Here is a 72089-nt window from a genome sequence, read left to right as displayed (position 1 = left end):
TTGGGCAGCCAAGGGCCAGAAGAGATTAATAATGACCATTCATAGCTCCAAGGTCTACAATGCTTTACATTTATACAGTGGCTCTCCTTCCATTAGCTTTCACTGGATCTTCCCAACAGCCCTGAAAGGGAGACACAGCAACAATGATTCTGCCCATTCTCAAAGGAGGGAAACCGAGGCCCAAACAGGAGAAGTGACTTGTCCCCATTCACATTGCTAGTAAATTCACTGTCCTTCCTAACATTTCCTGCCAACAGACTTGTGGCTGTTGGTGGGGGGGGGGGGAGAGGCGAAGAGGGATTCAATTTATTCTGCTTGGCTCCTGAGAAAAGGACTACGGCCAATGTGTGTGGGGGTGGGGAGGGGCAGGGGTGGACCAGAAGGAGTCATAAGGAGGCAAATGTTGGCTAAAATTAAGGAAGAATTTCCTGACACTTAGAACTGCTCCAAAATGGACCTGTTTAGAGGAGATTGGAGGTAAAGTGACTGGAAACAGGGCGATCAATTAGATGGCTACTACGTGAATCCCTGAATGAGAATGCTTGTGCCAAGCAGGGGGCACAGATGCAAGAAACGTTTTTTGTTGGGGTTTTGTTTTTTTTTGCAAGGGTAGAATAAATGAGACTTAGCAGATGATTGGGTGTGAGGGGGTGAAGATAAAGGGAAATTTTAGGATGACTGAGGTTCTGAGCCTGAGTAACAGGGAGGAAGGTGATGTCATCTGAAACTGGGAACTGGGGAGGAGGGGCAGATTTGACAGAAGTGGGGGAGGGGGTGATGGAGAATTCAATTTAGGGCATGTTGAGGAATCACAGATGCTGGATTTAGAGCCTGAGGAGCTGAGTGTGAATCGTAGCTAGTTAGTTCCACTAACTAAACTAATTGGGCAATTCACTTAATCACTCTAGGCCTCATTTTCCTTACACATAAAATGAGAAGGTTGGACTAGTTGACCTCTCAGGTTGATTTCAGCTCTAAATCTATGGCCTTAAACCAGACCAAATGTGAGGTGGTGCTTTCAAGAGACGTCCGGCAGGAAATTAGAAATCCAAAACAGAAACTTAAAAAAAAAATCAGGGAATCATCTACCCAGTGAGGAGTAACTGAAGTCATGGGCACGGTTGAGGTTGCCAAGGAAGAGAGGATCACTGACCCTTGAACTTGGAAAGCAGAATGAAGATAAGGAAAGGAGAGCATGAAGGATCAATTCAGTGGATGGGGAGGAGAAGAGCCGTTGGCCACAGGCAAGGTCCCAACCCCCTTGCTGGTGGGCTTCTTTAGAAGGAAGCCAACTTCAGCAGGTGCAGCAAGAAGCATCACCTTTCCAAGATGTTGCCCTTAATCATCCCACCTATCCCCGCCTCCCTCAGAATTTAGGCTGGAGGAATTAGAAAGGGGGGTGATGGAAATTGAGGGAGCTGAAAGCAATCGTTTGCTCCTGCCTCCCTTCCCCTCCCCTCACTTTGTTCCCAAAAGTTCCACTCTCTCTGGGGGAACAAAAGGAAGGGAGGAGCAGGCCGACAGGAGACAGTACCATCCAGCCAACTCTTCCCCCAGTCAATTTGAGAATTATTTCCCTGCTTAAGTGGTAATTAAAGCACTCACAGGGAACCGTGGAGTGGAGTGGGGGAAGAGATGTGGCTGATGGTACTCAAAAAGCACTCGCGTGGGAGTCAGTCAACAGGCATTTTATTAAGGACCTACTATGTGCCAAGCATTGTGTTTCATGCCAGAGATCCAAAGAAAGGCAAAAAAAATAGACCCTGCCTTCAAAGAGCTCACGTTCTAAGTCTCAACATGCAAACGACCATAAATGGACAAGATATATATGGGGTAAAATGGAGGTAATCTCAGAGGGAAGGCACTGGCATTGAGAGCATTCAGGGACAAGGAAATACTTCTTACAGAAGGCGGGATTTTAGCTAAGACTTGAAGGCATCGAGGGAAGCCAGGAAGCAGAAGTGAGCAATCCCGGTATAGGGGGCAGCCTGTGGAAAGGCACAGAGTTGGGAGTCAGGATACCTTGATTCCTGTTCCTCCTGGCTCACTGGGAGACCTTGGAGGAAGCACTTCCCCTGTTTCCTATTCCACCCCCTCCAGCCCAACCCTGACCATCCCCAATGGCAACCACCCCTCAACCCCAAAGTAAGCCTAATCATCCCCAGCCTGTAGCCCCAGCCCGGATTCTGACACTGGGCTCTATTTCCTCATCTGTCCCGGCTGATGTTCTGTGACTTGGGAACTCTGCTGACTCCAGCCCTGCTGCAGTTAGAGAGTAAGGATTAAGTTTTAGTGGTGGCAAAGGGCCACGTGCTCCAGAACCTTCAGAGAGGAAGGTGGGATCCCACGAGGGAACTGTGGGGGAGGCAGAGGCGGGAGCTCCTAGGGAGCAGGAGACAATGAAGCCTCAAGGCACACGTCACCAGCCCTAGAAATAACTCCAGGTGGGGGCTGCTACTCAACCTACACTGGGGAGAGGGAGGCTGGAAGTGAAGGTGGGGAGGGGGATGGGAATTCCACTCGGGACTCTGCTCCCTCAGGGAAGGAGGAGACCCCATTAAAAAGCCCTTACCACTGTGTCTGATCCCCCACTCCCTGCCTGAACCCTTTTACCCCACCAATTCCACAAGAGCAGAAGCCCTGATCAGAGAACCCAAGTTCAAATCTTGCCTCTGATGCTTATTACTTTGTGACCTTGGGCAAGTCATTGAACCTCTATGGACCTCAATTTCCTCATCTGTAAAATGAGAGAGCTGGAGAGGTCCTTTCCAACCCTAGAGTTATAATCCTATGATCTCTTCAGCACATGGTAGAGAGGTGGGTCAGCTTACCAGGGAGTTCAGGAAGCCAGAATCACCCACCTTCACTTTAGAAGACATCTCTCCAAGCTCCTGTCTTGGAGTGTTAATGCCAGCCCTATTAGCTCATCTCTCAAAGACTGTGCTTACATTTATCTCAGACCTAAGCCCTATGTCTCCAGCCCCTCACCCCAGACAGGTAGGTGGCACTTGGAGTCAGGGAGATCTAAGTTCAAATCCTTCCTCAGACACTTAGCAAGTGACCCTGGGCAAGTTACTTAACCTCTCTCAACCAGTTTCCCCATCTGTAAAATGGGGATAAGCACAGTACCTAACCTTACAGGGTTGTGAAAATCAAATGAGATAATATATGTAAAGAGCTTTTGCAAACCTGAAAGCTCCACATGGTTATTTATTATTGTTGCCGTTATTATTATTACTCCTGAAAGCTGAGCAGCCCAGTGTATGGAAGGACTCCTTTCCTCCAAAAGGCTTCCAAGCTTTTCTGCAGATAAAGAACACGGAAGCAGGTTTCAGGACCACATGCCAGAACCACTCACTTTCGGTGTGTGATCCTCACAACAGCTATGTGATACAGAAAGTGTAGAGAATCATATTCATTTAACAAACGAGGCAACTGAGGCTCAGCTAATGTAATGAATATCAAGAGGGCAAGACCTGATCTCAAGTTTTCTGACTCCTTTATAGAACCTTCCAAAGTGCTCCAATGAGGATAGAGCAAGGACATAGATGGGCATCAGTCTAAGGCACTGGGGTCACAGGTCACAGTCATCAGGACCTCCCCACCTGGACAGCTCCCCACCCATGATAGGTGAATGTGGTCAGCAACTTCTAGTCTAAGAAGACTCCTTTGCCACTCTCCCCCCCAACCCTGGGCTTTGTCCCTGCTTCCTTCTCAATACAACACCTATTTAGCTTATAGGATCATGGATGCTAAAACAGGAAGGGAACTTGGAGATCAGACTAATCCTTTCATTCTACGGGGTAGGAAACTGAGGCCTACAGAAAGAAAGTAACTAGCTGAAGTTGAATTGATTATCTGGGTCACCTTTACATCCTCCTATATATCAGTCAATCAACAAACATTTATTAGTGCTATGTTCCAGGCACTGTGTTCCCCAGGCAGGGCCCTCAAAGAAAAGGCAGATATCACCTGGAAAAAGGTAAAAAGAAGCAGAAAAGCCAGGACTCCCTGGTGCTATGTGCCTGGAAGGCTTCTTATCGGAGGGAAAAGGAGAAGAGGGGGAGGGACTGCGGGAAAGAAAGGTGCCTAACTGAAAGCTGACAAACAGTCAATCCCACATTCTGTCTCTGGTTCATCAAGGGAAAGGGGGAGCTCAAAGAAATAACTTCTGTGCCTTTGTCAACTTCCACCTCCCTCACCACAGTTGACTGCGGTGATGGGGCAGGTATCTGGATCAGGGTCCCTTTCTCTTTCTATTTCTTTCCTACTCTTAAAACCTGGTTTCTACACTCACCCTCCAATAGGCTAGACAACTTCCACCAGCACAAGACCTCCTTGCCTCAGTCTGTGCTGTAATAACACTTGAGAGAGTGACCGGCAACCCTAGTGAGGAGGCGAGGAGGCCCTGGGGGAGAGCTCTCAATAACCACTATTCCAAGGGCTCTAACCCTGCATCCTGTGGAAAACTGTGGCCTAGCAAGGGTCTAGTCTGGCTACCAATACCACCCATCCTGACCCCAGGGGTGAAGTGGAGGCCCCAGGGAGATCAGGAAGTTGTCAGGGATAGGATCCCTCACTCCCCTACTAAGAAGCCCCAGGGGGCTGGGACCTGAGAGACAGCAGCAATAGCAGTTTCCCAGGAAACGGGTGAGGATTCTGGGAAGGAGGGAGCTGAGGGAGAAGAGGAGGAGGGACCCCCAAGTCACAGCAGAGTAAGGAGGAGGTTGGTCTCCAGGAAAGAACAAGATCCCCTCTGGGGAAGGGTACAGGCTAGTAAGTGGGCAGAGGAGTAGCTGAAAGAGAAAACTAGGACAGTCACCGGGGGACAGTGATGAAATGGGGAGGGTTCGATGCCCTTGCAGTGGCCAGACTAGAGCAGTGGAAGGGAGCCCTAGACCACAGCCCCCATCAGAAGATGGTTCTGGGCACTCTCCTAATTCTCCTTGACGGAAGCTGTCAGAATGAGCAGCCCCTTATGTCAGCTAGGGACAGAAACTCTCTAACCACCCCCCCACCTAGCCCTGTGCAAAGGCGCTCCCTGGGGGGTTTGACTGGGCACTGGGCCCCCAGGGAGCCCACCCTTAGCTCTCCAGGAACTAGGAATTTCAATTGTCCTCACGTACCCCCAACAGATGGTCGAGGTCCGTGAGGCCCTATGCCTCCTCCCGAGAGGGCTCTTTCTGGTCGCTGCCCCTGGGCATTGGAAGACCCCTCGATCATTCCAGGGTACGAGCCGGAGAAGTTTCCGCGGCGTTCAAGGCCCTGCCGGTGCCGCGTCCAGCCGGGGCTGGGCACTGACAACCTGCGCTTGCTTCCCGCCCCCATCCCTCCCCACGGGCATCACTCACCTGAGGAACCTGGGGAGCTCGGGCTGCCGCCCCTCGGAGGCTGCGAGGCCACTCATGCTGCAGGATCGAGAGAACAGCGTGCGCTCTGCCTGGGCCGCTGGAGCAGTGTGCGCGGCCCCGCAGCAGCCGCCACCTCCTTTTATCCTCCCTCCCGCCCCTCCCTCTCTTTCTCGGGGCGCGGGCAACTGCGCCCACCGCAACGCGTTACTCCGGCCCCTACGGGGCAGGTGGCCCAGCCAGTCAGGAGGCAGCCGCAGCTTCGGAGAACCTGGCGATTGGCTGGGGGGGGGAAGGAGCGGACCCTCCGCTCCCAATAGCGAAGCCCAGAGCCCTTTAACCCTTTCTCGGCGCCAGCGGTGTCAGCCTTGTGAATGGAGATGCTCTAGCTAGCCTGGGACGCTGGGCCAGGCTCTATCCGACCCGAACCCGGGGCTCCCGACACCGGCCGCGTGGATGAGGAGGCTCAGCTCCAAAGGAAGAGAAGGGCCCCTAGAGTCCGGTATCCCAGACAGGCCCGCTCCTCCCCCAATATCGGCTGCCCCGCCCCCACCCCTCCACCCACAAAAAGATGCTGGCTCCCAATCTATCATTCCGGGCAGGGGCGGGGACGGACGATCACTGCGCCCCACATCCAGTTTGGCTTCCGCGACCCCATCTGGGACCGTGGACTCAGAGGGTAGGGTCTGATCAGAAACCTGCAGGAGAGAGACCACCTTCCCCCAGCCCAGCCCTCCCGCCTAGTCTCTTCACAAATACACTCATTACTTTTCACTAGATGTAATGAGCTTTTACCACCTTCTGTTTACAGGGCTGAGCTGAGCAGGGGTATCTGGTCAGGTCGGGGACAAGTCAGAAATCTGCCAATAACAACTTATCCCTATAGCGTTTTAGGGAATACAAAGCATTTCCCGAAAACTCCTCGAGGTGGATACTACCGTTTTATTTTACACAACGGAGGCTTGAAGAGGTTAGTAAGACTTGCCCAGGTTTTGTGGCAGAATCCAGAACTCGGCGCTGGCTTCACGAATTAAAATAAAAGTATTAAAAGCTTACTAGGTGCCAAGCACTGTGCTAAGGTGAGGTTACAAATACAAAAGCAACGATGCTATCTGCCCTCAAGAAGCTTACATTCTAATTCAGGAGAGGGCCACACACAGGGGAATGGGGCCAGTGAGGGGTACTTTGACTCAGGAAATTACAAGGGTGGCAAGTATAGGAGCAAGGAGCCGTCAAGATGGCGGCATAGGAATGAGAAGCAAAGCATGGCTGCTGAGGTCTTCCTGAAACAGTGAGCTCGTCACTATTCTGAGTGTGGCAGGACCCAACCTGAGTCTTTGTAACATACTCACCTCACCCTTCTTCCCACCCACCAGCCCTTTCCAAAGGCTGGCAGCACTGACAGTCTGCCCCACACAACAGGACCCTAGAGGTTGGTGGTTTGGGGTTTTTGTTTTTTTTTTTTTTAGCAGGTGGCTGTTCTGTACCTGAGTCTTGTCTCATAAGAGATCACCAAGAGCAAACACCACTTTTTCCCTTGTCTTCCCAGCACCAGCTGCATTCAGGGAGTGGGGAAAAGGTGAAGCAATTAAGAGACATGATCCTTGAGAAGTGTCACCTTTTTGTTGCCTATGCTGGGTTATAGAGTGAAAAGACTTCGGGGTCTGGCCTTGGAGCTGACACTAGCTGTGTGATCCTGAGCAAGTCACTCTCCCATTTTGGGCCTCAGTTTCCTTTTCTACAAAATAGGGGTAATAATCTTTACTTATTTTTATTTCACAGGGTTGTTGTGAGAAATGTGCTTTGGCAAACTTTAGAGGGCCATGGAAATGAGAGTTACTTTATCCTTACCATAGGTCCTGAGACTTGCATTTCCACGTTTTAACATCCACAACCCTATGAGGTATGGATCGATTTATGACCCACATTTTACAGATAATCATTTCTGACTTTTATGTAGCACTTTGGGGCCTACAAAATGCTTTACATTCATGATTTCATTTGATCTTCCAGAAAACCTGTGAGGTAAATACTCTCTCCATTTACATGAGTAAATTTACTGAAGCTCAAAGACATTACACAGCCAGCACTGTGATTAGAAAATGAGTAAAAGGCAGTAATAAAATTCAAATAAGTTTCCCAACTTATCCATAGCTTCTTCAGGGCTGAACAGGCCTTCTGAAATCATGTAGGTCAGAAGTGTGGCCCTTTGACCTAATCCAAACTTCATAGAACATAAATCCCATAAAAGGATTTGTTCCCAGAATTTGAACCCAGATCCTCTGATTCCCAGCCACTTTCCATCTAGTTCAATCTCTGAACATGAAGTAGGGGCCCTCTCTTCACAACATACCTACCAAGTGCTCCTCCATCCTCTGTGCAACCATCTTCAGTAACACACAGCTCTTTCCATTTTAGGACATCATCATTAGGAAGATTTTTCCATACTGAGATTCAATATACCTCCCTTCAACTTCCCCTATTGGCAAGTTTTGCCCACTGAGACCCAGCAAACAAACCTAATTACCCTTTTCCATGGCTGCCTTTCAAGTTTTTAAGAATAGTCTGCAAAGCCCAATGGGACTGCCAAAGGTCATGGCAGTGAGAAAGACGGCCATTTCCTAGGGAAGGGACATCAGAACGACTGGTGCTTCACAGCTACATAACAAAGGGAAATATGAAGGGGATAAATGTGGAAAATGTCAGTACCAGGGGTTTGGGAGCCACTGTCTGATACTTGCAGGTAAGTGCAAGAAATGCCAGGGAAGGTCCCAGTAATAATATTAAGAGGAAATCTAGAGTGTTAGGGGCATCTGGCACCAGGGTAAAGAAAGATGGCAGGCCAAGCAGGCATGGCACCAGGGCAAGGGTCCTGGAGAGGGCACTAAGGAGTAGGCTAAGCAGGGGACTGTTGTTAAGAGTATTCTGGAGGAGAGTCCTGGGGGCCCTGAGAAAATGATGGAAGCCAGGCAGGACTCCATCCTAGAGAAAGTTGGTTATGGGGCAAAGAAGAGAGCGTGGGGATGACATGGAGAGGACATGGGACATGGGACATGAAAGTGTGGTCATGATAAGTAGCTTTGCCCATCTCTGACATAGGCAGTGCTCCTAGAATAAGCTACCGGCTCAGGAAAGAAGCCCTAGAGTAGTTGATAAGTTTTGGGGCCAGATGCCCCCAGAACTTGGAAGAGACAGGGATCAAGCATATAGGTAGAAGTTGTTCCAGAGGAAACTCAGGTAGCCAGGCTGAAGAGGGTGAAGAGGCTGACCAACAGGGGCTTCAGGGAAAAGCAGCCACTGCTGGCAGTTTGAAAGAGAGCAGCACCAAGGGTGAGGCCTCAGAGTTCAAAGATCCTAGAGGCAGAAGGGCCTTTAAGAGACCATCTGGGCCTGCCTCCTACCTCCATCTATTTTACAGATGAGACAATTGAAGGCCAGAGATGTGAAGTGATGCCTGAGGTCTCACAAGTCATAGCAGCCAAGCCAGGACAGAGAACCAGCTCTTTTGAGCTGAAACAAATGAGGTCATCTAGCCCAAATCCTAATTTTACATGAGGAAACTGAGGTCACATATCCAATTAGTACCAGACCTGGAACTAGAACCAAAGTCTTGTCACTTCCAAATTCAGCGATTTTTTTACTCTACCAGTGAAATCATTGCATTTATAATCACTGTATCTCAAGAGTTGGAAAGAAACATATCTCTTCTCCCTTTCTCAGCCAAACTCCTTGAGAAAACTGTCTACACTCACTGCTCTTCTTTCACTCACTCAGCCCCTTGCAATAATGATCATTAATGCCTTAACATTAAACTGAAACTTCTCTCTTTCTGGGTTTTCCTGACATGTGGCCCAGCATTCTAGACTACTGAGATTATTTTGGATCCTAACATATTAGCTATCTTTACTGGTATCTGTAAATTTGTTAAACATTCCCCCTATGGTTTCATTCAATCATTGATTGAAGAAAAAAAAGTTGAAAGGACAAAGGCAAGGACACACTCCTGAGACATTTAATACTGAAAGTCCTCCCTCTAAGTTTACATCAACCCCTTAATGACTACACTGGGTCTGGTCATTCAACCAATCCCAAATCTACCATTACCTAATCCATATTTCTCTATCTCATCCACAAGAATATCTTTATCAAATGCTTTGCTAAAATCCAGAGATGGGGGCAGAACCAAGATAGCAGGAAGCAGTGTAGGAACTCCTTCTCCTCTCCCCCACCCCAATTCCTCCAAACAAGGATCTAGAAAATGCACCAGAAAAGGGCAGCTAGTTGACGCAGTGGATAGAGGACTGGCCCTGAAGTCAGGAGGACCTGAGTTCAAATCCAGCCTCAGATCAGACACTTGAAAATTACTAGCTGTGTGACCCTAGGCAAGTCACTTAACCCCAATTGCCCAAAGGAAAAAAAAAAGAAAACGCACCACGCAAAATCCTGATGGGGAAATTTAAAAAAAAAAATCACAGGAAAAAAGGAGAGGTGGAATTAGAGTAAGGAAGGGATTAATCCTCAGCAAAATAGACCCTAAGGATGTACAAAGATATTTATAGCTTTTGGAAGTGGCAAAGAATAAGAACCTGAGGGAGTGTCCATAAATTGGGGAATAGTTGAACAAGTTATGGTACATGAATGTGATGTGTTCAACTTTTATCTGCATAAGGATCATCCATGATTCCAGAGGACTAAAGAAATATTCTACCCACCTCCTGATAAGAGGTCAAAGATTCAGAATAAGACAAACTTTTTTTGGACGTGACCATTTGTTTTGATTGATTATACATGTTTATAATGGGCTTTCTTGTGCTCTTAATGGGGGGGGGGAGTTGAAGAGGGAAGAGGAGAAAGCAGATTCTGGCTGATTAAAAACATTTTTTCTTTTTTTTTTTTTAAGTTGTAAGAACTAGGATCAATATAATGACCATACATGATTCCAGAAGACTGGTAATGAAACATATTATCTACCTCCTGACAGCACATTTAGGGTATAAAATTTGACATGTGTATTTTTATACGCAGCCAATGAGGGTATTTGTTTTGCTTGACCATGTATATTTGTTATGAGTAATGTTTTTTTTCTTTTTTCTCTTTTTTAATGGGGTTAGTGGTGGGAGGGAGAGAAAAGAGATGTCTGTTAATTTTTTTGAAACACTTAAAATAGAGGGGATGGTGCTACAGATGTGGTATGCTGTATTCATTTTCAAATGAGGTCACTGTATTGTCAGTTTGACTGAATTGTCTTACTTGGTTACAAGAGACCTCTTACAGAGTGGGAGCAACCTGGAAATGTTTGAAATGTAAAAACAAAACACATCAATAAAACTTGAAACATGAAAACACACATGCACAAAAACAAAATCTAATCCTTGGCATCCTGCATTCGTTTCCCTCATGTGCCAAGTTGATAATCTTGTCAGAAAAGGAAATGAGCCTATTCTGGCATGACCTTTTCTTAACAAAGCGATGCTAGCATCTACCAATAACTGCTTGCAAACCATCCCTTTCATACGTTCTAGACATTGCCAAGAATTGAAACTAAACCCACTGGCCTATAATTTGTGGGCTCCACCTTCTTCCTTTTTTGGGGGGGAGGGGGGGAACTAAGACATTTGCCCATTTCCAAGCCTGCAGCACCTTCCTCCTGTTCTCCATGATTTTTCAAAGATCACTAGACGCAGCTGCTTAGCAATCACATCCACCAGTTGCTTCCATACTCTGTGGCGAGCTCATCTAAGCCTGATGACTTAAAATCAGTGATGGCAGCTAATTGTCCTCTTACCATTTCCTCACTCATTTTGATTTTCAACTCTGCTATCCATTTTTTTTTTTTGTAAGGCAATTGGGGTTTAATGACTTGCCCAGAATCATACAGCAAAGGAGTGTTATATGTCTGAGGTCAGATTTGAACTCAGGTCCTCCTGACTCCAGGGCTGGTGCTCCATCCACTTCACCACCTAGCTGCCCCACTGCTATCCATTTCTGCCCTAACCTCAATCCAGAGATCATTTTCACTGGCTGAGAAAACAACAGCAAAGCTGGGGTTCAATGGCTCTGTCTGCTCCCCACAGTATCTATCATTGCCTTATCCATCAAAGCACTGGTCCTGCTCCTTCTTTGAGCTTTTTAACTCTAAGGAAATTGTTTGGCATTCAGTGTCAGAATCAGCTAATTCTGAGACTCAGTGCTGCAGACAACATTCTTACAGAACTATGACACACTTTACAAGGTGAATCCTCATCAGGCTACTCCCCACCCAAAAAAATCCTCTTTTCACACACCCTAAGGAAGCCTCTTTTTTTATGGGCTTCCATCCCCTATGGGAAGTGGGACCACCTAATGAAATGGTCCCTGATTGTAGGAGGGACATAGTAGCTGCTGGAAACCCAAGGACCACTCAGTGCCGGACTATATTCACGGCTGTCATGCAGACATTATATCTGACTTGGACCTCAATTTCCCCATTTGGGGCAACAGAGTCTGGCGGTAAGATCAGATTACCCAAGAGTTCTAGTCAGAATGCCAGTTGAGTAGGGGCAGCTAGATAGTGCAGTGGATAGAGCACAGGCCCTGGAGTCAGGAGGACCTGAGACACATAACACTTACTAGCTGTGTGACTCTGGGCAAGTCACTTAACCCCAATTGCCCCACAAAAAAAAAAAAAAGAATGCCAGCTGAGTTTGGGAACTGAACAGACCAGGCGACACTTGGGAGAGCTGTCAGTGCTCAGTCCTGTAACAAGTCACTTTTTTCTTCTTTGACTTTGATCTTAGTTCTTACAAGCTGGTGGTCTGAGTGCACAATACCCTGGTCTGTCCACTCAATCTATTCTCCTCAGCCGCTAAAATGATTTTCCTGAAGCACTGCTCTAATCATTTCTCCTACTCAATAAGCTCCCGTGACTCCCCTACCACCTCCAGCATCAAACATAAAGCTCTCTTTGACTAAAGTCCTTGCAATCCAGCCCCTTCTAAATCTCCAGATTTTTTACTTTAACCCTAGATATTAAAGTCCAACCAAACTAGCCTCCTTCCTGTAATTCCTCACCCATCACATGCCATCTCCTGCTATCCCATGCCTGGAAGCTACTAAGCTACTCCCTTTTTATCGCCACCTCTTAGATTTCTTGGCTTCCTAGGAGGCCTTTTCTCAGGCCTCCACGTGCTAGACCTTTCCCTTCTGACATCACCTTCGATCTTCTCTGAATACATCCTGTATAACTGTGAAATGGGGATAATAATGGCACCATCCTCCTAGAATTGTTGAGGATCAAGTGAGATAATAATTGTAAAGCACTCAGCACTGTACCTGGCACCAGTGTAGGCACGATATAAATGTAACTATTATAATGATCATTATTATTATGTACTTGTTTCTTTACGTGTGTCCATTAGAATGTTAGCTCCTTGAGGACAGACTGTTTTTGTTTTTCATTTTATCACCAGCATTCAATGTTCTATCAGCCAGTCAACAAACTTTAACTGTTTTACTTTTAATTAATCAATTATTAAGTTTTAACTAATATTTTATTAATTTTATTTTACAGGTTGCTTACTATGTGCCAAAAACTGAAAGCAGCAGTTAGGGCTCAATAAATATTTAGTGACTGACTCAAAACCATCTTTCACTTTTCTGAAAGCTCACTGAGGGCAAGAACTATTTTTGATTTTTTCTTTGTATATAGCGAACACTTAAACATTTATTTAATTTGAATTTATCCTCATTTACCTGCCCCCTTACTTGTCTTCTACATATTCTTTTAAAATCCAAGTCGATGAGTTAATTTCCTGTGTATCCACATCAGTCTCTAAATAGTTTCCACCTTTAAAACATCCTCACTGAAGTTATTTCTGTCAAACTTCTTTGTTGGGAGCTTCCTACTCTCTTAAATGAAAAATCCCAGGTCACTGACTACTACTCCTCTTCTCTCTGACCTCTCTGAAATTGGATCTCCCCCTAAGTCAAAGGGTGTGTCCAACTATTTCTCCCAGCTTCCTCTCATTTCTACTTCAGACACTAGTTCCCTCTTGGTCAAAATTAGACTCGCTCTTGAGAATTCCCTGGTACAACTCCACATAGCGGGCTTTCTTCAATAGTGGGTACCCTGCACCCATGCCTCACTTCCCCGGGCACCATCTTCTCTGATGGTGAATAAAGACTCAGAGCTTAGGGGCAGCTAGGTGGCGCTGTGGACAGAGCACCGGCCCTGAAGTCAGGAGGACCTGAGTTAAAATCCGGCCTCAGACCAAACACTTGACACTTACTAGCTGGGTGACCCTGGGCAAGTCACTTAACCCCAACTGCCTGAAAAAAAAAAAAAAAAAAAGACTGAGAGCTTGCCCTAGCACAAGCCTCTCACAGTTTGGGGAGAAGTTGTGCTTCCTTGGGAAAGAAAATGACATTATCTTAGACTTCTCATGGCAGAGAATGGACTATTCAGAGCCCCAGCTCCCACCCATGATCCAGGTACACGTGTCTTTGCTGGGGCCTGGCTTCCTCTAAGCCATCTGCCCATTGGGAGGTCATGGGATGTAACTGCAGAAGGAAAGCAGGGCTCAACTGTGGAACTCTCTGAACTTGGCATCCAAAGACCTGAGACCAGGTCCCAACTCTGCCACTAACTGCCCAAGTGGCCTTTGGTAGGTAGGTCACCTTCCTTCTCTGAGCCTGTCTATCACACTGTGAAAAGAAGAGGCTACCAAGTTCATTTCTCAATGCCTTTCCAGCCTGACTCACTATGATTTTCATGACCCAGATGATCTGCAGACAAGAGGGTATCCTTCAAAGTGATGCAAGTCAAGGAGGCCACAAGCAGGCTTAAGGCCCAGGCTGCTCTAGAGCTAGTCCAGCCTCCTCTCCTCTGCCCAAGCGCCAAGAGAGAAATGTCGAGTCCACTGATTCCACCATCCGGGGTGCCAGGAGCTGCCTCAGATAGTACTAAGGCAACTAGATCTAGAGAAACCTGGGAGGGCAGAGAAGAAACTCTCAGTCCTTCCTTCCCCGACCAGCCAGAAAAGAAGGTGACCAATCACCTCACACAAAGATGGGTGAAGGAAGATCACCTTACCCAAAGAAGAGTTTTTCTCTCCTTCCCCACCTCACAAAGGTTGTCACAGGGTCAGATATAGAGAGGCCCCTGCTAACGTTATCATCCCTAGTGTAGAAGGATAAGAGAGCCCATCAGCAGGATGCCAGAAGCCCCCAACCCCTGTCCCAGCAGTGAGATGGGGAAAACTAAGCTTTCCAAACTCTATATTCTCCAAAGGCAGGTATGGAGGGGAGAAGGGAGGGCAGCACGCAATTGGGTCAGTGCATGGGGTAGGGAGGTAAGGATGGCAGTGATGGGGAAATCCATTTGTGATTATGATCAAGAATTCCATATGGGACAAGGTTGGGGCATTAGTCTATGACAGGGAACAGGGTCACTGCGTAGTCAGTAAGCCAATGGACCATGGCTAGGGACTCTAGCCCCAGCAGAGTCTGATCTATGGTAGGGTTGAGGGACTAAAGGTTATCAACCAGCTTGCCAGAGGTGCTTAGTACAGTCCTTACACACACTGAAGCCCACTACAGTCAGGAGACCAAGAGTAAGCACAGAGGGTGTAACAGAGTAGGGAGAAGACCTCTCTTTCATTGTCCTCAAAAATGAGGGAAGCATAACCCAATGTTCATCAGCACGAGCTGTGTTTCATCTGGGGGAAATATTAATGATGACTCCAGGATTGAGCAAATGTGGTCCCTGAGGCAGGGGGAGGGGGCGGGCAAGGTGTGGGTTTCCACCATAACAGGAAGGCAGGTGGCCCTTAAATGGACATAAGCCCCTCCCTCTCCCCAACACACATAAACACACAGAGATTTCCAAGTGAACCTTTAATCTCTCCGAGGGACGGACAGGCCTTGGTGCACCTTTACGTGTACCACATGAAGCCATAGTTAGCGTGGATCCGCTCCTCCTTGGTCCGGAGACTGTACAGCTCACCCACAGTTGGAGGCACCCATCGGGTAGTATAGAAGACAGACTCACCCACCTGGGGAGAAAAAGCCATTACTGTGAGTCCCAAACCTCCGTGGAAGATAACTGGCCCCCAACCAAGGACTGCTTATATACGTGACTCTACGCCCACCAAACTCAGGCGAATGTTACCAGCCTCCAGCCCAAAAGAGACACCAACTGGTAGGAGTCTACACTACAGCTGGTGGACGTCCCTACTCCCCTGGTTTACCAAGGGGTCCTAATAAGCATCTCTGAAACTCTGCTGGATTTGGAGTCAGAGGACCTGAGTTCAAATCCCAGCTGAGCTGCTCACCCTCTGGATCACCCTGCGCAGCTCATTTATTCTCTCTGGGCCAATGTTTCTTCACCTGTAAAACTGGGGGGAGGACGACAGGAGACACAATGACCCCTCAGGTCCTTGCCAGCTCTACATCTATGATTCTCTGAATCTCACTCAATCCTTAGCCCCACTGACTTCCTTGCCTCTCTTCTCTCTTATGGCTGCTGTTGAGGGGGAAAAAAAAAACCAGTTTGGGAGTCATGAAACCTAGTTCCAACACCACCACAAAACTGGCAGTGTAATCTTGGGCCAATCACTTCTCAGTTCCCTCCTCTGTAAAATAATATTAACAGAACAGACTGCCAGGCTGGGAGGGCCCTAAGAACACAGTCTACGACAGAGCAGGGAGGGCCTTCAGAACCTAGAATGTCAGAGCTGGGAGAACTCTTAGAACACAGAATTGTCAGAGCTAGGAGGGATTTGAGACATCATCTTTTTTGACATCAACAATCTATAAACAAAAACACCGGTCCAGAAAGAATAAAGGATTTGCCCAAGGCTACATAAAATTAAACTTCTAGATCCTCCCACCCCACCTAAAGGGACCAACCTTCCAGCCAGGAACATCTTTCATGATTACAGCTTCCTCTTCCAGGTTCTCTCTCAACATACGCAGCTTCCTTCAGGTAAACAGACAAAAGTTAGAAGCTACAGCCCCAGACTAACATGGTATTGCGAGTCCCTTAAAATGATCGGTGTATGGGGAATCCGGGAGAATTGGTAGAGAACGGGGTGTCTAAACCTGGTCAGTCAGCTTATCCTTCTACCTGTCCTCTGTGGGAAAGATAGATTGATATAGTTCCTAAGGGAGGCAAGTGGGCAGTATCTGAATCCCTGTTCTCTGGGAGTCCAGAGGGACAGAAAGAATTTTCTTTGTATTTTCCAGCCCTGTCCACATTCTGTGCCTACAATCCACAGAAGGGAAGAAACAAAGCCAGTAAAATCTGAAAGTCTCACACTAGGTGACATCAAGATCTCAGAACTGGTTAGATAAATTTAGCCAATCAAAGGCAAAATAACTGATAGTGGGCACAGATTCATTCTTCCAGGGTAACAAAAGAGAAATCCCTACATCGAGCCTTCTTCTCAACTGTGCTGAGGATACCTACCACATCTCTGGCTCTTCTCTTCTGCCAGAATCCTCCCACAGTCCTGAAGAGACTCCCGCCCCCTGTGGGCCTCTTCTCCTAAACCCACTTCGAGGGCTTCCTACCTCCGATCCTCCTCTGCCTGCAACAGTGGCATCAATGCAATTCGGGCTTCCAAGTCTTCAATCAGCCAACGTCTAGAGCAAACACAAGCAGAGAGTTAGGTGCCAAGGGCTGCCCTGATGTCTCCCAATAGAAGTATGGCCTCATGTAAGGCCTCAGTCCTAAGAACTAAAGATAAAGCCAGAGCAGAGAGACACCACACCACCACCCCATCCCCCCACCCCACCCCACCCCTTTGGGAGGAGGAAGTGATATCTTAGACCTCTAACCAGGAAGTTAGCTAGAAGCCCATTACAGCAAGTCTGGGGTGATGGACTACTAATTCCAAGAGACTGGAAAATGATGAGGTCAAAACAAATAATCTCTGAAATCCCTTCCAGCAGATTCCACATCCACAGACCACCACCATTCTACAAACGGTTCAAGGGAAGTATCTTCTCATATCTTTAAAACCAAACTTGTTCTATGTTACAACATTCCGTTCCTATTATTTTGTGGTGGTTGTTCTATTTCCATCGTTTGAATTGTGTATATATGGTTTTCCCAGCTCTGCTAACATCACTTTGCATAAGTTCATGTAAAATTTTCCATGCTCCTCCATATTCATCATATCCACTGTTTCCTAACAGTTCACTACATTCACATACCACAATTTTGTTTAGCCATTCCCCAATCAACGGACATCTACTTCATTTCCAATTCTTTGCCACCACTAAAAGTGCTCCTATATAAATATTTTGGTATTTATGGAGCCTTTCTTTTTCTTAATGACCTCCTTGGAGAATGTCTAGCAGTGAATTCTCTGGGTCAAAAAGTATGGACATTTTAGTTACATTCACATAATTCCAAATTGCTTTCCAGAACAGTCGTACAAAATCAGCTCCACCAACAATGCATTAGAGTACCTGTCTTTCCACAACTCCTCCAACATTGACTATTTCCATCACTCACCATATATGTCTTTACCAATTTGTATAACATATTTTTTTGTAATACCAAAGAAGTGGAAGGAAAACAAGTACCCATCAACTAGGTAATGGCTCAACAAATTGTAATAGTATATGAATGTAGAAGAATACTATAACACCATAAAAATGACAACTATAAAGAATTCAGAGAAACTTGAGATTTGTATGAATTGACACAGAGCAAAATAAACAGAATCAAGAGGATAATTTATATGACTACAATAATGTAAAGGAAAATATCAGTGAAAGACTTAAGACCTCTGATGAATGCAGTGTTCAACAGTGACTTCAGAAGACTGATAACAAGCACTCCTCTTATTTCTCAGGAGAGGTGGTAAGACTATGGAATAAAGCACACATTTTCAAACATGGCCAATGTGTTGATTTGTGTTGCTTGACTAAACTCATTTACTACATGGAGTATTCTACAAAGTGGAAAGGGGTCATTGGGAAATGACAATGATGTCAAAACAGAGCATTAATAAAATATTTCAAAAGAAAAAAACCCATAACAGACATCTTTAATGTCACATCACTGACATGTCCAGAGAATAAAATCCTACAGTGTTTATTGTTGTTAATTATAAAAAAGTATTTGATTTAGTAGAGCAAAATGTAGCCTCCCAGGCTCTTCAACAAAGACATTTCCCATGCATATGTTTAGATCATATAGATTCTTCAGAGATACAACAAAGGTGACTTTGTTCAATGACTCTCTGATTGACAGTGATACATAAAACAAGATATATGCTCAAAGGTCTTCCCCACTGTTATAGGAAATGTCTAGCATAATCTGAACAGTAGATGTCCTCCTGGCTTTTCTTTGCAAATGACATTCAGGACTTGATACAGTTAGCATAAACACTGCAGTCTTACAAATGAAATTTACAGTCACCTAAAAGAGTTCAACAGGAAAAAACAAGTAGATGAAGAATGCTTATAGCTCAGATATACAATTAACAATTAAGTGGCAAGCCCATATATAGCATCTTGGACATAAACTGCAGACAGATGTGGGTCCAGATTCAGAATTACATAGGAAAAAGAAAGCTGGCTAAATTATATTTGAGAAATTCCACGATGCTTTCAATGACCCCAAGCTTCTTACCAAAACGAAAAACCCATCTTTTTACCACTAGTATTTTTCTGATGATGACTCTAAATCAGGGAATACAGTCATCTTCCCTATACCTTCCCAGTCAAACAAACACAATAAATGCCCTCCCTTCTGACAAATAAGTGCAGTCAAGCAAAACAGATTCACACGTTGCCCTTGTAAGAAAATGTATGCCTCTTTCTGTGATTCTGACTGACTAGTTCTATCACAAAAGGTAGGAGTTAGTATAAGATTCATCATATGGTTAATCATTGTAATGATCAGATTTAAGTCTTTCAAAACCCTATTCCTTTTACAATGTTTTAGCTAAAGTAAAAATGGTTTTTCTAGTTCTACTTACTTACCCTGTATCAATTCATACAAGTTTTCTCAAGTTTCTTATCCCTTTCATGCTCTCTTACAGAACAATAATATTCCATTATGTTCATTCACCATAATTTGTTCAGCCATTCCCAACTGAGAGGCTCCGCCTTTGTTTCTATTTCTGTTATAACAAAAAATGCTGATGTAAACATTTTGTTCATCTGAATAATTTCCCTCTTTATTTGGTCTCTCTGAACTATAAGCCTAGTAGTGAACTGGGTTAAAAGATATGAATAGTATAGTTCAAACTGGAAAGCTACTATTTCAAGAGTCTCTGAAAACCTAGCAAAAGTGATGGCAACAGGACCACCTCAGACCTTTTTAACCATGAGCAGTGTCCTGATCATAGGCAAAGGTACAAGACAACCCATAAGAGAGAAGAATATGTTCTGTAAGAACTCTGATCTTGGCTCTCATGGTAGTTGACTTGAGTGGCACTGAAATACCATATCCAGAACAACTGTATGACAGCAACAGTAGTCAATGCTTATCTCCCTGCTCCGGCCACCATATGGTTGCAACACTATTTCTCTTTGTCCCTTTGTGTATATTCTTTCTTGATTTTAGGTTAATGAGTACGAGAGAAAAAACAGACCCATTTACAACTCTGTGAACTCAAAAAGTCAGAAGAGCCACAACTGGACCCACAGCCAAATCTGCTGGTAGACCCAACAACCAATCCCAGTGAGGAGCCATTCTTGAGGAAGGCTTTGGTAAACCCAGCAACAATGGACATAATAGGGGAAGGTGTTAGAGGACTGGGATTCTGGTTTGGGAGGTCACTGAACTCTGGTCCTTGCTATTTGTTGTTCAGTCATGTTCAACTCTTCATGACCCCATTGGGGTTTTCTTGGCAAACTACTAGAGTGGTTTGCCATTTCCTTTTCCACTGGATTAGGCAAACAGGGTTAAGTGACTTGTCCAAGGTCACACAGCCAGTGAGTATCTGAGGCACGATTTGAACTTAGGAAGATGAGTGAGTCTTCCTGACTCCAGGCCCAGCGCTCTAGTCACCGTGCCACCCGGCGGCCCCCTATTGGTTCCTGCTCTACCGTCTTAGTAAATATAACTTTTTGATGTAAAAAAAAAGATGAAGCGCAGTAAAGACAAATCTCTTGGGGGAAGAGAGCCAATATAATCTAATCTATCTGCCCATTAAAGGCAGGTTGAGGATCATGCAGGATCTTGCCACACTGATCTTTCAAAGGCAGACACTATGACTGGCATGAGGAGCATCATTAAACAGAAGCAACTGCCCCCTCCTTAAAAGAATCACATGCCATTGAACCAATAAGAACACCTCTGAAAGTTACTGTGCCTAACACAAAACAGCATCACAGCCCCTCTGTCCAGATCAATGATGGACCTAGTCCTCAATCTTTAACTTTCCCATAGAGCATTAACTTGTCAGAGGGTTTAGGATTATCTCTAATGGGCAATAACATGTCCCACAAACAGTTGTAGGCCATGGGAGGCATCAGCAAAATTCTTCTACTACTTCTGACCCCAAAGAGAACCTTTAACTGCCCAACTCTGTTTTCTCCAGACCCTGGGCCACTCAAGTCAGTGGTCACTCCCCATAAATCAACATAAAGAAAGATCTTATCTGCCTCAACCCTCAAGGCTCTTGCACAAGGCAGCCATTTGGTCCACTGTGAGGAAATGCCACCCTTCAGTGTATTCCCCATTATTGGAATAACGGGTGACAAGGTCCAGTTGTACATGCTTCTCTTATAGTAGGCAGAACTGTCAGTAAACCAGGCAAAATGGCATTCCTGGAAAGCCTAGTCTTTACAGGCAGGGGACCACTGGTCTAGCAAAAGAGGCAGGACAGTAGGGTGGGACAAGAAATCTAGGCCCATTATGACAAAGTTATGATCTATTCATGAACAGCCTGAGAAACAGAACACAGAACATACCATTTCCATTTAAAAACAGAACCTTCCTGCATACTACCCATCTTGTTAAAGGGAGAACCTTGCATCACCCAATAATGGGCAATGTGTAACTCTAGATAATGGGTGATGATATGGCCCCACATTATCCAGTAAGTAGCAACTAGAGGTTTCCTCAGATGACAAGGAAGCCAAACCAATGCTTCAAGCATTGGTCCTCCAGAACAACTAAATCCCAAGAGCGGCCTCTTTGGCCTCTTAAAAGGAACACAACCCAGCCCATGTAAAGCAGATACCACTCCTACCACACACATTTGTACCCAAGGGATTTGGTTCAGATCCCATGACATAGGAAAAACAATTCCTGGTGATACTTGTGTGGCATAGCAAACAAAATTAGAGATCATTGAATGTTAAATGTCAAATTCACATCAGCTAGGAGAAAGGAATTCACTTTGTATTCAATGCAAGTCACAGGCAGATTCTATCTCTCAACGTGAGCTGCTGGTGCTCACTTGGATCCAAAGTACCTAGAGACTATCTCAACAATCCTGTATCTGCAGGGGTTGCTCCAGACCATTATCAGGAGACCGTATACAAACAAGCTTGCTCCCCAGTGCTAAGGAGAGGCTGTCAGAGTCCTCCACATTTCAAGGTCTTGTTCCTTATTTCAGTAGGACATACCCAGAGAGAAGAGCTAGGGCTAGGCCCTGGGCCCAGAAGGTGCAAATAAATGGTCTGGGGACATAGGTGGGGAAACCACATCTAACCTGATAGGTGGAAGGGTCCTTTAGAGATAAACTACGTCAAATTTCCTCATTTTTACAAAGAAAAATGAGGCCAGAAAGAGAAAACAATTTATTCAATGTCACATATAGTAGGATTGGAGGAAGAAGGAGGGACAGTTGGAAACCGCAGGGAGGGAGGGGAAGAACAGGGAGAAATTGCAAGTGATATCTGAAGTCAATGAACACAGGACAGCTAATGGCCTTTACAGGTATCAAACCTGTGGTCACAACCTCAACATTTCAGCAGTCAGACTGTGACATGAGCCAGTCACAGTTGACCAGCATCTGATTCCTACCAGACAACTTCCCAGAGCATGCTGTATAACCAGTGCAGGCAACGGAAGATCAGGCCCATACCTTCGTTCTCGGTTCCATTTCATCATGCCCCAATGGCCAAACAGTAGCGTCCCAATGCCAATGGCAAACATGCTATAGCCTGGAAGGGAAGAGAGGGAGGGAAGGCATGAACAGATTCTGGTCTTCATATTAGAGCCCAAGACAGGCAGGCACATGTTTCTGTTGACATGCCTTTGGCTAGTAAAAGAAGGAAGGTGTCTTAGAATCCCAGTGTCATGGTAGAAGGGCCCTTAGAACATAGAAAATAACATCAGAGGGGGACAAGACCTATTAGTATAGAAAGGCCTTAGAACATCACAGAATATAAATGTCAAAAGGGCGCAAGATCTTAATTTAATAATAATAGTTGGCACCTGAAGGTTATGAAATGATTTCAACACATTATCACCCATTTAGGGGCAGCTAGGTGGTGCAGTGGATAAAGCACCGGCCCTGGAGTCAGGAGGACCTGAGTTCAAATCCGGCTTCAGACCAGACACTTGACACTTACTAGCTGGGTGACCCTGGGCAAGTCACTTAAACCCAACTGCCTCACCAAAAAAAAAAAGAGAGAGAGAGAGAAGTCATTGAACAGAAAATTTACCTACTTCACATTATCACCTATTTGGTTCTCATAACTCTCAATATGGATAGTGATTTTTTTTTTGGTCTAGACTTCATCAGTGTAGAAAACTCCCAGCAATAAATTCCTCCACTAAAGCCAATCATCAATTCATCTGTATTTTAAGATGCCTGATGCATTAAAAAGTTGAGTAAACTGCCTTCTTTACTCATGAAAACTGTTAGAATTTGTCAGAGGCAGGACTTGAACCCAGATCTTGCTGACACCCAGGCTAAGTCTCTATCTAACACACCATGCAAATAGTCTCTGCACCTTTGCACTGGACTAGGCAGCTAGATGGCAAAGTGGATGGGCCAAAAAAAAAAAAAAATCAGTAAGCCAAGTCAGGAACACCAGAGTTCCATCTGGCATCATATATGCTCTAGCGTATCTGGGCAAGTCACTTGACTGCTGTCTGCCTCAGTTTCCACAAGTGTAAAATGGGGATAATAACAGCACCTGCCTCAGAGGGTTGCTGTGAGGATCAAATGAGACAATATTTATAAAGCTCCTGGCACATGGTAGGCACTACATAAAGTTAGTTATTATTACTATCATCATCACTATTGTTATTATCAGCTTCCTCCATGCCTGGAATGCACTCCCACAGCACTGCTGTTTCTTAGAATCTTCTGTTTCCTTCAAAACTCTGCTCAAGGAACACCTTCCACATGAAGCTTTTCCTGATCTTACCCACTCCTATGCTAGTACCGTCCATCCAAAGAATTTACCCTGAAATTATTTCATATAAACTTATTTATGTACATCATCTCCTCCAACAAACTCTAGGAGGTCTTTGGGGGCAGGAGCAGTTTTGAGTTTTTTTGCCTTGATACGCCCAGTGCCTAGCAGCACCATACCTGGAAACTGAGACAATCACTTAATAAATGTCTGGAATTGGTTATTGTTCAGTTGAGCCTGGGTCTCACTCCTGGGTCAATGCCAAGGCTGCTCAGAACAGGAGCTTTAACTAGCTCTGTTTTTCCCAACCTGGGCTAAGTCACCCCTCCTTAAGCAGCCCTGGCGGCCCTCTCCTTCCAGGGCATTCCTCATTGCCTCTAGCCTTAGCACAAGCACCCAATGGGCTTTAGCCATACTGCTGCTCAGAACTCAGGACCTCAGAGGAGCCACCAGTCAACCTCAAGCTCAGCTTCAGGTTCCCCAACAGGAGAGCTTAGCAGCATGCATCCTAACTCCCAACAATAAATGCATGTGAACTAACTGATCCCTATTTAACAGATGAGGAAATAGGTTCTGAGAGGGGGAAGCTGGGCATTCTAGGTGAAGGACAAGATGAGAACAAATTCACAGAAATAGCTCAACATCCCTCCAAGCTGGCATCAACCCATTAATACACTAATACTTTGGCTCCATTCACTCAAACAGGTCTGAATCCCTAACAAACTTTATTAAGTGTTTTACCCGTATCTCTTCATCCTTTCCAGAAGAAGAGCAGGAGCCATTTGCCAAGAGCTTTGCTGCAAGCTAGGTTTATATACTATGTCTACAGGGCTCCCCCAACCTACCGGTCTAGTAATTCATCAAGAAAGGAAACCAAGGTGGAGTTGTTTGGTTGCTGCTGTTTTCTTTCTTTTTAAATAATGAGCTCAGCTGGTGACTTTAGTTTTTATATCACAATCATCTCCACACAAACCCCATCACCCTAAAAAGCCCTTCCTTGTAACAAAATAAGCAAAACCGATAGCAACTGCAGCAAAGTATGACTTGTTCTTGAATCAAACCGAGCGGACTTTTCAGTGATCACCACTTAGCTGTTCTAGATACTTAAGACTCCTTGGACAGAATTCTGCCAGGAATAGAGATCAACCTCACCAAGCTATTACAGTGTAAAGAGCCCACACTCTACTCTTTTCTGAAAATCTGGCTGCCCATCTCTAGAGTGCTTGCTCTCTCTCCTTTTCCCACAAATTCTTCACAGATCCTGAAAGCACCTCAGCAATCCCATACATATCTACCATGTGTGGCACTGCCCTGGGATCTCATTTTTCCAGGCCTGGTGACTTGAACCAGTAAAGACTGCCTAGGTACTCTCTTACCACACACCTCCTTATCGTGGGCTCCAATTACATTAGGCCATTTTGGGGCTATACTTCCTAATCCATAAATCACTCTCCTTCCTACAAAAGTCTGGTAGTTCAGCCTTATTTTCATAGTTCCATCCACCTAAAAAAGTTGTGGCCTTAGTTGCCACATTCTAATAGGACTGTGCACTTTTACACTCATCCCAATTCAGTGGTGTCAAACTCAAATAGATATCCCTGCAAGCCACAGACTGACTTAGAAAACCATACATTAACATCATCTATGTTGTACTGTATTATTATTTATTTTGTTAAACATTTCTCAATTCCATTTTAATCTGGTTCAGGCTACACTTGAGTTTTGCATTTGTCACCTGTCCTAAGCAACCTGTCCTTGTTTTCTTCCTTCTCTACATTTTTTAAACATCTAAATTATTTGATGAGTTCCCTGTTCTGAATCCACCTATTTATACTATCATCTACCCACACCACTTCATCTTGTCCACAATTACAGCAAAGAGAGAGATTTTGCCAAATGCTTTGCTGAAAGAGTCCATGAGTACATCTCTTTCAAAATCAACCTCCAGGGAGACCCTATGGCCTAGCAGTAACAGGTGTAGCAGGGGATTTAGAGCCAGGAAGGCCTAGGTTGGAATCTCACCTCTGACACTTCCTGGCTATCTTGGAGACCTGTGGATACGTCATTTAACTTTTCTCAGTCTCATCTTTGGTATGATGAGGATGATAACATCCAAAACATCAATATCACAGACTACTGTGGGGGTCAAGAGAGATAATGGTCACTTTTTTTAAAGGCTGAAAAAAAAAATGCTCCTCAAAAAAGGCTTTTTTAAAAAAGTCATTCTGGGGGCAGCTAGGTGGTGCAGTGGATAGAGTACCGACTCTGAAGTCAGGAGGACCTGAGCTCAAATCCAGCCCCAGACCAAACACTTGACACTTACTAGCTGTGTGACTTGGGAAAGTCACTTAATCCCAATTCCCTAAGAAAAAAGAAAATAAATAGTCATTCTGTTCTTCCTCATAGGAATCCCTTGTTTGTGTCATTACAACTTCTTTTTTCATTTTCATCCCTCTTGTCCTGCTGACTCTCCCTGTAAAGGTTAGGCCACTGAATCCTAGCTCCTCTGAACTCCTTGAAAACCTAACTCCTCCTAAATCTAGGGTGTGCATCAGACCATAACTTTTTTTTTTTCTGTTTCCAGCAGACATTCTCATTTGGAGTAGTCATTTGCAGTATTAAGGTCTCCACCACTTCTACTTCAACAACTAATCCCTCCTTATTGGTCCAAATTAAGTCCAGAAAAACAGTTCACCTGTTGTTTCATCTAACTTTTGAAGAATGAAATTATCATTAAGAGAAGTTAACAATTTATCAGCAGCTCTGCTTCTGGCAGAAAGGACTTCAGCAGATATATAGGAAGCTATCCTATATCTCACGGACAAAAATCCTTCTCTATTTCCTCCTACACAAGAAGTGTTCAGTGTATTACCCTAACAATATTACTGTTTTTCCTTCCACTAATCCTCACTGGAAAGGCTCTCTACCAAGCTTCTCCTCTCCTCTGGCTCCTGGATTTCCCCAAGAATGTAACTTTTTAAATATGTAATGCTACTCTGAACCCTTTAAAATCTTATTCTGATCTCTCAGAACAAGGCATCTCCTTCCATATCCAAATTTATGTTATGAGTTTCATTCACCAAGTCTCAATGATACCTATTATCAGCAAACATTTATCAAGCACCTAGTAAGTGCTGGACAAAGTAGACAGTGTGTCGGGCCTACAGTCCAGAAGACTCATCTCCCTGAGCTCAAATCTGGCCTCAGACACTTACTAGCTGTGGGCAAGGCACTTAATTAACCCTGTTTGCCTCAGTTTCTTTAACTGTAAAATGAGCTGGAGAAAGAAATGGCAAACTATTTCAATATCTTTGCGAAGAAAACCCCTAATGAGCTTAACAACAAGTAGGAAATGAAGATACATAAGAGGAAAAAAAAATTAAAAGTCACTTGCTCTTGAGGAGCTTACAATTCTATCAAGTTTAAACACGCACACGCATTTGTAAATTTTGTTGTTGTTTGGTTGTGTCTCACTTTTCTTGACCCCACACAAGTAAATAAAAAGTATATAACAAGGCATACAAAGTAATTTCAAGGACTAGAGATGGGGTAGGGAGGAATATCAGCAAAGCCCTCATGTGGAAGGAGATGGCACCTCAGCTGAGCTTTGAAGGAGGGAAGCTAAATATTCTAAGAGTAAAATGTAATAATATATTAAGTGCCTACAATGTGGTAGGTACATTGCTAAGCTCTAAGTATACAGGGAAACCATGGGGACAGTGGACCCCAAATGCATTGCTCCTTCCCCTAAACTCCACAAATGTCCCTTGTGGTGAGGGAAGGAGGAGAGGAAATGAATATTTATATAGCCCCTATTATGTGTCAAGCATCGTGCTTGGTACTTGTTACAAACAGCTCATCTGATCTTCACAACAACCCTGTGAGACATGCTATTACCCACATTTTACAGCTGAAGCAAAGAGAGGTTAAGAGACTTGCCCAAGGTTACACAGCAGTAAATGTCTGAGGTTACATTTGAACTCAGGTCTTTGTGACTCCAGGCCCAGTGCTCTACCTACCCCACTGTACCACGGAGCTGCCAAGTGGACACAGGCCCTTCACTAAACACCTCTGTACCTAAGTTTATTTATCTATAAAAGGAGTTTAGGTTACGTGGATCTCTGAAATTCTCCTTTCTAGCTCTAATTGCCTATGAATAATATCCTTAGACAAGGACCCTACCCTCAAGAACCTTCTATCTCGGGGGCAGCTAGGTGGTGCAGTGGATAGAGCACTGGCCCTTAAGTCAGGAGAACCTGAGTTCAAATTTGACCTCAGACCAAACACTTGACACTTACTAGCTGTGTGACCCTGGGCAAGTCACTTAACCCCAACTGCCTTACCAAAAAGCAAAAAAAGGAACCTTCTATCTCTCTTCACTTTCAAACTACTTGAAAAAGCTCTATTCCTTGCCTTCAGTTCCGAATCACAAGCCTGCCTATTGGACTTTTTTGAAATGAATGTTCTGCAAGGATCCACAAGCCCCAAAGAGAACTCAGTCCCTTCTGCCCAAGCACACTTGAACTTAACTATGGCTACGTAGGGTACCCTCCCCCCCACCCCCTTCAAGCATACAGGCCTGAAACTTCATCATCATCCTTGACTCTTCACTTGTCCCAGGTGACCAATCATTCTCTGTAACATCTCTCAGACAGGTTCTCCTTCTCTCTCTACTCATACAGCTATCATCAGCATTCAAGTCCTTCCCTCACCTCTCACCTAAATAACTGGTTTCCTTCCCAACTCTCTCTGCACTCCAACCCATCCTCCACACAGCTGCCAAAATGATTTTCTTAAGTTCAGATCTGACCAGGGCAGGTAACACAACACACACACACACACACACACACAACACACACACAAAATCTCTCTCTTCCCCCCCCTTCCCCACACACACATACACAACACACACACAAAATCTCTCTCTTCCCCCCCCTTCCCCACCCCACCCCGCAAGTGGCTGTCTATTACTTCTAGGTTCAAACATAAACTTTTCTGTCAAGTGTTTAAAACTTTTCACAATCAGGACCTATTCTACCCTTCTTAAACATTAAACACACTTGATGGTCCAGTCAAATTGGCCTAAGACCACACCACCAGATTTGGCAATTAGATCACTGTTAACTTTAGAGAGATGTTTGGAGTCAAAAGGGACAAAATGAAATGGCATGAGGAGTGGGAGAGGAGAGGAAATTAAGGCACCTGGTTCAGATAGCTTAAGAATTTTGGCTGAGAAGTAACTAATTGGGAAGCTCTAATGGTAGAGCCTAGTGAAGGACTTCTAAAGATGGAACAGACCTGGGCATAGGCATTAGGCAAGCAGTTTGAAGGCAGTAGTAAAAAGGAAAAGGGTAAAGACTAGACAGAGGAGGCTGACAAATGAGAAGCAATTAGCTGGAGGGCAAAGGATGGGACAAGGGCACACATGGAGGTTAAGCCTTGGGGAAAGGAGCCACCTCATTAGCAGAGAGTAGAGGAAAGGAAAAGAGAACAGAGGATGATGTCAGGTGGCTTTAAGAAGAGAGGGGAAGGAGAAGAGGTGAGGGAACTCACAGCAAATGGCCTCAATTTTCTAAGTAAAGAGGCAAAGTTGTCATCTGAGAGAGGAGGAGAGGAAGGTCTGGAAGACCTGAGCAGAGATTTGATGAGGACTGTGAGAGGAAATTCATTAGTAAGAAATAAAGAGGATTGCCTTGCTACAGTGAGGACTCAATTGAGGTTAGATAACAAATATGTGTAGGCCACACCTTGGTCAGCCCAGTTGTATGACTCCTCTAGCTTTATTCAGCAGCATGTAAGAGGGACTGCAGTAAATGATGAGAGGAATACAAGTCTGGGGTTTGGTACGGAATGAACAACGAAAAGACAAAGGGCCCAAATACTGAGGTGATGAGGGCATGAAACTAGGATGGTGGCTAGGAGTGGAAATAAGAGGAACAGGGATGCTAGGTGGCGCCATAGTACACTGAGAGGGGAATCAGACTCATCTTTTTTTTTTTTTTTAAGGCAACTGGGGTTAAGTGACTTGCCCAGGGTCACACAGCTATTAAGTGTAAAGTGTTTGGTCTGAGGCCTGATTTGAACTCAGGTCCTCCTGACTTCAGGGCCAGTGCTCTATCCACTGCGCCACCTAACTGCCCCTGAAAGACTCATCTTGCTGAGTTCAAATCCAGCCCCCACACACTTACTAGCAGTGTGACCCTAGGCAAGTCACTTAACCCTGTTTGGCTCAGATCTTCATCTGTAAAATGAGCTAGAGAAGGAACTAGCAAACCACCCCAGTACCTTTGCCAAGATAATCCCAAATGTGATCACAAAGAGTGGGACATGAATGAAACAACAACAAAGGAGAAGACCTGAAAGAGAGTATGGAAGTAAAAGTCAATGACGACTCCAAGGTGGAAAACATGGATAACTAGAAGGAATGGATTCTGTTTTAGACATGCTGATTGTGAGAGTCTTACAGGACATTCAGCTTGAAATGTCTAATACAGCTGGTAACAGAGACACTCAAAAGAGAAACCAGGGCTAGGTAGACCTGAGAGTCATCTGCATAGAGATGACTTACAAAGTCAAATTCACCACCTTATGTTAGTCTCAATTTCACTGTGCTTGTATCAGACGTCTATCTAATGTTTTTATTGCTGTCTCTCTTGCGTATTTTTTCTCAAGAATTACTGGTCTTTTCTGCTGTTATGAACAACATCAGCATTTACATAGTGTTTTAAGGTTTTCAAATCACTTTACAATTAGCATCTCATTTTATTCTCACAACAACAGGTGAGGAAACAGAATGAGAGGTACCTGCTCAGGGTTCACACAGCCAAATGTCTTGAGGTGGGATCTGAACTCAGGTCTTTCCCATTTCAAGTCCATTGCTCTCTATCCACTGCATGCACCACCCTGCATGCCTGTTACTTATCTTCCTATATTGCACTACTAGCTGTATTTCCTATAGTAGCTAGTTAGCTAGGCTGATACACATGCAGTCATCTCCAAATGAATGGCAGATACAGTGAAAGGAGAAATCCACTGCAGGATACAGAGATAGGATAATACCTCACAGGGATAGGTCTTAAGTTGAGCACTAATGAGTGGCAGTGCCCTATAATGTATAAAAAATAAAAATAAATAAAAATTTTTAAAAGACAATGGATTTAGAGACAAGAGAACAGTTGTGTGACCTTGAGTATACACATATATACATATAGCTAGTAAGTATATACATATACACACGTATATATGTGTACATATATTCGACCATATATACATGAACATACACACACATATATTTTATATATATTACACTCTATAAGTCTCAGTTTCCTCACCTCACCAAATGACCTCTGAGGTATTTCCCCAGGTTTAAAGATCTAAACATGGACCTCAGGATGATCTGTGATCTCCTTCCCATTTCTGCTTAAAATTCTCTTATTCAGGTGTGATAAGCCTCTAGGCAAAAAATATTTTTCTAGTTCTCCTTAGCTATGAAACTCCATCTCTAGCCAAAAGCCCACTACACCACTGTCTGAAGATCTGGAACTCATTCATCTCTATGTTCTAAACGCCCTCCGAGCTCTGACACTGTGTTCTAATTTCTCTCCTGGCTGGGTCGTTCAATGCTCTGAGGCTTCTAGGCTTGCCGACTGCAGAATGGGTAGGAACGAGGGAACGAGGGGCCGTGGTCCCGAGGGATCAACGGTGGCTGCTGGACGTCTGGGCAGGGCAACCTTGGGGCGCTCGTGGCGCGGGCAAGTCCAGGCGCAGAACTGGAACCATCGGCCCCCAAGCGCCCGGGGCCGCCGGGGACTCTCCCCTCCCACCGCCTTCCTCCTCCCGCGCCCCCCGCTGAGGGCCACCTGGCCGCCATGGTTAATCCGCTAAGGGACCGGAGTCCTCGAGCCGGTGAGAGCGGGACGAAGTCCCCAGAAAGACAGCGGGAAGGGGTCGACCGCGCCCCGCCTCCCCCACGAAACACTGACCCGATATTCCCCGACGGGGGAGGTTCCGCTTGTAATCGATGGGACCGTAGCCCCCTGGCGGGGGCATGTCCTGTTTCACCTTGGATGCCGCCATCTTGCCGGCCCAAGGCACTTCCGACCGCAGAGACCTAGAGGAAAGAACCCGGAAATGGCGTCAAGGGGCGCGAGCACGCTCCGCCATCTAAAGAGTGGCGGAAGCTACCGTAGAAGCGGTTCTTAAAGGGACGGACGCTCCACTTAGGGGAGGGGAGGGTGGAGCAAGAAATACACCCACCAGCACCTCTCCTGCGCTCGCGGGAGGGAAGGGCTGGCCAGTAATTAATATATGGCTTTTGAGTAGCGTTTTAAATTTTGCAAAGCACTTTTATCTGATTTGGAAGCAGCTCTGTATAACTGGGTTAGGGGTCTTAAGTGGTGCCCAAGAACACCCTAGGAGTTAGCGCACCCGGGATCCAGTCCCAGATCTGCACCATCGTTGACCTCGACCCCCCACCGGACAAGTTTTAGTTCCTTTTAGTTTCCTCATCAGTAAAACAAGGGGTTGGATTAGCCAGCTGGTCTCTAAGGTTACTCTCCAGCTCTGAACAGGCTTTTAAAGGTCAAGGTCCAGCGCCTCCTGCCCCATCGCTTGCATCGTGCCTACCGAGGCCGCCAGGGGGGGGTGCTGCCTCATAGTTACCCAGCCTGGGGATGCGAGTGAAGTAAGGGAGGGATAACATTCCCAACACCCCTCGAAGGCCCAGTTTATCAGTGGGACCCAGCCTCTTAGGTCCAACCAGGCTCCAGGTCTAGTCGTCTTGCCATCTCTTACTCCAGCAGCATCTCTATCTCCCCTGGTGCGCCCCTTCTACCCACGTCACAAACCTGGCCCCGGCGTGCAGAGCTAGGAAACATGCGGCAGCCTCTCTGGCGCCCGTGACGCCCCCAGTCACTTCACAAGGCGGAAATTGTTACCTGGGCGATAAAGGGCGGCGGGGGGCCCCGGGGCAGGAGTGGGCACATGGGGGTCAAGGTCTGTGGGTGCCAAGCGCCATGGGTTAAGCCCCAAATCGAAATTCGGAAAACCCTCCCGACGCTCTCGCCCCGTCCATCATGTCTGGAGACAAACTCTTGAATGAGCTGGGCTACAAGCTGGGCCGCACCATCGGGGAGGGGAGCTACTCCAAAGTCAAGGTGGCCACCTCCAAGAAGTACAAGGGCACGGTGGCCATCAAGGTGGTGGACCGACGGCGAGCCCCCCCGGACTTTGTCAACAAGTTCCTGCCCCGGGAGCTGTCCATCCTGCGCGGCATCCGCCACCCGCACATCGTGCACGTCTTCGAATTCATCGAAGTGTGCAATGGAAAGCTGTACATCGTTATGGAGGCCGCCGGCACCGACCTACTGCAGGTGGTGCAGCGCAGCGGGCACATCCCGGGCGCCCAGGCGCGCGAGCTTTTCGGCCAAATTGTGGGCGCCGTGCGCTACCTGCATGACCACCATCTGGTGCACCGCGACCTCAAATGCGAGAACGTGCTGCTGAGCCCCGACGAGCGGCGCATCAAGCTCACGGACTTCGGCTTCGGACGCCAGGCGCACGGCTACCCGGACCTCAGTACCACCTATTGCGGCTCTGCCGCCTACGCGTCTCCCGAGGTGCTCCTGGGCATTCCCTACGACCCCAAGAAGTACGACGTGTGGAGCCTGGGCGTCGTACTCTACGTCATGGTCACCGGCTGCATGCCCTTCGACGACTCGGACATCGCGGGCCTGCCCCGCCGCCAGAAGCGCGGCGTCCTCTACCCCGACGGCCTCGAGCTGGCCGAGCGCTGCAAGGCGCTCATCGCCGAGCTGCTGCAGTTCAGCCCATCCGCGCGACCCTCCGCCGGCCAGGTTGCCCGCAACAGCTGGCTGCGCGACGAGGCTTGCTAGCGCCCACCCTCGCGGGGCCCTTCAATCTCCTCCTCCTCCTCCTCTTCCTCCTCCGTTCTTCCCAGGCTACCTGACCCTCACCCCCGACCCCGCAAAGGGGGAGCGGCACGAGGGCGCCTGGCGCCCAGGGGAGAGGAGCAGGAAGCTCTCTTGACCTCATCCCCTCCATCCCTTTTCTTCTTTCTTTCCTGCCCCCACCCCAGTCTAGGGGCGTGCGACAGGGGACCGGCCCTTCCTCACGGGACCCGGCGTTAGTAGGTGATTGGGGGTAGGTTAGGGGTGGGTATAGAAAGGGGCATGACCAAGAGGCTAGGGACAGAGCGAGAGAAAAAGGGGCGGGGGGGTCCAGCCGCGCAGAAAGCCCGGAAGAAATGGAAGTGCCATCACCACTCCGGGCAGGAGGGAGATGCCAAAGCCCGCAAAGCCCTTACTCAAAAGTGGAGCGAAGTCATGAGACCTCGAGGCGCCCCACTGTTGGCCGAGACCGGCGCTGGCCCTCCCTCCACCCTGCTGGACCCGACAATAAACTCGCTCTCTTGCTAGCAAACCCTGACTCCGGTGTCTGGACTGGAAGGGGGTGGGGGAGGGAATGTATTCTGGGGAGGCGGGGCAGGGGCAGAAGCGATTTTTGCCGCCCCACCCCTTTCTCTCTCGCCTTTCTGCTCAACTCCAACCTCTCCTCTAGCCTGTGATCCTCCCGCCTGGGAGGAAAGGGTGTGGGGGGGGGAAGGTGAAGCGAGGAATTTGAAGTTTAAACCCCTGGGCATCCAAAGTAGGCCCCTTCCATGTACTTAAGGCTTTTTAGAATCCCCGCAACCATCACAGTGCCCTCTTACAGGTCGGGAGCAAGTTAGGGGTAAAAAAAGAATGGAAATTTACTAGCCAGTGGGGGAAGGGAATGAAAGGGAAGGGTGGGGCGGAATGACCTCAGCTGGGGCTCTGTTCCCTAGGGCTCTTCCTGCCCCTCCTCCCAGGAGACCAGGAGCTCCGGAAGCCAGATGTGAGATGGCCAGTATCGTAAGAACTGGATGTCTAACAGTAGGGCAGGGCACTGGAAAAAAAAAAAATGTTTGCCCTAGGTTTGGAGGAGGAGAGAGCAGGAGAAGAAGCTAGTAGCCCTGGTTTAACTCGGCTTAAAAGCCCTAAGCCAAGTAACCACCTTTACCTGTTTACTACCCACACTTGAGGTGAGCAACCAAGCTTAGAAAGGCCTTATGTAGCCCATCCAGGTGGAAGGCTAGACTCTGAATAAGCTAGGGTTTCCCAACTTGCTGGGCTGGGAGGCCAGGCTCAGGGCTTTGAGAGATGACACAAGGTTTAGGGAGATCACCCTGGGCCTGTTTTCTCAAATAAGAAATGTCAGAATTAGACTAGATCATGTCTAAAACTCCTTCAGAGCTCTAATGCCTATAATAGGCAGGGAGGAAGGAAAAAGCCCTGCAGAGAGCATTTGTACTGCATCTCTTTGGACCATTTCTAGGATTGCCAGCCCAACTCAGGGTCTTCTAGATTTAGGGGGAGAGCCTTAGAGTCCTCTATATTCACTAGAAAAGGGCAGAAAAGAAGTGAGTTCCCATGGCAACCAACAATCCCCTTTTGGCCAATCACCGCTAGATATTTATGGGACACCTACTGTGTTTTATGCTAGGCACTAGGGAAACAAAGCAATATGAACCCTGCTTCCTGCCGGCAGTGAATCAAGCGCTAAACAAGTGTGTATTTAGCAGTGTGCTAGATGTTGGGATTACAAATGCAGAAGTGACAGCCCTTGCCCTCTGGGAGTTTGAATTTTAAGCACATGCTTTAACGGAGCTTAAACCCCACTACCTAGGTAAGTTTACTTCCCACACTTGAAGCCTCTAACCAGGCTTGGGCAAAGCCTTATAGCCTATCCCTGTCGAGGGCTTAGACCCAGGCTGCAAAAACTAGGGTTTCCCCACCTGCTAACTGACAAATAAATGCAGGATATATGCAAAATAATTACACGGTGATGAGGGGTACTAACAGTTTGGAAGAATTTGGAAAGTCATCTCATAGGAGATAGCAGTAAAGCTGAACCTGGAAAGTATTCTGGGGGGGGAGGGGTAAGAGGCAGAGAAGTGAGGAGGAAGAGCACTGCAAGTACAAGGGTGAGGGAGAGAAAAAGAATTTATACAGAGAACAGCAAGTAAAGCCAGTTTAGCTGGAGTGTAGGTATATAGCCCAAGAGAAATTTGTGATCCAGAGCAAGATGTCCTGACACCAGATCTATGAATGATTTTTCATGCCAGAGTAAGCACTTAAATGCATCTTGACTTGATGGAGGCCTGAGTAGAAACGTTGAGGATATGAAATTGTCAAGACTTAGCAATTGATTAGATGCAGAGAGGTGAGAAAAGGTGAGTCAAGTTTGACTCCTAGCTTTCACCCCTGAACGTTTGGAAGAAAGGTGGTGATCTGAACAAAAACAGAAGTGAGGAAAGAGGGGGAGACGGTTTAGGGGGAAAGATCACGGTCTCGCATATGTTGAGTGTGAGATGTCTATGGGGAAGGCATACGGGTAGAGATCACTAACAGGTAATTCGTGATGTGAAACAGGAGCTCAGGAGAGAGATGAGGGCCAGATATGTAGATCTGGGAATCATCTGCATAGAACTGACAGCTGAAACCTGGGAACTGTTGAGAGAATGTGTATAGAGAGAAGAGCAGGCCCAGCAGGTGAGGTTTTACCTTTGAATAGGGGACCAGGTGTAATGTACAAATAACAACTCTAGTACATATTCTGCTCCCCTCTTTGCAACCCTACCCGGTAGGTAATGCAGTTGTCATTAGCTCCATTTTACAGATCAGAAAAACAGGGCCACAGAAGCTTCCACAGTAAAGCATGAAAAATAGCAGCTCACATTTTTCTGGTACTTTATGGCTTATGAAGCACTTAGAGGCAATAGCACTGAATTTGAAATCAAAAGGCCTGAGTTTTCATTTTCACTTGAGAGACTGCATGACATAGCACAGGATTTGGAGTCAGGAAGACCCCGGGTTCACATGGTCCTCAGACACTAGCTGCCTGACCCTCAGCAAGTAACTTAACCTCTCTGTGACTCAGTTTCCTCATCTGTAAAATGAGTTTAGACCTGGTGGCCTCTAAATTATTTCCTAGTTCTAAATTTATGATTTTCCAAGTCTCTGAAATCTATGATTGCTGAGTCTACCTGTGTGATCTTGAGCAAGCCCTTCCACATTTCCTCATTTTTTTAAAAATTAAAGGATGTGGGTCTGTGTGGCCTTTTAAGGTTCCTTCTAGCTTTAAATTTCTTATCATACCGCTAAGGTTCCTTTCCTACTTTTAAAATTCTAAGTAGTTGCTCAGGTTCACACAGAGCTAGGGTAGAATTAGAAATCTAGTCTTCTGATTCTAAGACCAGTGGGTGTTCTGGGGCTATTTGACTAACCCCATTATTTTTCTGCACTGACACAATTAGGTAGAAAGGATGCCTATAGAGGAAGATCATACATAGGACCCTTATATTGTTAGCCAGTTCAGAAGAGAGAATCCAATCACTGTACCATGAGTCTCTGGTTCCCATTGGCTTTTAGAGGTGAGATTTAGATCCAGTCTTAACAAGTGGAGAGGCAAGAACTGGTGAGTAGAAAGGCTAAGGCATGAGAGCAAATGCCCAAATCAAGGAGATAGCAGAGAGGACAGTTTAACTTGGAGTAGAGGGAAGCTATAGGAGATAAGGCTAGAAAGGTAGAAAGGAAGGCTGTAAAGGGCTTTGAAGACCAGGCCCAAAGTGTTTTTGACTAAAAGGTTGATGTAGGGGCAGCTAGGTGGTGCAATGGATAGAGCTGTGGCCTTGGAGTCAGGAATACGTGAGTTCAAATCCAGTCTCAGACACATGATACTAGCTGTGTGACCCTGGGCAAGTCACTTACCCCCAATTGCCTAAGCAAAAAAAAAAAGAATAGTTAAAAGGTTGATGTAAGTAATGTGGAATCACTGAAGCTCTTAGGAGTGAGATATATGCAAAATTGTTTTAGGCTAATTCATTTGAGAGACTGTATAAACTGGTTTGGAAGGGGAAAAGGCCAGTTAGGAAAATCATTAGAATGTAAGCTCCTTGAGGACAGGGACTATCTTACTTTTGTGTTTTTATCCTCAGAGTCTAGTGCATAGTACACTTGGCAACTGATTAGATATAGCACCTAAAATTGATTGATTTATAAACAATACCTTTTCTCCCCTACACCAGAGGTTCTTAACCTTTTTTGTGTACTGAACTCCTTTAGCAATCTGGTAAAGCCTATGGACCCTTTTCAAAACAATGTTTTAAAATGCAAAATACACAGGATGGCAAAAGAAACCAATAATATTGAAATGCAACTATTAAAAATTAAAAAAAAATTCATGGCCCTGGTGGATGTCTAATAATGTTTACCAGGGTTCTCCCCAGATGGGTCTCAGTCTGGCCCAGATCATGGCCTCCAAGAGGCCTGAAATGCTGAAAGAAGAGGCCATCTGATAGGAAAGATCCTCAGAGAGACCAAGGGCCCATAGGTGACAGGTAGAAGACCCAAGATTCGAACCCATGCTTGCTGACTCTAAAAACCAGTTTTTCTTCCACTGTACCACATTGACTTTTGGGGTCTGGAGGAGTATCCATATTTATGCCCATCTGTAACACACACTTCTTATAAATTGAAATGGATCGTTTTTTTCATTTCAAGTGTTCACAATGCAAATTCTAACTTCAACCTGCTATTTGTTTTGACTGAAAGAAGATTAGAGCTGCTTCTCAGGCTCACAAAACCAAGGAGATGGTCAAGGCCCAGGAGCTGAGGGCCAGGGAAGGACTAGTCCCAAGATGGCCACCTCTATGTTCCTCCCCATGTTCCCAAGCTCTCTGGCCTTTTTCTCAATCCTATCCTCAAGAGTGAATGTGATTCTTTTTTCCTAGCGTGCTGCCTAGGGATGACTTGGCAGGGGGGAGGGTGCTTTGCTCCCAGCTGCTCCCATGCACCCTGGGGTCCTCCTCTCCAGTCACCTTTGGCTCTTGGCAGCTGGCCCAAAGCCAGCCAGTTCCATTTCTGTCGGGGGCTCCAATGGGGAGCCTTTCTGCTGCCCCTGTCTCATAAGCAGGGGAAAAAAAACCAAAGCAATGGATCCATGGGGTAGGGGTCAGGATGCCCTCACTATCCACCCCCTCCCCCAGCAAGGTCAAACTATGGTCCTTCCACCACCTAAAAGAAACCTTTCCTGATACCTCTAGTTGTTAGTTTGTTTAGGGCCCTCCCTCCTCGAATTATATTGTATAGTGGAGACTGTTTTTTGTTTTTGTCTTCTACTAACCAGTCAAGTTACCAAGCATTTATTAAGCATCTATTATGGTGCCAGGCACTTAGTTAAACTGGGAATAGCAAAAAGAAACGACATTCCCTGACCTCAAGGAGCTTACATTCTACATAAAAGGTAGTTGAAAAGGGTGGAGAGAAGGTACTCACCTGGGGTTATGGTGGAAAAAGAGGCCAGGTGACTCTGAAGAGGAATGGAGTAAATACAGTGGCCTGGGCCCTTCCTTAAAATGGAGATTGTGGGAAGAACAGCCCAGACAGAGGGAGGGGCTGCAGGAGGCTGCTGAGGAATGGTGGAGAAAGAAGTCTGGATGTCCAGAGTGGAACCCAGAGAAGAAGGAAGGAGAGCACCTAGCATGGCACCTTGAACATAGTGATTACTCGGCCGTCTAGAGCCGTCTCTAGGATCATAGATCTTTAGCTGGAGGGGACCTCAATCTAGTTGAGTCCCCTCATTTTACACATGAGAAAGCTGAGAGGCAGGGAAGGTCTCACACAGGTAGTGAGTGGCAAAAGTGAGATCTGAACCCAGGTCCTCTGGCCCTAGAGCTGGTTTCTTTACCCCGTTTATAGAAGGGGGAGATTGAGGAGAAATGATTGGCCCACAGCTCTGTTAAGTGGCCCATTCACATTCTTTCTGCTGTATCATTTGCTAGTTGTGGCTCTATGTGGGGCTTCCTCAGATACAGGCTATAGGAATGCTAATCCACCTATTCCCAGTGACTGCTATCCTACTTGCACTTGTAAGTGGGAGTTAACCTAAGTCTTCCCTGCTGGGGCATTCTTAACTTTTAATATGCTGGGATTTTCCCAAGACTAGAAAGGGGAAGTTCCCTACCGGGCAGTCCATTTAAAATTTGCCCCATGCAAAGCATTAAATGGAGTCAGGTTTGTGTCTTTTCCACAGAGGTTAAGGGAAATGGAACCAACCTCACCCAACTTTCCTGGGCCTCAGGAAAAGGGCCACCCTCTCCTTGCTGGGTGACCCCTACAGCTGCAGACAACCATCCAAGGCAGGGGAGGTGGGGGGGGGGAAGGGGGTGTAGTAGCACCAGAGAGACATGGGCCCCTTCCGAGTCTGTTAGCCTTGCTTTCAAGGCTAAAGGACAGGAAATGGGGGAGGAGGCCACAACAAAGCAGGCCTACCTACACCTCAGAATGGGAGAGAAGACAACTTACATAAAGGGGGAAAAAACTGGGGGAAGGGAAAGAATGAAGTGCAACACATAGGAGATAAAAATAACTAATCATTAATATAGCAAGTTTTACCAAACACTTTACATTATCTCATTAGATCCTCACAAAAACCTTAGATGATAGAGCATGTATCATCTCCAATTTACGTATGAAGCAACTGTAGAGAAAGACATGATTTACCAGGGTCACGTGGTCGATAATTGGGAGAATCAAGGCATGGTCACAGGCTTTAAAAAGTCCAATGCTCTTTTCAGTATGACAGTACTACTTTCTTCTCTGAAATCCCCCTTGGCCACATACACTTTTTTCCTACTGACAGCAGTAAAAGCCTAGCTCCTCTACCTTCCATCCCTAGCTATAGAGAGAAAGCAGTTTTCCTGTAGGCTTAGAAGGATGGTGTTTTTCTCTTACCTTCAACTTACAGGGATATAGGGAAGAGGAATCAGCCTTAGAAGAGCTAATACTTACCTGCGGCACTTACCCCACCCCCAAATACACAAGGCAGAATCAGGTAACCATCCCCCTCACATAAGCACATGCATCGAACCGGATAGTAAACTCTATCTCCAAAGACAGAACAGGGCTGCATTTGTATTCATGGAACATCTGTCCACCCAGAGCACAAAATCCTTTTATTACAATCAGTTCCTAAAATGGTCCACCTAAAAATGGACCAGCATTCAGCCTTTCAACAAATGGAAGTCTGATCTCCCTCTATCCCATGATGCCCTCCAGTAAGCCCCTACTGGTTTTTGCCGGGCAGCTGCTCTCTTCCCCCAGAACTGGTTGCATTTCAGATGCAAGGAAACCAATAGGGAGGCTTGACTCAGTGCCAACAGGCATACTTTCCCCCCTCCTTCTCCAGCATCTTTCCTGGCTTCCTGAAGGGAAGACTGGAGTCCTACAGCAGGAGGTCCATGGTAAACAGCCTATCCCTGAGCAACACAGGCCAGATCAGGAAAGACAGGGAAGTTTAGAGAAACACAGTCCACCTATATACTTTCCCCCTCTGCCCCTACATCCAGTGATGCCTGACAATCTTGGGAAAATCCTCTGTGACCTGAACCTGAAGAAAAGGCATTGTGGCAGTGAAAAAAATGGCAAATGGATAAAAGGATGTATAGAGGTTGTTTCATGAAGAGAGGCCAAAGATTCTGAACTTGACTTGCCTTGGTCACGTACGTTCCCTACATGTATACCTCATTACCATTGTACTCTAAAATTGTTCCCACTCTTCTCATGGACCCTTGGTGTATTTGTGGAAGATTGCACCCCAGGTTTATAGGGATAATATTTCATAGCTACTGATTTTACCATGCCATCTTAGTAAATGCCTTTGCTAAGAGCTAATGTGAAGTTTTTTCATTTGTTCTTTGAAAAAGTCGCATCTGGAGATGAACTGCAGACTCTGGGCATTTTGACTGGCTATCCCCCATTCCTGAAATTCTCTCCCTCTTCTTCTCTGTCTTCCAGCTGCCCTGGCTTCCTTCAAGTCCCAGCTAAAATTCTGCCTTCTATGGGAAACTTTCCTGATCCCACTTCCTTCTAGTGCTTTCCCTCTGTTGATTACCTCGAACTTAACCTGTGTGTATCTTATTTGTACATAGTGGTTTTCACGTTGTCTTCTCCAGTAGATTGTGACCTCCTTAAGACCAAGGACTCTTTATGCTGTGTCCCCAGTGTTTTGTTAACACTGTGCCTGACACATAGCACAGTAGCCTGGCACTTAAATAATGCTTACTGACTGACTTCTGTTTCCCTTTCCCAACTCTTACTCAAAGTTGGGTCTCCCAGGGAAGACCTCCTACTTCTTAGTACAGGATATTAACATCTTAACACATTAACATTTCTTCATCTGTGATTCTGTTACTACATCAAATAGGAGGGTAGATCAAATCCCCTGCCTTCCCTTACACTAGAAAGACATTAATAAACTAGACAACATTCAGAAGAAGGCTATTAAATTGGTGATGGTCCTTGAGGCCATGCCATATGAGGATAAGATGAAGGAGATGATGGGAATATTCAGCCTAGAGAAAAGAAGGGTAGTAGGAGAGAAGGAATATGATAAAAGTCTTCATTTATCTGATAGAGATTGCATAGAAAAGATTAGTCATAGTCAATAATCAGAATCAATACACATACAGTGTTAATGTTGTTGTGAACTGGTCCAACCATTCTAGAGATTTGGAACTATGCCCAAAGGGCTATAAAACTGTGTATGCTCTTCGACCTATCAGTACCACTATTAAGTCTGTATCCCAAAGAAATCAAAGGGAAAGGACCTAGATGTACAAAAATATTTATAGTAACTCTTTTTGTGGTGGCAAAGAACTGGAAATCGAGGGGATGTCCATCAACTGGGGAATGGTTGAACAAGTTGTGGTATGTGATTGTGATGGAATGCTATTGTGGTATAAGAAATGACGAGCAGAATAGTTTCAGAAAAAACTGGGAAGGCACATATGAGCTTATGCAAAGTGAAGTGAGCAGAACCAGGAGATCATTATACATAATAACAATAATATTGTAATGAGGATCAACTACGAAAGATTTAGCTACTTTGTAGATTGTGATCAATACAGTTATCCAAGACAGTTCCAAAGGACTCACAATGAAAAATGCTATCTACCTCCAGAGAGAAGTAATGATCTCTGAGTGAAGGCTGAAGTATAATTTTTTTCACTTTCTTTACCTTTCTTGCTTTTTTTCTTTGCAACATGGCTAATATGGAAATATGTTTTGCATGATTTCACATGTACAGTTGATATCATATTGCTTGCTTTCTCAATGAGTGAGGAAGGAAGTGGAAGGAGAAAGAGAATTTGGAACTCAATTTTTTAAAATCAATGCTTAAATAATAAATTTATTTGGAAGAAAATAATCCTAGACAATAAACATTGATGAACTACTCACTATGTGCCCAGAACTGAGCTAAGCACTGGAGATACAAAAAAAAGGTAGTTCTTGCTCTCAAGGAGCTTATAATCTAATGGGGGAAGAAAGCGCACAAAAAAAAAAATAACACAAGGGGTTGGGGGAATGGTAGAGAATCCATAGAAATGCAGCTAGCTGGGAAATTAGGAGATAAATGGCTCCAACCTCCAATCAGAGGCTACTGATGAGGTATGAGTAACAAGGCTGATTGGATCTTGCAAATATTAGACTTGTTCTATTTGGCTGTGGAGAGCAGAACTAAGAACAAAGGGTAGAAGTTTAAAAAATGAGGATCTTTTTTGGTTTGATGATGATTACATAAAGAAAAACATCCTCACAACACTCTTCCAAAGTGGATGGGATTGCCTGGAGAGGTACTGTGTTCCCCCACGCTTAAGGTCTTTAAGCAAAGACTAAATGCCACCCAGATTGGAGAAGAAATTCTTCATTGGTTTAACATTCCATTTTTTAAAATAGAGTACAGTGATTATCAGAGGTGGGATGATCTTGGTTAAGATCTTGTCTCTGGCATTTATTCAATAGTAAAAGATGTCAAGTCTTGAAATAAATCATGAGTTGAGGAATAAAGCATCTTTAATTGAGATGAGAGGCCAGCAAACCTGTCAAACTGAGGGATATCCAATGGATTTCCCCTCCAGAGAGATCCATTAAAAAGTTTTTATAGTTTTAGGAGGAAGCGGGAGGAGACAGTATGAGGTAGCAAGGCCTGGTCATGACACCCCTGGCAATACGGGCAAGGAAAGCTCCTTCATTCTGGTTGTTTTTACCCTCATGCCATGAATCCCAATGGAAAGGGATAAGGACATCAAAGGCCTAGATCCAGCCAGGTTCCCCCACAAGGCAAGATCTCAGAATGGGGGGACCTAGGATGTGGTTCAGCTCAATCTAATCAAGAGTAAACAAGAGTAGAAATGCAAGGACATTACTGAAATTCTGACATTACAAGGAACATTTAAGGGAGTGGGCAGTCCATAGTATATTTGGTATTAACAATTTCTGCCATCATATTAATGATTATATTAACAATTTTGTCAAAGACAACCTTGACAATCTGGAAGTCCTTCCAGATATTACACTTAAAGGCCAGAAAAGTTACATTTTACCACTCCTCAAGATTCTTCATTATCCTTAAAGGGGTTGGGGTCTAGGTTTTGTGCAAATGTCTCCATTCCTCACCCATGGTGTTTCCTCAATTGTAGGGAGGTGGTTCCCTGCACCCTAGTTTCATTAGCCACTAACAGTCAGATTAGTTTTTACAAAGAAATGTGTACTCCGGAAGGTATCATCACAAATATTCCAACATACTCCCAACACATAGAAGGCATAATCCCTGTCCCTTTGAACTTCAGCTCAAGAGGGCAAGGGGATTAGATTCAGAGTTTAGCTTCGTCTCTATAGAACACAGTACCAATTCCAGTTCCAAAACACCCCCTCAGGCTTGAGTTCCAGGGACCTCGGCTTCTCAGGGCTTCAGTGCCAGGCTGACTGGCTGTACCATTCCCTGAATGCAATCCTGGCACCAAGGTCTTCATGGTTAGAACTTCTGAAGCCCATGAGGATCACTTCCAGCACCTGAAACTGAGGAGGACAAGCAGCACAGAAGAGAAACAAACAAACACCCCTACACCCATTTCTTGGACCCAGGGTAAAAAAAGAAGACAATCCTTCCTCTCTCACAAGGTTCAGTTCATGGTGTCCTCACTGGGAGGGAAGTGTGATCTTCATCCTCTAGACAGAAAGAGAGAGAGAGAGAGAGAAGCAGAAAAAAAGACTCTGGGTGTCCCCTGTTTTAAAGGCAATATCAAAAGAGAGGCTACCCCAACTCCCCTGGTAGAGGATGAAGAAGCCGCTGTGGACATGCTCCAGAACCTTAAGGGAGCCTCCATATGAGGCAAACTGAACAGACATGCCTCGGTTACCCAGATATCGTATTAATTCCTGTTGCTGTACAAATTAATATTCCTAAATCACATGTCTGACTGTATCATTCCTCTACTCTAAAATCTTCATAGGCTCGCTATTGCCTCTTAGATAAAATACAAACTTCTTAGTTTAAAGGTTTTCACAATTTCAATACTAGCTATCTTTTCAAATCTATTTCATCCTACCCTAAGAAATGATGAAAGGGACAGTTTCAGTGGAACCTTGGAAAAATTTGTATAAATGGCTGCAGAATATAGTGAGAAGAACCTGGAGAACAAATTATACAATAGCAACAACGACAACTTTGAAATGCTTAAGAACTCCAAACATTGCAGTGAGGAACCATGATTCCAGAGGACCACTGATAAAGGAGGCTGCTCACCTCCTAAGAGAGACATGATGGGTTCAATGTGCAGAATGAAATTTACATTTTGGGGCTTGACCAATTCAGGAATTTGTTTTGTTTGACTATGCATAGTCATTCTTTACAAGGGATTTGTTTCCCTTCTCTTTTTTTTCCCCCAATGGGGAGGGAAAGAAAATCATCTTTTGCTAATTAAAAAATGTAGTTTAAAAGAAAAAGTAACGGAACAGATGGAAGCCGATGAGATCACCCTGATTTTATCAGTCTTCCTTACACTAATGTTGTCTGTCCCTTTCTGGAACTAAAATTTCCATGTAGATGGTGCAATGGATAGAATACAGGGCCTGGAACAAGGAAGACCTGACTTCAAATCCTGTCTCAGACATTCACTTGCTCTGTGACCCTGGGGAGTCACTTAACCCATGCCTGCCTCATTTTCTCAACTATAAAATGGGGATAATAATAGCACCTACCTGCCAGGGTTGTTGTAACAATTAAACTAGATATTTGTAAAGTGCTTAGTACAATGCCTGGCACATAGAAGATGCTTAATAAATGTTTGTTTCCCTCTTTCCATGTGCAAAAGAGGCATTATCTTACATAGAGAAAACTATCAGCCACATAGCCTTGCTATGTGCTTAATGTTAGTAGTGAGATCAAGGAAAGGTGTGACTAATTAGAAAACAGAGCATGCTGCTAAGAAAAATGGAGAGTTGGGCTTTTCCATAGTACTCCCAAGCCAGCTCAGGTAACAATGAAAATGCCCCATCAGATTTTCTCAGGAGGAGAATTTTGGGGAACAGAATACCAGAAGATCATGGCACTTGTCCCTATGTTCCCAAGACCCCAAAAAGTCTTAATTGTGAAGTCTTAATTCTTACTCCCAACTAGGTTCTGTTCCTCTGTACGTCTCTGTCCCAGAAATCTCTGCAATACTATCCCAGAAGTCCTGGTTTCAAAATGTTATTATTATGGGTGGATTTGGGGTAGTGTCACTGTGGCAACACAGGTTATACTATGACCAACTGTTTTACCCTTCCTGTAAGGAGGTGAGGGGATACTTTCCCCCAGATCCATCAAATTCAGCTGGGGGTGGTAAAGCCATCAATGCCTTCTGTTCCTAACCTTAATAGTGGATAACCTGTTAGCCTATTTGGTTTCTCTCTGTCTCTTTGTGGGTTCTGCTGCTTTAGAATTTGTTTAGAGTCATTTTTTATAGGTATTTGGAGGGGTTTGGGGGAGAGCTCAATCAAGTCACTGTTTTCACTCTGCCACCTCGGCTCTGCCTGTTAGCCTATTTGGAAGTAGCCAAAGAGATGGTAGACAGGACCCCTGGGCCCCTTGTTCTTCCAAAGAAATAGGAATTTCTGAGTGACCCTTCTTAACCTGCAAAGGTTAAAGTGTTTTAAAGGTTCTCAGGTCTTCTACCATGATCAATAGAGGGAGATAATTAGTGGCATAGGGGAAAGGACCCTGGGTTGAAGTCAGAAGGTCTAGACTGGAGTCCTGGCTTTGTCACTAACTGACTCAGTGAAATTGGAAAAATCACTTCCTCTCTTTGGGCCTCAGTTTCCTCACATGTAAAAAGAAGGGGTGGGACATGATGTCTATGACCTCTAATTTATGAGTCCATGGGGAAGAGACCATAAATAAAGTGAATTCTATAATCCCCATGAGGCTAGACTTCCTCTCTCTACTCCCAGGGCTCTAGTTTTGCAAGAAATTTAGTTCCCAGGACCCTAATCCACAGCTGTTTAACAGCTGGAAAGAGGCACCTCCTATTCCTGAGGGGAAGGCAGGATTAAGAAGATCTCCAAGTAGCATAGGCAAAGCTGTCAGGAGTGGCTAAGAATCTAATAAATTCCCTTTGGCAGGTCGCCAACTTGGCAGCTTTAGAAGGAAGTGAGTAAGCCTCTGTGGTCCCCAACCTACCCCCAGGTTTGTTAGCAGCCCTGGGGCTATACAAACATGAGTGAATCAAAAGCCAGCTCCCTCCACATTTGAGATTTTAGGTCTAGAAGTTCTTGTAAGGGTAGTTGAACAGGGAGGAGTTGGATAATTTCAGGAGTTCCCCAATCAACTGGATGAATGTCAGTGTGTGAGCCTTTGTCAGGAGGAATCTGAAGGGCACCTCCTACAGAGGTAGGCAGGCACACGGGAGACTCTTCTACTTGGTTCTGAATGCCCTGGCTGCTTTCAAGATGGTTGGGGAGGGAGCCACAATGGCGGATTGGGGGCAGCCACCCAGCTGAACTCTCCCAACATTCCTCACCAAACAACTTTAAAATGACACCTCAAATCAAATTTTGGAGCAGCAGAGCCATCAAAAGGTCAAGGTGAGTCGTTTTTCTGGCCTAAGAAAACTTAAAAGATCAGCAGGAAAAGTTTGTGGCAAAAAGGTGGAGGGCCTGTCAGGAGTCCACAAGTGCCAACAGTGGTAACAGTGGCTGCAGCTGCAGCAGCAGCAGCTTTGTGAGCCTAAGCTTAGCCCAGAGATGGTAAGGGGATTGGACAACTGGTCAGAAAGAGATTACAGAGAAGCCTTTGCTGGCAGTGGGTACAGGTGATGCTGATTGGCAACTCTATTGCTGATATGCAGTTCTGGGTTGCAGTTCCAGGGAGGAAAGGAAAGCTGGTGGTCAGTTATAAGGGAACAGGGGTCCTGGTCACAGTACCAAAGCAAAGAAGAGCACTAGCATTTGCAGCTGCAGGGGACCAGCAGCCCTCAAAAAGAATTTGACCATAAAAACCTACTACAATGGCAGGGATGAGCAATATATAAATATAAAAGAAGACAACAATTTTAAAACAGCTACCAAAAAAAGCCTCAGAGAATAATGGTAATTGGACTCAAACTCAACAAGAATTCTTGGAAGAGTTCAAGAAGGAGATGAGAGTGGTAGAGGAAAAATTGGGAAAAGAGAATGATGCAAGAAAGTTATGAAAAAAGAATTAACAGCCTGGTAAAAGAGGCACAAAAAAATACCGAAGAAAACAATAACTTAAGCAATAGAATTGGCCAAATGGTAAAAGAGGCAAAAGAATTCACTGAAGAGAAGAACTCCCTAAAAAGCAAAATTGGCCAAATAGAAAAAGAGGTACAAAATCTCACTGAAGAAAATAATTCCTTAAAAATTAGAATTGGGCAAGTGGAAGCAAATGACTCCATGAAATACCAAGAAACAATCAAGATGATTGGTGATTGAGAGTCAGAAGGATTATTGTTCTTTTTTTTTTCAGTTTAAATTTAGTGAGCTGAGAAGCAAAATCCAGGGACTTTTTTCACCTTCAGGACTCCCTTCTTTGTCTTTTCGCTTGTTCCTTTTACAAAGGCAGAAGCGCAGGGGGTCAGTGGGGGGTGTAAGAAAGGGGACAGGATTTCTCTCTCCTCCCTTCCCCTCAAGAGGACCATGATTTCAGGAAAATGATTCAATGACTTGCAAGTGAATTGGATTTAAGTGAGGGAGGGCTATGCAAGGTCACCAGCCTCACTTTCTCCTCTGGAGCCATCTGGGTCCAGTGGCAAGATATAGATGAGTAGGACTGGAGATGGCCCCAGATGCAGTGGGAGACCCTGGCCTTTTTAAGTTAAGGTCTTTCCCAGGTCTCAGTTTGACTGAGGCACTGCCCATTCAGTGATTAAGGCTAGGTAAGAAATGAGGCCAAAAAAAAAAATGGCCTCTTTTATATAGTTAAAAAAATACACACACATGTATACATATATATATATATATATATATATATATATATACACACACACACACACATATATACATACATACATATACACACACACACACATATATATATATATATATATAACTGTGAGAGGAAGACCCTCAGGGTTTCTGGCCAAAACAGAAACAATTGCTATTTACACTTACTCTGAGCCATCAGGGTCCCAACAACAACCAAGGGAGGCTTGGGCGGACCCATTGTTGGCCAATCAATGAGAGCCAGAGTGATCTGGGTTTAAGGCATGTTCCTTAAGAAAGAAATCTAGCCCGTAAACCACAAGATATCATAATTTAAATTCCTTTGGGCAGCGTACTCATAAGTAAGGGTGTGATATCCTATGTGGACAGAGGGAAAGGAGGGAGGGAGAAGAGGGAGGGAGGGAAGGAAGGAAGGAAGGAAGGAAGGAAAGAAGGAAGAAAGGTGCTGGAAGTGTAGAGGCCAGTTAAGGGCCTGATGCCACTGCTGATTATCAGCACAGGAGTTTTGACCAGCTCCATTTCCAACCTGGGTTAATTCACCTCTCCTTAGGAATCCTGGTTGCCTCCCTTCCTTACTCTTAGCCCCCACCTTACCCTACCCACTCAGGGTTTCACCATTTTAGTGCTAGAATTAGTACAGATCCCTGACTGGCTTAGTACATTGCAGCTCAGAACTCCTGAGTTAAGAAATCACTAGTTTCAGCCATCGAAACCGAAGGAATTGCAAGTATGTACCACTATGTCTGGCTTCATTTTGTTTTACAATAAAAGTCTTCTAACAGAGGTAGTGCAAGCATCATTCCCCTCATCTTACAGATAAGGAAACTGAGGCACATAAAGAAGTGACTTGCTCCAACTAATAGAGATAGGAAGCAGAAGAGTTAGGATTTGAACCCAACTCTTCTATCTTGAAATCCAACATGTCACTGCTTCTCTCAGTAGTCTGTTATTTCAGGACCCTCTGACTGACATCAGATCCCTCAATCCATTGGTTTAAATCAAAGGCCTCTTCTCAGAGCAGCTCAGAGGGAACTGAATGCTCCCTGCCCTATGAATTCATGTGTTCTTCTACCTCTCTGACCCAAGTATCCCTGACTCGAGGTATAATAGATACCCAAATGGCCAAGCTCCCAGAGTAACCTGCCTAATGCTGTAAACAGCTATCATGAGCTATTGTCAAACCTGGCTCTGGCTTGCAGAAAAACAGCATTCAATAACTGTTTGTAACTGATGCCATAATTACTACTCTTTGATAACTTCAGGCTCCACTAGGAAAAGCTTTCAACATGGCTTTCAAACTGATTAAGGCTAATTTAGGCAGCAACATTGGACCTCTATCAGCTGCTAGAGCTGCAAGCCTTTTGGACAAACTGTGACAGGCCAGCACTTTCAACATAACTCTGTGCTTTCTGGCCTTCAGAGTCCCAGAAGGGAATTGGCAAATCCCAAGCCTGCCTTTTGAAAGATGCTAAGATCACAAGGTCAGAGACTGTAAGATATGATCTAGTTCAACCCCCATCTTTTACACATAAGAAAAAGAGCCCCAGAGAGACAAAGTGACTTGCCTAAGATAACACAGGTAGTAAGTGGCAGAGTCAGAATTTTAATCCAGGTCTTTACTCCAAATCCAGTACTTTTCCCACCCACCATGCTGCTTCTTTTAATGCTTCCAATGTTTCTCTATTACATATAATGCTGGGTCTTAGCTTCAAATAAATTGCTGAAAAATCATATTAAGGAAAAAAAACCCTTCCTATTCCCATACTTAGTAGTGTTTTTAATACCAGATGGATGCTCTATTTTATTAGAGGCCTATTCAGCATCTATTGAAACACTTGACTGATGTTCTTGCAGATGTCCACAGACATCCCCTTCATGCCTGGAACATGTTCCTTTCCCCATCTCCACTAGTCAAAATTATTTTTCTTTTAAGTCTGAGCTCAGATACTGTCTCTTCTTTTTTTTTATATTAATTTATTTTGATTTATCAATAATCACTTCCACATGCTTTTGAGTTTAAAATTTTTCTACCCCTTCCTCCCCACCACCCTCCCCAACACAGTGCACAATCTGATACAGGCTATACATTTACACTCCTATTAAACATATTTTCACATTAGTGATGTTGTAAGTAAAAATTAAAACCAATAGGAGGAACCATCAGAAAGAGGAAACAAAACTCAACAGAAGAGAAAAAAAAATAGCAATTCAACTTCCATAGTTCTTTCTTTGGATGTGGATAGCATTTTCCATCCCAAGGCCTCTGGAAATGTCTTAGATCCTTGTATTGCTGGGAAGAGTTAGATACTGCTTCCTCTGTGAAGCCTTCCCTAATCTCCTCCTTCCTCCCAGCTAAAGGTGTTTGATCCCTCTTTGAATTTTCACATAAAATTCGGGATCTCTCCTCTGCCCGAATCACATTCTAGCTTATAGTTATCTGTGTATGGGTGCTTTCTGGTGTAAAGTGTAAGATTCTTGTGGGTGGGAATGGTGTCATTTTCTAGTGTTAGGGAGTAAATAACTGCTTATAAGGATTGTATCTCAGAATGGGATTTGGATTTTTGGAGCACAGTTTAAAATATATGAGTAATGGGCTCCAGACCAAAAATGAAGTGCACTTAACAAAGGCTAGTAAGAATGCATTTCTCTGTAGTTTTACAAATCTAATCCAAAGAGCTTTAAAGAGAAATGGCAGGGTAAGAGAGAAAACTATACTCTCAAGTTACATACATATTCAAAGATACCATGGAGAGAGCTAGAATGGAAGAAGAATAAAAATTAAGACACTTAGAAATTCCAGGGGAGTGGGAGAGACCAAGAAAAGGGCCAGTAATAAACCTGTTCTCTGACATCTCTGGCTGCCTCCCCACCCCCACCTTTGGATGTAATAGATTGATCCTACCATCCTCAAGCTAGCATTCTTTCTTCTCCCTTCCTCAGGCAAACTCTAGAAAAATTGTGTCCACTTCTCCTTTCACTTATAAACCCCCTTACTGTCTGGATTCTGACCTCATTCAACTGAACCTGCTCTCTCCAAAGTAACCAATGATCTCTTAAATGCTAAATTTGCTGATCTTTTCTCATTCCCTGTCTTTCTTCATCTTTCTGCCTCATTTGACACTGTTAAATGCCTTCATCATTTCAATAATCTCCTCTCTGGATTTTGTGACACTCCTCTGTCATGGTTCCCTACCTAGCTGTCAGATTGCCCGTTCTCAATTTTGTTTGCTGATTCTTCATCCATATCACATGCTGTAACTGTGGGAATCTAACCGAAGATTTTGTCCAGGGCCCTCATCTCTTTGCTAACTATATTTATGTCGTCAGCTCCAATGGGTTTATCATCTCGATTCAGATGACTCAGATCTTTCTCCTGAGGCAGTTAAAAAGTTCAAGAGACATAATTTCTGGGTAATTTAATCATTGTGTTAATAATGCCAGCATTTTAATAAAAGGATGGTCATTTAATGGCAATCTCTCTCTTAAACTAAAGACAATCATGGTGGCAGGTTCACAGCTTATAAGGATTGGAGGAGGGGTGTTCCCAAAGGTGGCAATCAACTTGGATGGGTTAACAAATTAATGAGAGAAGAATATTACAATGAGGGACTGAACCTATTCAAATGAACTTTGATTATGTCATTCCCTCCTAAGTTACCCCCAGCTTTGGGAAATCTATTTAAAGAATTTATCCCCACCCAAGCCTGAGCAGAAGGGAGTTTCATCTTAGATTAGAAGTCTGATCCAGTTGGGTGGAGTTGTTGTTTGTCCTTCTTTCTCAAAGAGGACCAATGACACCAGGAAGTTCACATCTTTCCTTGCAAGTGAATTGGATTTAAGTGACGGAGGGCTGTCTAAAGTTACCTGCCTCACTCTTTCCTCCTGAGCCATCTGGGTCCAGTGGCAAAATATAGATCAGGATGACTGGAGATGGCTCTGGATTCAGTGGGAGAACTTGGCCTGTTTAAGCTAAGGTCTTTCCTAAATCTCAGTTTGTCTGAGGCAATACCCATCCAATGATTAAGAGAAATGAGGCAAAAAAAATGGCCTCTCTTTTACCTAGTCAAAAAAAAAAATCAATCTGGGAGGGGAAGACCCCCAGAGTTTCTGCCCAAAACAGAAACAACTGCTGTTTACACTCACTCTGAGCCATCAAAACCCAAACAATGACCCAGGGAGGTTTGGGCTGGGACCTACTGTTTGCCAATCTGTAAGAGTTGGAAAGATTTGGATTTAAGACATGGTCTGGTAGCTCCATTTGAATCCCAATGAAGTTTGTTTTTTGTTTTTTTAAACTTAATAGTATTTTTTTTCCCAATTACATGTGAAGATAGTTTTCAACATTCATTTTTGTAAGATTTTGAGTTCCAAATTTTTCTCTCTGTCTTCCTTCCTCTCCCTCCCTAAGAGAGCAAGCAATCTGATATAGGTTATACATGTACAATCATGTTAAACATATTTCAACATTAGTCATTTTGTGAAAGAAGAATCAGAACAAGAACAAAAGGGAAAAACCATGAGAAACAAAAAAGAAAAAACAACTCAAAAAAGTGAATATAGCATGCTTCACTGATCCACCTTCAGACTCCATCAGTTCTTTCTCTGGATGTAGTTAGCATTTTCCAGCACGAGTCTTAGAATTCTCTTGGACCATTATATTGCTGAGAAGAGCCAAGTCTATCATAGTTGAACATCTCACGGTGTTGCTGTTGCCATGTACAATATTTTCCTGGTTCTGCTCACTTCACTCAGCATCAGTTCATGTAAGTCTTTTCAGGTTTTTCTGAAATCTACCTTCTCATAACTTCTTATAGCACAATAATATTCCATTACATTCATATACTACAACTTGTTCAGCCATTCCCCACTTGATGGACATCCCCTCAATTTCCAATTCTTTGCCAACACAAAAAGAACTGCTATAAATATTTTTGTAAATATGAGTCCTTTCCCCTTTTTTTATGATCTCTTTGTGAATTCCAAGGAGTTTTAACAAAGCCTGGTTTTCCAGTGTTGTATTTCAAGAAATAATAATGAGTAGAGTAGCAATGCCTAGAATGAAGAGAATGTTAATCCTATCTTCCTTCAGCCCTGTGCTTGACAGGCTGGACAAGGAAATAGGACAGGGGAAAAAAAGTTGAGGTCTTCCCAATTTTAATAGTTAGCTATTAATGTATGAGAAATAATCATTTCTCTCATTCCTGAGCTATCTAGACCTGCATTGTGAATTGCAGATTGAACATTTTCTTTTCTTTTCTTTTTTTATTATTTGTTTTTAATTTTCAACAATCACTTCCATACACTTTTGAATTTTAAATTTTTCTCCTCCTCCCTCCCCTAGATTGGACATTTTCAACCGGATATCCTGTAGGCATCTCAAACTCATCATTTCCTGAAGAGAATTCATTATTCACCCTCCCCAAACCCACTCTTCTTCTGAACTTTCCTTATTCTACAGAAAATACCACCATCCTTCCAATCACTCAGAGTTGCAACCTTGATGTTATTCTTAACTTCTTACTTGTATCTACTCTACATATCTAATTGCCAAATCCTGCTATTTCTACCTCCCCAACATCTCTTGCATACAACCCTTTTCCATTACTTCAGTAACGAATTGGCCATAGTTACTTTTCACCAGGACTATTTCAGGGGCCTTCTAAGTGGTCTTCCTGCCTCATTTCTCTCCTCTCCAATCCATTGTCCACATAGCTGACCAAGTCCATTCCCTTGTCAGTAACTTACAAATGATTCCTTATTTGATCTCTGTAACATGATCGAATGTAAACTCCACTGTTTGACTTTTAAAGCCCTTTACAACCTAACTGAACCTCCTTTTCCAGCCTCATTATACGTTATTCCTCTGTCTGCATTCTAGACATTTAGCTAAATTGTCCTTGCTGTTCCTCCATTTCTTATCTCTGTGCCTTTGCCCTGGCTGTCTCTAGTGTCTGGAGTGATTTCCTTCATCACTGCCCAGAGAATTCCACGCTTCTTTCAATGTAGCTCAAGCACTACCTTCTTCTACCTAAAGTCTTTACTGATCTACCTACCCATTCCCTTACTCCAACCACTAATACCCCTCTCCCTAAACTACCTTATCTTCTTTCTTTCTTTATTTATTTTTGGCACTTGCCCAGAGTCACACACTAGTGAGTGTTATGTGTCTGAGGCTGGATTTGAACTCAGGTCCTTCTCACCTCAGGGCCAATTCTCTATCTACTGTACCACCTAGCCACCCCTACCTTGTTTATCTTGTATTTGTTCTGTACATATTTTTATATGTATGAGTTATCTTCAATAGAATTAAGCACCTTGAGAGCAGAAACTGTTTCATTTTTATCTTTGCATGCCCAGAACTCTGGTGCATCAGGACTGTAAGCCTCTCTCATGGACTTCCTATGAAGGAAGATTCCCACCCTCTCCCCCAGCCGCTATGAAGGGTTACTTATACTGGCAGTGGGCACACATACTGTCTATTCAAGACTGAGTCTGATCGAGCAGCAGAACTGAACTATGCCTCATGACTGAACTGTGCCTAATCAGAGAAATCCCTGGAACAATGGTGAATTTACTCTCTGTTTCTCCTTTCTGTTTTATTACTACATACAATGGGCAGAATTTATTACTAAGTAATTCTCTGCTTTTTCTAAATGTGCTTACTTGGTTGTTTGTGGTTTTAATGATTTTTTTCCCCTAAATAAATCTAATTTTTATTGTGTCCCTAATCAGTGACATTTCTATAGTGAGTGTGGATAAGAAAGGAAATTTAATAAATAACTGCTAACACAGAATTCAAATGGTTAGGAGACCTCATTTCTAGTCTGGTGATCAAAAGATCACCTGCAGAGTTCAGACCTTTTATGAATTTAGTAATAATTGGTATTTTTAAGGTTTTTAACTTTGCAGAAAAAAGAAGTCATGGAACTAGCATCCTTGCCTTAGACTAACATGCTTATGAATTAATCTATCTCCCAGCTGACAGGTTGCCTGATACAGGGGGCTTTAGGATCCTCCATCCACTTCTAAGAGAGAGGGTGGGGAGATTAGAGGCAGGGACCTCAAGTGAAGGCCACACCCTAGTCAGTCCCAGTGGATGGATACAGGCCTGGTCTGGAAGAATAAGTTCCATATACACTCAACAGAGGTTCCCAAAATGGATGAAACTGTACCCTGGGGGCACTGAAACAATGGGGGAACCCCCTGTGCAAGTGGAGGTGTTGAATAAAAATAATGGGGCAGTGGAAGCATAAAGAAAAAAGAAAATAAAATTTTGAAGAACTGTTCATACATGTTTCATCTGTTGTGTAACAGAATTAAAGTCATAGTGATTACATTATTTTCCAAATAAACACACAAAATGCAAGTTATAACCTATCAGTGGTCAAGTCTGCCTACAGGTCTTAATAAGCAAGTGTTGGCAAGCAAGAGTGCTATGCATTGTTAGGAAGTCCAGTGTGATCTGCAGGAATATGTGCATGTAATGACTTGTTTACAATACAATACTATACAGTTATATGATGCAATATTGCATCATCAAAAATTTCAATGCAGGGGCAGCTAGGTGGCGCAGTGGATAGAGCTCTGGTCCTGGAGTCAGGAGGACCTGAGTTCAAATCTGGCCTCAGACACATGACACTTACTAGCTGTGTGACCCTGGCAAGTCACTTAACCCCAATTGCCTCACCAAAAAGCAAAAACAATAAAATAAAATAAAATTCAATGCAGGAAAAAACCCACAAATTTACAATAAATTATTAAATTTAAGATGAGTCATCTAAAAAAATTTTCTATTTTTTAAGATGACACAAATTTCAAAAAAGTCATTAAAGGATTAAAGAAAGTAGATTTTCCAGGGGGACACTGGGGACAGGATGAGTTCCTCAATGTTGTACTATGACTCTTACGATGAGGTCTAGAGGTTAGGGGTTCTGGAATCCCAAAATCACGACACTAGGGTCCAGCCCCAAAGAATTCGACCCAAGCCTTCTTGCAGCCAAAAACAAGGTTTACTGAAGATTTGCCCTATTAGCCAGACTCTTAAGGAATCTGAGCATCTATGGGCCATTGGCTAGATTGTGAACATCTGAGCAGTGGCTAGATTCTAAGAATCAGAGCATCTTAATAGAGACAAGATGGACCTTATATACAGAAAGACTGTGGGAGGGATCTAGGAGCGGCCAAGTAGTTTGGGGTTATGGGAGGAAGGGCCTAAGGAGATCTGGATGGGGGTGGCCAGTAAACTGAGGTGAAAAGAACTCCTGGGACCTGGACAATGGAGCCTAGCTAGGATTAAATGTAGGAAATGGCCAGGGGCCATAGGGAGGTAAGACAATGGAGGGGAGATCGGGTGTAGCCACAACGAAAGGCTAAATGATGGGATTATAGCCTCAGGCTAACGCCAGAGATTTGGCCTTGTGGGAAAGTCCAGGGTTTTTACTTTCTGGGGCCCAGATCCCAACCCCATCACTAAAATGAGAATAATATCATTGCACTAACTTTTCTCCTGGTCATGAGGAGAGACCTTTGTAAATGGTAAAGTGTTAGGGTGTTTTTCTACATTGTAGACCTAGCCCGTGGTGATGAGATATGGAAATAAGAAAGAGCAGTTTGGTTTCTATCCCCAGGAAAAAAAGCTAATCAGCCATAAAACAAGAAGTTGTTGTGGTCATCAAAGTTCTGGCCTCCTCCTTCCCTTCTTTGTTCTCCTTCCTACTCCCTTTTTTTTTTTTTTTTTGTGGGGCAGAATAGGGAAAGATAATTTTAAACTAATTAACACACCCTAAACTGCCTTTCCCCTCTAGTGTGTGTGTGTGTGTGTGATTCCTGCCACAGGTATTCTTTGGTGACCACTCCTCCCTTTCAACTTCCTTTTATGTGTTGCTTTCCCCCATTAGATTATAAACTCTTTGAAGCAACTCTTTTTTTTTTTTTGTACATCCAGCATTTAGCACAGTGCCTGGCATATAGTAGGCACTTAATTTGAATTTAATTGAACTGATTCATGAGCTTGTAACCAACTCTCTTTATCAATCAACATTTCTTGGTTCTTCTTTCTTTTTTAAATTTTTTTGGTTCTTTTTTCCAGAAGCAGTTCAAAAGTCACCTTCAAGAAGGCTTCCTGGTTAATCTGATCCTCACCAGATTCAATTCCTTCTCTTCCTGGAAATGGAACCAAATTTTCATTTTGCATTATGGCCTTTTGTATGTGTGGAGACCATATTTTCTTTTTTTCTTTTTTTTTTGTTGGTCAGGCAATCAGGGTTAAGTGACTTGCCCAGGGTCACAGAGCTAGTAAGTATCAAGTGTCTCTGGCCAAATTTGAACTCAGGTCCTCCTGACTCCAAGGCCAGTGCTCTATCCATTGTGCCACCTAGCTGCCCCCTTTTTTTAATAATTGTTTTTTTTTTTTTGGTGAGGCATTTGGGGTTAAGTGACTTGTCCAGAGTCACACAGCTAGTGAGTGTTATGTGCCTGAGGACAGATTTGAACTCAGGTCCTCCTGACTCCAGGGCCAGTGCTCTATTCACTGTGCCACCTAGCTGCCCCCGAGACCATATTTTCACAAAACAACATGGAATAGCAAAAAGAGCACTGAACTTGGAAGAAGACCTGGGTTCAAGTCATATCTCAGATAATTACAAATTTAAATAATTCAAACACCCACTATATGCAAAGAACTCTGCTAGACACTAATGCTATCAAAATAAAAGATACAGTTAGTGGCTACCCTCAAGGAGTTCAAAGTTGTGTGTTTGTGTGTATTAGGTATACACACCAAATAATAATAATAATAAAATGTGAAATGTGCATAGCACATTTCATAGTGAATGAGATATAACCTGTGAAGACTTCTCAGAGTGGTGATGAAAAGACTGTCTCAAAACTAGAGATAGGCTCCGAGAGAACGATCAGGCCATAAGTTTAAATTACCTAAACCTATAGGAATTTGGCCCTAAACTCCCTCCTGATTGCCACTGCCCCATCAACATTAGGTTTACTAAATAAGGACATGTATGTTTGGATTGGCTATACCCTCTTTCCTTGTTCTTTGTCCCAGAGAATGGGAAAGATTTTCACGCCTGGAATGTAAGCTCGCCTCCCAGTCAATGGGAGTAAAGGATAGTGGTGGGTGGGAGGCTTGTTCTCCATAGGGTATGTATAGTTTTGCTCTGTCCTTTGTGCCTCACCTCTCTCCTGCTGATATTTTACTGGAGGAGCACACGCCCCTTCTCGCAAGATTGTAACAATTGTAATAAAAAGTAACTTTTGCTTCCACCTTGAGAAGTCTCTGAATTTAATTGTGTTGGAGTCCCTGTACCACACAATAGAATAGCATAGCATAGCAGAATGTCAACTAGAATGATATATTTTAATTAGCCAGAATAACTTCTATCCTGAGGGATTAATGGGAAAGGCTGCACCAAGGGTCAGACTAGAAAAAAGGGAAAGATTTCCACTATCTGAGGCACAGGGTGGGGTAGAAGAATCCAGCCAAGGCATAGGTGCCATTTTGAGCAAATGCACAGTAGTCATGTTGAGGTTCAGGGGTGCTGGGACCCCAAAATATCGAGAGTAAGAGACGTGGGTCCTGCCAGAATGAATTCAACCCAAGCCTTCTCTCAGCCAAAGATAAGGTTTATTAAAAATCTGCCATATTGGCCAGACTCAAGGAATCTAAATATTTGTGATGTTCGTATTGACAAGTGGGCTAGAGTAAGTCTCAGGCATTGGCTAGATTTTAAGAATCTGAGCACCTTAATGGAGGTAAGATGGACTCTATATACAGAAAGACTGTGGGAGGGATCTAGGAGTAGCCAAGTAGTTTGGAGTGACTTGAGGAGGGGTCTGGGAGAAGCGGGTCTAGGGAGGATCTTGATGGGAGTGGCCAGTAGGCTGGGGTGCCTGGAGGAGGAGCCTAGGGAGGATCTTGATGGGAGTGATGGGGAGGTCGAGAATGAAGTCTAGATGGGGTCAAGAGTGGGAAGTAGATGGTGGCCATCAGGGGTAATAGACAATGAAGGCCTGGGCTAGGTTAAAGGTAACAGAAAATTGGGAGATTGGGTGTAGGTGATAAGGAAAGGCCAGTTGATAGGAGAAAGCTAGAGACTTCCTTGATCTAGTAGGAGTTCAAAGAGAGTCCAAGGTGGGGTTTTTCTAGGGCCCATAGACAAATGGAACCCAAATTCTTTTTGGGGTTAGGGGCAAAGGTCTCGGCTTGGGCCCATACCCCATAAGTTAGAGCTGAGGAGGAGTAGATGGGAAAATGGCAAGTTGTCTAGTTTGGCTGACAACTAGGGCAGCTAGGTAGCCCAGTAGATAGAGCATCTAAGTTCAAATCCCAACTCAGATGCTTAGTAGCTGTGTGACCCTAAGCAAGTCACTTAACCCTGTTTGTTTCAGTTTCCTCATCCATAAAATGAGCTGGAGAAGGTGCTGCAGAAAACCCCAAATGGGGTCACAAATAGACTGAAAGGACTGGACAACAACAAATAACAACTAGTTTGGCTGAAGTGGGTAAAAGGGTGGTAAGCCTGAAAAGGCAAGTTGATGCCATATTGTGAAAGGACTTGAGAATGTCAAGATAGCAGTCTGTATTGTATATGGTGAGCCATTGTTAAGAAGCAATCAAGGGTTTTTAGTAGGGAATACCATAATCAGACTTCTGAACTAGGAAAATTACCTTGGCTATATTGTGAAGGATAGATTGGAGTAAAAGAAGATTAAAGATAAAAAAAGAATAGATTAAATTCTTTTTAAAAAAAATTAGTCCAGATAAGGGGTAAACAAGGGAGGGAACTAGAATGTTGGCTTTTGCTGTGGAATGAAGGGGTTAGTTTTTAAAAAACTACACAGAAGAGAGCAGAAGGTAAATCAAAAAGGGACACAGACCAGTCTCATTACTACTTTGTTAAATTTAATATACACACTTAAACTGTACATCACAGAAATTCACAGTTTTATATGCAATATTCTGTTCTTATGAAGCAGATCGGTGACACAATGGTTAGAGTACTGGGCCTGGAGTAAATAAGACCTGAGTTCAAATCCAGCCTCAGACACTTATTAACTGTGTGACCCTGTGCAAGTCACTTAATTTTTGTCTGCCTCAGTTTCCTCCTCTGTAAATGGGATAATAATAGCACCTATCTCCTAGAGTTGCTGTGAAAATCAAATAAAATAATACTTGCAAAATGTTTAGCATGGTGCCCGGCAATACAGTAGGAACTTCCTACCTTCCTTCTTGGTATGTTGATATGTTCATGTCTGCTTATGTTTTAAGTTTGTAACAAAAAAGAAAATTTTAAATAAAAGAAATGGGAGTGTTAAATTACAGGGAAAAAATTGTGGGCATAGAATCAACCTGATTTGGCTACTAATTGGGCATGTAAGTAGGGCAAGTGGGTCAAAAAATTAGAGATGATTTTGAAGATTTGAACATAACCCTCTGCCATGAGTAGAAAACAACAGAGCCAAAGACAAACATGTCTATGGAGATCCAGAAGACATTGTCAAGGCAAGCCTTGTGAAAGCCTTCTCTGGATGAGATAGGTCCAGCAAGACACAGAAACAAAGGCTTCTGGGTATTTTGGGCCACCATTGCTACTCTGACTCCTCTCTCCTGGGGTATACTAGAAACACCAATGACTGTTTTCTTCTCGACTAGAACATCTTTAGAATTAACATGAATACTCTTTTCAATGGAGTAGATTGCAACACATCCCCACCCCATTATATACAACTCCTTTCCATGTCTTCTTGTAAATCCTCCCTGGGAGACCCCCAACGTTCTGGGGTGGAGGGTGTCTGACTCCAAATATCTTGACCTTGCGTGAATAGCAATGGAGCACACAGGGTGCCCATAGGTTGCTGTCTTATGCTCTCATTACAAGTGGTCCCTCTCCTTTTCTGGTCACACATCGCTCAGATGATATTCTGAATGAACAACTTAATTACACCTCTTCCATCAATTCCTCATTCCTGTGGAGTCAGCTCTAACCCATTTTTCCTGCTGCTGCTGATTGGGTGATTGGGAGGATGGTGGTCCCATCAATAGAAATAAAGAAGCTGAGAAGAGGGGCAGGAAATTGTCTATTTTTGCCTCAGGCACAAGGCTAGCTAGAGTGTGTACTGGAAGGGGACTCAAAGAGTGGCTGCTGGATTTGACCGTTAGGAGGTCATAGGAGAACAGTTACAGTTGAGTAGGGCTAGATTGCAAGATACTGAGGGGAGAGTGGGTAGTGAGGAAGAAGAGGCAGTGAACATAGATAACTTTTGGAAATTTAGCCATGAAGAGAAAGGGTTTGCAGGGATAGCAGTCATGGCAAAGATTGTAGGTATAGAGCTCCATGGGACCTCTATTCCATCTATTTCAACACCTTCCACTTCGCTTAAGCTCTCAAATGCTCCACTTTCGTATTGATGAGCTCTGCGATGCTCTTACCTGATCACAATCAGTCATTCCATCTCTCCCTCAGTCTTGCAACCCCAAACCCTATTCTTTGTCCTCATCACAACCTTCAATCCCTTGACCTTTTAGTTCTTTCCTAGGCCGTTACCACTGCACTTTGTTCCCATCCCTATCTTGACCCATTACTGAGCCAGTTCAATGCCACAATGTACTCGTCTTTTGAACTCCTTGCCTCCTTATCCTATGACTGATCACAGGCTGCTAAGCCTCAGTCCTGGATTTTTCCCACCTTCCACTGCCTTCACCCCTATTCAAGTGCTGACAAATGAAAAAGAAAGGTATGAAACTGTGCTGGATCCATTATAAACTTATGTAACCTCAACTAGACCTTTACTGCAGCAAAGCAATCCTTTAAAAAAAAAAAAAACCTCCTCAACTGACTCTCTCACTAAGCTCAGTAACTCTGGTGAGCCTTTTCAATCCTCTGATCTCCCTTAGCTTCTCCTCCCCTCATCCTCTCATCTGAGAACCTTGACTCATATTTCACTGAAAACATTGAGGCCACTTGCCCAGAGCTTCCTTTTCTTCCTTCCTCCTCAACTTGCATCTTACAGATGCTTTCTGCCATGATCTCCTTCCCCTTTGTCTCCTATAACGAGGTGGCCCTCTTCCTTGCCGAGGCAAAACCCTGTATATGCACAAATGATGCTATCCCGTTCCACATTTTTTCAGCAGATTGGCCCTTCTAGCATTAACCATTCTTTCATTAATCTTTAATCTCTATCTAGTGGCCTACAGACATGTCCGAGTCTCCCTCATCCTCAAAAATCCCTTACTTAATTTATCTATCCCTGCAGTTGTCCCATACCTCTCCTCCTTTTTGTGGCTAAACTCCCTGAGAAGGCTGTCTGCAATAGGTCTCCCTACTTCCTTTTCTCTCACTCACTTCTGTAATGACTTCCAGCTTCCTCATTCAACTGAAACGTTCTCCAGAGTTAACCATCTCTTAAATGCTAAATGAAAGTCTTTTTTTCAGTTCTCATACTTCCTGATTGCTCTGCAGTCTTTGACACTGTTGGTCATTCTCTTCTCCCTGATACTGGGCTTGCAGACTTGACTCTCACCTCATATCCAATCTGTTGTCAAGATTTGTCATTTTACCTTCATAATCTCTCTCATATATGCCCTCTCCTCTCCTCCGACATTGCCACCACCCTGGTTACAGGCCCTTATCGCCTCATACCTGCACTATTACAATAAGCCTGCTGGTTGCCACAAGTCTCCACTCCGGCCCACTTTGCTCAGCTGCCTAAGCAATCTTCCGAAAGCACACGTTTGACCACATTACCTTTCTATTCAATCAACTCAGTGGTTTCTTCTTGCCTCCAGGATCAAATATAAAATCTGTTTGGTGCTCAAAATCCTTTAAAACCTTATGCCCTCTTCCAGTCTTCTTACGCATTACTTCCCTTCCTCCTCCCCCAGGAATGTACTATGCTAGCCAGTGACACTGGCCTCCTTCCTGTTCCTTAAACAAGACATTTTATTTCCTGACTCTGGACATTTTCACTGGTTATCTCCTACTTGAAGAATGCACTTGCTTCTCCTCATCTCTGCCTCTTGCCTTCCCTGATTCCTTGTAAGTCCTAGCTAAAATGCTACCTTCTATAGGAAACCTCTCCTAATCTCCTTTAATTCTAGTGCCTTACCTCTGTTAATTATCTCCAATTTATATAGTGTGTTTGTACATAATGGCTTTCGAGTTGTCTCTCCCATTAGACTGAGTTCCTTGAGAGCAGGGGTCATATTTTGCCTTTTTGTCTTCCCAGCGATTATTAGATGGCATACAGTAGGTGTTTAATGTTTGCTGAATAATTCATTTTTCAAAGAAGCAAACTGAAACCCAGGGAGATTAAGTGACTTGCCATATGCATTAAGTAACACAGTCAAGATTTGAACCAGGCCTATATGCAACTCAGTATTTTTTCATTGTACCATGCTGAAAATTATTTTTTAACAATTTAATTGTTCACATTTTGAACTGAACCTTTCACTCAGAGGCTGCAACATATTGCAAACAAGGAGTTATAAGGAAAAGCAGAGGACAGGATATCATCAAAGAGGCATAGGTGAAAAAGAGAATGGGTTGGTCATATGGTATGAGTGAGTGTCAGGGAAAACCAGTGGATAGTCTATATGTTCATTGGTATCTTCCCAATGTCAGAAGAAAGTGAGGAAGGTCCCCAGCATGCCAGCACATTAGATTGACCCTTAGCGAAGGATTTATAGGAGAACACGGAAAAATGTCACCTAGGATGGGCAGACATAAATGTTTTAGGACAGTGATTCCCATTTAGTGTGCAAATCTCTTGGGGTTTTGTGACAATTGTCCAAGGGGTTTGTGCTAAAAATGCCTTAATGACACCTTAAGAAGTAAATAATTCAGTGGATAGAGCATGGGCCCTGAAGTCAGGAGGACCTGAGTTCAAATCCAGCCTCAAACACTTGACACTTACTAGCTGTGTGACCCTGGGCAAGTCACTTAATCCCAACTGCCTAAGCAAAAAAAACAAATAAACAAACAAAGAAGTAAATAATTGCTTAATTTGTTACAAATACAACAAGCATGTGCATTATAGGTTTGTTTCAGCAACATTTCAAAAATATCATGATTGTATGCACAATAATTTTGGCATTCATTCAGTGATTACACCAAACTGATCACTTCTAAATGCAATGTGTTCTTGAAGTTTCTCAGTCTTTCATCAAATTGTTTCTAAGTCACAAGGGTTTGATGTTTGAGTGCAAACTCATTTCCAAAGGATGGTCATATGTATGTGCATACCCTCTTTTGCATTCTTTACACTGCACAAAAGTAGCACCCTTATTCTCCTCTCTACTCTTGCAATCATACCTCATCAGCTATCTAACCACATGATCAGGATGTTACATGTATGTTTGTGTTGGTACACAAAGTCAGGTTGTTTGAAAATCATGATCACTGGACATGTTCGTTACCAGCCATCTTGAAATCATCATGGATCATCACCAACATTCTGTAGAAACAAATTTTATATCGCCTTTCACTGTAGAATCAAAGCCGTTTTCTGATTTAAAACTATCTTCTGCTTATGTTACTGTTCTTCTGTCTGACAGATTTTCAAATGAACTGGTTGGCAACACCGATTAGTCATTCAATAGGGTTTCTGTGAGGGTATAGCTAATGTGCCAGTGGGAGAAAAGAAAAAAGTAACATCCAAAGAGATTTTTTTCTTTACAAAGATTAGTTTATATATAAACATTGTTTTAAAAAATGAATCAACATATGCAATGAACTTTAAGTATATTTATCATTTAATACCGTGCTTGTCATTAGCCAGTAGAAAAGTAAATATATTGTAACTTAATATTTATTTCTGACAGCTGGCTAGGTGGCTACAAATAAAAGAACTGCCATCTCTCAGCATGAGAACTTGTAAAATTCTCCTTCCATTTTCTACCACATATTTGTGTGAGCAAGCATTTTCATTTTATACTGGTTTTAAATCAAAATACAGAAATCAACTCTAAGCAGAGCTAGATTTAAGATTTCGTTTGGTGCTGGGCCAAATCTTTGTCTAAATAAAAAAAAAATCCAATGTTGAAATTGTTTGTATATGATTATGTTAAATGTCTTCCAAGTTCACTAAAATGTTATGTTCAACAAAATTTGTAAAATAAAGAAATTTAATATGAAGTTTTGCATAATAATAGCCAGCATTTACATAGTACCTACTATGTGCCAGGCTCTGTGCTAAGCAACTTACAAATATTATTGCATTTGATCCTGACAACAGCCTTGGGAGTTAGGTTCTATTATTGACCTATTTTACAGTTGACAAAACTGAGATGGACAGAAGTTAAGTAAACTTGCCCAAGTCACACAGCTAACAAGTATCTGAGAATTTGAACTCAGATCTTCCTAACTTCAGGCCCGGTGCTCAATCTATTCATTTTACCATCTAACTGCCATCCCAGATAACAGTAAGCAGATGAGATCTTGTTGGATTGAATAATTATTGTGGAACGCCCACAAAAAATTTGTAATTATTTTATAATTTTACATTTCAATTTTATAATCAAGGGAAGAACAAAATTTCATATTTTAAAATTACATGATGTAAAATTTACTTTGGAGCTTATAGGACAAAAATTATCATTGTAGTTATAAGAAAGTACTGTACTTAATGAATAAATCTAAAAGAATAATATGAGCAGTATATTAAAATTACCCTGGTGGTTCACAATACTTTTTTTTTTTTGGAAGGGGTTCGAGGAACAAAAAAATACTAGGAATTGGGTTAGGATATGCATTGCTGGAGAGAACCATCACAGTGATAAGATCACAAATCCATTTGGCATTTAAAAAAAAACCAAACCAACAACCCAGGGGTAGGAAGAACATAAGAATGTAAGTAGAAAAGAAAGAGCCATTACAAGGGAAGAGATCACAAAAAGATGCATTTATTAAGTACCTATTGTGTACAGAGGACTGTAGTATTCAGTGGGGGAAATAGAAAATTTACATAAAATCCTGTCTCTGTTGAATGGGAATAAGACACCAATAATGGTAGTTATCATGCTCATTATAACATAATGAATGCCTGAGAGCAGTGATGTCAAACTCAAACAGAAATAGGGGCCACTAAACCATACATGAGGATCCCTGTTGGCTGGCATATTGACTTAGAAAACCACATATTAACATTATTTATATTCTATTGCATTTTTATACATTTTATTATATATTTCTCAATTACATTTTAATCTGGTTTGGCAGTACTTGGGAGTGGGGATAATTGGCCTTTGGACAGTCTTTGCCACCTCTGCATTAAAGAATAAGAATAACCAGCATTTATATATTGCTTTAAGGTGTGGGAAGCATTCTAAATGTGTTATTTGATCCTTGCAATAACCTGGTGAGGTAGGGGCCATTGTCCTTATTTTACAAATGAGGAAACTGAGGCCAAGAGAGGTTAAGTGACTTGCCCAAGGTCACACAGCTAGAAAGTGTCTGAGGGTAAATTTAAACTCAGGTCTTCTCACTCCAGTACTTTACTTCCTCTATACCACATTTCACAAAATATTACATGAAATCCGAGAGGGAAAGTTATTATCAACTAAGTCAGGGATTAGGGAAGGTTTCCTGGAGAAAGTGAAATTTAGGTTTTAAAAGATGGACAGAAAATCAACAAAATGTTCTGAGGACAGTATTTCAGACATTGAAAATAGTGGGGAGAAGGACAGCGTGTAGTCTAGGAATATAGCAAATAGCATGAGATAAGATTAAAGAGGTAGGGTAGAGAGCAAGGAATATAGCCACCCATGCTCTCCGCTCTGTGAGTCACAGGAAATGGAGGAAGGTTACAGTGGTACATTGGAGCTGGCTCATACCCAGCTCCCATTAAATTTTCAATGTGACCATTTACACCTTGAAAAGAGGCAAGATACAAATTGGGGCTTGATTTATGATTTTGTTGATTGTCTAGATGTAAGAAAGTGATGGAGACAATTTTAATAATGTAGAATAAACTTAAAATGTGTCACACTTATAGGTGGTGATGTTTTTCAGAGAGCCAGCTGTTAAGCATTTAGCAGAATACCTCTGAATGGGATGTGAAATCCTCAGAGAAGAGCCAAGTTTCCATGTAAGCAAAGATTTAGAAGAAATGCTGAATGAAGTTGTGAAGCTAGGTAGTATAGTGGATAGAATACAGATAGGAAACAGATTAGTTATGTCATCTACTCTGGTATGAAATAACTCATTGCATACACACACATCTATGTATGTAGAACCCTTCTTTGTAAGTTTTAATGTGATTTTACCTGTGATGTTTTACATAGCTGATAGTCTCCATTAAAACATTCCCAAAGCTTTTAAAGAAAGTACTTAGATGTACTGTAATCACATGCCTCATTAACTGAGATTAGAACATAGATTTTCACATTTTTTCAGAGAGGAAGATCCTAGACTGCAGTTCAGTCAAAAGACCCGAGTTCAAATTCAATCTCAGGCACTTACTGTGTGACCTTGGGAAAGTCACTTAAATCGTTTGCCTCAGTTTCCTCATCTGTAAAATGGGGATAACAGCACCTACCTTCTAGGGTTGTTGTGAGGATAAAAGGAAATATTTGTAAAGAGCTTTGCAAACTTTAAAATTCTGTATAAATGCTACCTGTTATTATTATTAAGCTGTGAGGGACTTTTATTGTGAGTTGTTTTATTTTGTTTTGTTTTTAGAATAGAAGGAGGTAGCCTCAGTAAATCAGTTTTCTCCTTTGACAGAAAAAGAGATAATAAATAATAGCACTCACTTCCCAGGGTTGTTGTGGGAATAAAATGACATAAGATTTGTAAAAACTGCTTAGCATAGTGCCTGTCACTATGGGTGCTATATACATACTTATTTCTTTTTCCCTTCTCCCCCCTTCTGTAAAATGAGCAAGTTAATAATAACAACGCTGATATTTACGTAGTGATTCAAGGTCTGCAAAGCACATTACATATTTGATCCCATTTGATTCTCTCAATAACCCTGTGAGGTGGGTACCAGAGCTATTATGATTCCCATTTTACGAAGGAAGAAACTGAGCCTTGAAGATATTTAAGTGACTTATGCAATAGGTTGGGAGTGGACTTGGGTTACAGACAAGGTTGAATGGTCATTGTGTGGCCCACCAAGCCAGTGGTAACTACCCCCAAATGGATGACCTGGACCCAGGCACAGGCACTTGAGTGAGAGAACATCAGGAAGGGAACGGCCATCGTAAATACAGTAGAACTGCTTCTATGCCCCTTCAGGAACTCCTAAGACCCAGTTGAAAGAACACAGGTCATTTTCCAGGGTTATTGAATGGGAAGACAAGGGAGAGCCCAGCTCACGGTGTATTTTCAAGATAAAAGTCAACGCTTGATTTGAATACAGTGGCATTCCATTTCCACTGGAACGGAAAGACTCACCATCCCAACAAAGCACTTTTCCACGGTCCTGTAGCTGCTAAGCACCAGAGATAAAATTCAAATCCAGGTGTCTCCTGACTATCAAGTGGTCTTTCCACTAAATTATTCTGTTTAGTCCTCTTGGACTAGAAGACCTCGATTTCCCGCCCCCCCAACAATCATTCTATGACTACATATCCTCATTCTTCTAGATGCACACAGGCTATTTTCCCAGTTAAGGATGTAAGCTATTGGAAAATTAGAGTGCTGGAGTTGGAGTTGGGAGGATCTAAATTCAAATCCTGCTTCAGACACTTAGTAGCTAAGTGACTCTGGCCAACTCACTACCTTCTCTGTGCCTCAGTTTGCTCATTTGCAAAATGAGGATAAAATGTGGTGTCCACACTAGGTAGTACAGTGGATAAAGCACTGGATTTGGGGTCAGGAAGTCTAGGTTCAAATCCAGCCTCAAACACTTATTTGCTGCGTGATCCCAGGCAAATCTCTTGATCTCTCCCAGCCTCAATCTTCTTATCTGTAAAATGGAGATAATAACAGCACCCAGGGCTGTTGTGAGGATCAAGTGAGATAATCTATAAAAAGCTTTGCAATATTTAAAGCATTATCAAATGCAAAGTATTATTATTATTAACTGTACTCCTGTCTTATATTGCTTTGATAGCACCACCCCCACAAGATTTTTTAACTAAGCAGATTTTGTCTCCCTCCTTTAAAAAAATCAATAATGAAATTTATTGTTTTGCTTCTAACATGAGACTTCTGCCTAAGAAGCCATCATTTCCCTTAGGCTAAGAGAGAACTTAAGAGGCTGATCTAGCTCAGTCCTCTTACAAATAAGAAATCTGAAGCATGGAGAGGTAAGTGCCAGGGCCTGAACCTTCTCTATACACACAATTTTCTTGTCTTCCACAGGTTAAAAAAAAAAAAAAACAACAAAACAAACACACAGAAAACAAAAACAACTCGTACAAAGGGTTCTAAGTTCTTTGATGTTATACTTAGGAAGAGAAACCTAGGAAGTTCACAGGACTACCAGGAAAGGGAAGGAGAAAGACAGCAATAGTTCTGCCTCACTAGGGGACATGAAAAAGGAAGGGTAGAACCTTAAAGTGAACCTTAACCTCCTGGATATTTTGAGTGAGGGAAGCAAGAAGAACATAGGTCAAAGATGAGGCTTTTGGTTCAAATGATATAGGCTCAGCACCAGATCCACTAATGCTGTTTTCTTTCTACAGTTTCCTCAATAAAGTCTAGAATCATTTGATCCTAGTGCCAAAAAGGACCTTAGAGATCACTTAGTCCAATCACCTTATTATACCAGGATCAAATATGAATTCCTTGGCATTTAAGGTCCACAAAATCTAGCCTCAATTTTTCTAGCCTTATTATATATTACTCCCTTTCACATATTCCAGGTGTAGTGAAACTGATACTATTACTCCTTATTCTGTTTCCGTTCCCCTGTACAGATTTCCCCTCACGCCTGGTCGTATCTCCATCTTCAGCACTGCCTTTTAAAATCTCTACATTTCTTCAAAGTTCTTCTCAAGCACTAGGTCATATATGAGGTCTTTCTTGATCTCACCTGCTTGTGTGTCTACATCAAAACTACCCTGTACTTATTGGTATATGCTTATTTTATAGAACATATATGAGTACATATTGTCTTCCCCTATAGGACATGAGGTTTTTGTATCCCCTATACTTTGTTAATTAATTGATGAAATAACTGAGACCAAGAGAAAATTACTTGCCCAAGGTCCTACAGTACATTAGTAACACAGCTGGGACTCCAACAGAGATCATACAAATTTCTGTCAAGTCAGTAAGCATTTATTAAGCACCTACTATGTGCCAGGAACCATGTCAAACACTGGATACACAAAGAAAGAAAAATAAAAAAAGCAGCCCCCTTTTTCAAGGCGCTTATAGTCTAATGGGAGAAACAACATGCAAACAACTATGTACAAATGAGATAAATATACCACTATTGCCAAAATCTGGAGGACAGTGTGATATGATTGGAATGATAAATTTGCTGATCTCTGCCACAAGAAGGCAGGGATTCTCACATCAGGAGCAATGACATTTCCCTGTGATGAGGCTGGGTACTTCTGGTTCAAAGAGAGGAAGCTAGCTCTGGCTGTTCCCAGCTGACTGAGGGTACTATGGAAAGAGCACTGTATTTGGAGTGAGAAGATTTCGATTCAAATCCTAGCCTGACCACTTCGTGGCTGTGTGATCCTGGACAAGTCACTGAATCTGTCTTCCAGTTTCCACATTTGGAAAATGCAGAAAAGCAAGTTACATCACCTCACTCACAGAGTTATTTGGAGGATCAAGTAAGGTATTTGTAAGTGGCAAAGCATAGTAAAGAGGTTAGTCATTAGTGTGGCTTTAAGGCAGCAAGACCTGAAACCTCATTCATCTACATTTGAATTCAGTGCCTTGAGATGTTTGGTGCCAGGTTATATCCTCCTTAATCTTTCTGATACAATTATTTTTATTTCCATGTTCATGAAATCTGAAATTCCTTTACCTGATCATAATACTTCATTGTTCCATCATTCCCTATGTCTTATTGCCCTTAAACCTGTTCTTTGTCCTTATTGTGAACTTAACTTCCTGTA

General features: G+C 43.6%; 2 protein-coding genes across 2 annotated transcripts; one reads left to right on the top strand and one right to left on the bottom strand.

Annotated features, from left to right (window-relative positions):
- Positions 1-15206: 15206 nt before the first annotated feature.
- NDUFA13 (NADH:ubiquinone oxidoreductase subunit A13) lies at positions 15207-34073 on the bottom strand. Its single transcript, XM_027851265.1, has 6 exons — positions 33991-34073; positions 31649-31776; positions 22385-22463; positions 16899-16970; positions 16236-16305; positions 15207-15379 (listed from the first exon to the last, which is right to left on the bottom strand). The coding sequence occupies exons 2-6, from the start codon at positions 31740-31742 to the stop codon at positions 15260-15262; spliced, it is 435 nt and encodes a 144-aa protein (XP_027707066.1). The 5' UTR covers positions 31743-31776; positions 33991-34073; the 3' UTR covers positions 15207-15259.
- On the top strand, positions 32609-33559 carry TSSK6 (testis specific serine kinase 6). The gene has a single exon (XM_027851264.1). It carries the CDS (start codon positions 32741-32743, stop codon positions 33557-33559), a length of 819 nt encoding a protein of 272 aa, XP_027707065.1. The 5' UTR covers positions 32609-32740.
- Positions 34074-72089: the final 38016 nt, after the last annotated feature.

Source organism: Vombatus ursinus, unplaced genomic scaffold (assembly GCF_900497805.2).
Source record: "Vombatus ursinus unplaced genomic scaffold, bare-nosed wombat genome assembly UNPS02009173.1, whole genome shotgun sequence".
In the NCBI taxonomy this organism is placed as follows: Eukaryota; Metazoa; Chordata; class Mammalia; order Diprotodontia; family Vombatidae; genus Vombatus; species Vombatus ursinus.
The sequence above is the reverse complement of the archived record's forward strand: the minus strand, read 5'-3'. Positions and strand labels throughout refer to the sequence as shown.

What these genes read in the sequence shown, in the direction of transcription:
- NDUFA13 (XM_027851265.1), bottom strand. Translation starts at nt 31,742, where the DNA reads ATGGCGGCATCCAAGGTGAAACAGGACATGCCCCCGCCAGGGGGCTAC. An exon ending in AAATGGAACCGAGAACGAAG is followed by an intron (nt 16,971 to 22,384) that starts GTATGGGCCTGA and finishes TGTTTGCTCTAG; the next exon opens with ACGTTGGCTGATTGAAGACT. An exon ending in CAGGCAGAGGAGGATCGGAG is followed by an intron (nt 16,306 to 16,898) that starts GTAGGAAGCCCT and finishes GTTTACCTGAAG; the next exon opens with GAAGCTGCGTATGTTGAGAG.
- TSSK6 (XM_027851264.1), top strand. Translation starts at nt 32,741, where the DNA reads ATGTCTGGAGACAAACTCTTGAATGAGCTGGGCTACAAGCTGGGCCGC.